Consider the following 55,749-nt stretch of genomic DNA (forward strand, 5'->3'; position numbering starts at 1 on the left):
GCTTGCAAAAAGTTTATGGCATTCTATAATCTTCTTTTCAAAAATGCTATCGAAAAGTCGGCACCGGTGCTCAAATGTGAACATCCCCGCCCGTCACCCGTGCTCACAAACGTGAGCATTCCTGCCCGGCATCTATGTTCACGCTCGTATTTGCGTGCATACTGCATAGTGCATACAGCTACAGAAAATAACAGCGGCTCTGCATTCTGATTCATTTGTTGCCACAGCGGCTAGTTACAGCAGTATCCGATTACCGAAAACCATGGACCAAAGAGAAACCGATTTTATAAATTTTCGATTTTCTGGACTGAATGTATCCTTGTCAAACAAACATTCCTTTTTTTGAAACAAGTTACTGTAGATATCGGAGAACGGATGAGTCGTTCAATTCTTATGCATTTTTTGCGAAGGCTGTCATAAAAACTAACCATATCTCATAAACTGGGTATTACTCGCATAAACGATTATCATGCCAGTGCGTTCAAATTATTTTGGCTACACACTGACTCAAGGCAATATAAACCAGAGTTTTCGGAGTGCGCGAAACCGAACGTTTCAAGTCATGTCCAAAGAGCCGGGCAAGTTAAGATCAACCATAATCTGTACAAGTAAAATTATTTATAACAACACCAAAAGATAAAACGTCTTGGAGATAAGTGTCTTATCTGAGTATCTTAGTCATTCTGAAGAAAAATATGTACATGTATTAGTGATTTATATACAGAAAATCGGCACTCTACACACATGATTTCATTCGTGAGCACTTTCACCCGTCAAAAATGCTCACAAGCATTTTCGCCCGGGAAATATGCTCACTCCGTGAACCGTGAACATGTTAACATTCTTGCCGGCTACACTCGTGCACGCTGCCCAGGCTGTTCTTCGACGGGGACTTCCGGTCGCACACCTTCCGCCCTTTAGACTCCAGGGAGCGGCGCGACTGCGGCTGCCGGATCTCCGTGGCAAAGGGATTATTGTCGTCCAGCTCCTCGTTGTCGTACACCGGCGAACGCGCTACCGGCGACGGACTCTCTAAAAATTGCGTTGAAACGTTTTCAGACAAATGGGATATTTAACTGAATTTCGTGATGCTTACTTGAGGATACGCGGGAGCATTGGGATAGTGGGGAAACTCGAGATTTTGCGGACAATCTCGATTTCACGAAAGCACTGTCGTTAGGCGGTGATTAGCCGCGGTCAGTATACGGTGCCGGGATCGCTAAACTGAGAAACAAAAATTGTTATTGTTTATCAGTAAATTTATTTCAAAATATTTATTTTGGGTCGCATCCAAATAATAACAAGAATTACGCTGCGTATCGACGACATGCTGAAATGTCCCGAAATTCCACCGTGACAGCTGATTGTTAAGGCTGTTGGCGCTATCGGGTGGCTCGACCAGCACGGTCAGGCGCGATGACTCTGCGTCGGGAGTCGCGTATGCGCTGGGCGGAAGGCATTTCTCATAATCTTCATGTGTGAGACTGCGCGGCCTTTAGATTCAATGGCGTCCGCTTCGTATCGCGGGTGCTCTGTGATGTACAAGATAAACACAAATGTGTTTATTGCATCGTTTTCGAGATCAGAAAGGAATATCTTGTGCAAATTGTATAATGTAGGACGAAATGGTCGCATAACCCCATACCCAAAATTCTGTACGCATGTGGTGCAGTGCACTTGTACAACCGGATATTTTGAACTCAGTCCTACAGTGCACTGCGCTGCATGCGTACTGAATGTGGATATGTTGGGTATGTGACCATTTTGTCCTAAGCTGTATGGTTGGTTTCAAGTTTATATATTTGCCGATATTTTGAGGAACAACTTTTTAACCATGTCGCATTTGTATGCGGCAAAAATTAAAAAAGAAGCTATTTTTTATAAATTATTAAGTTATTTTAATTGCCAGCAAAATTCTGTGAAAGGTCACGTACGGGCATAGAAATCCTTGAGATCGTGGTTGCTCTTGGCGAAGGAAACTGCAATGCGCTGTTGGAGCCATAAACATTCTTCCCCTTCGCCGAACTATGGTTGGGGCTCGATTGAACCAAGAGCTCTACCCGAGTCTTGGTTGGGGCCTGTTGTCGCCGCGGCGCCTGACTGTTCTCACCCGACTTCGCTGATCTCCCGGAGGAAGAATGGGGCGGCGGGCGGAGGCGGTGCTGGTAGTTTTACGGTATTGGTTGGCTGAGGCGAACCAGTATTAAACTGCCCTTTGACGGATCTCGTTGATTTGTACCTGGGTCGAGTTGTTTTGGTGCTCTTTCACGGAGACTAGACAGTCGATCAAAACTGTAATAAATAGAGTGCTCGAATAATATACCGAAAAAATAAAAATTAAGGACTAATTAATACGAAAATAAAAAAAATCTTTCCGCATTGTCGAATTTATTTACAAAATAACGCTGTAAATTGAATCAAAATAAATAAAAAGGAATTTAAAAAGAATATATTAAATTATTATTCTGTTTACCTTAAAGACAATTAATTTTAATTTTCAGTATAACTAGTACGCACTTTGATCGGTTCGCGGAGGGATTTCATTCGGCTGCGTGTTGATAGCATAATGGGAAGTGATCGGTGGTGGCCCTTTCGGAGATGGCTGCAAATAAATAAAGCCAATCGCAGCTACTCTACTGCATCCCTTTAGAGCGCGCTCATTGTCTACCGCAGCTGGAGGTTTTTGAATAGATGGTTGACTGGGTGATTTATCAGCTGGGCTCTTCTGTTTAATATTTTTATCGTTTCTGGAGCGTTCAGTAGCGCGGTTGCGATGGTCGACGTGAGATACACGATCAGGAGCTTCTCCCAATAGACATTGGCAGAGAACCGTTTGTGCGATCAACACGCATAATCAGCAGATGAAATCAAGGGACATTATCGGGGTCAAATGATAAATCAATAATTTCCAGTAATTTCGCGCGGTTATCATTCTCGCCACTTCCTGGCGTGCACGGAGAGCCCGTACCATATGGCAAAGGTCCAAAGGTCAAATAAAGGTCAGATCAGTTTTGCTAATGACATGTATAGTGTTCTAAAGTGTAGTGTTCTACTCTTCCAAAGGTAAGTACGTATTTTGGTAAATGACATTTAGGAACCATTAATTTTGGAAATTTAGGAACCATTAATCTCAACAACTTTAATTTTTGTTTAGTTGCGTTGTGACCAATACACCGCATATTGGGCTCCGGATCGGAACAGTCAAAGAAAGTCCTGTTCGGTGTGCTGGATGCCAGTACGAGCTGCCAGTTGTACTGCAGCTCGGTGTCGGGAAGACATTAAATTAAGGAATTATTAACAAACGATATTTAAATGAGCGAATCTTGCTATCATTTATTAATAAATATGTAATACTTAATTAACAGATAGGTAAATAGTTAATAAAATTGAATATTATTTTAAATAGTTATCATTTAAAAATGCATAAGAATTTATTTTAATTTTCGATATTTTGTCATTGAAAAATTAGGGAAAATTCACCTCCAGTCGTTCCAGGTAGTGGCGCCGGTTGACCTTAACCTGTACTTGCGGGCAGTTTTTTGTGGTGAAGCTCTGCAGTGCCGGCGCATCCGCCAGCACATTCAGAGCCGAACTGGACAGGGACGCAATAATCTCCTCCGCTCGCAACGGAATTCTCAGCATCTTCCAGCCATTCATTATATAGACGCTGAATAACTGGCAAACAGTACATCCCGGTAAGTGATAGCACGTGGGTCGTTGCATTCGGTTCTACCTGGAACGGATTGCCGAACCAGTCGAAACAGATGAACAGGAGCTTCCTGTATTCTGCAGCCTGCCATGTCTGCCATAATGCGGTATCACCGGACAGCATGAGTGCGGTGTCCCAGGCGGACGATGGATAGATGCGGTAGAAGGCCGGTTGATCCCAGTTGGTAATCCAGATCTACGGATAAACTTCGTTGTACATGATCCGTTCTCAGACAAGTGTTGCCAACGGCGTAAATCTCCTTCGCGATTACCTCCGATCGATCGCAGCACCCTGCTGATGCTGATTATCCGCGTTGTAAAGCGGGTGCTGTTGTCAATGGCAATAAACGGCAGCCGCTCGTCCGTTTCCGGGATGAATGACGGGAGACAGGAACGGATGGTCATGGCTGACGTCGCTGCATCTACACAACAAGGGCGTTGCACTTATAATGTGCGGTTTTATATTAATTTTGCTGCATTTCGCTTGATAGGCAAAAGTTTTCTTCGAAATCAAAACGTTTATAATTTAAAATTGCTCCCAAAATTGTTGTTTGCGTTCTCAACCAAAATTTCTGCCGAATAACATCCGTTTTGAAACGCAGAATTAAAAATGAAAATCAACGGGAGTTTTCCGAAACTATTGGAATTGAAACCGAATTACGCTGCCGCACTGGGCAGTGGATACGCTTGACTGCTTTACGCGTTGTCAATAACTGAATTCCTTCGGCCTAAATTGGTAGCTTTCCACTTATGAAAAACGCCGAATGGCGAATATCAAAGAACAGAAACATACCGACGAAAATCAAGCAGGTCTTCCCAGGATCGGTAACATCCATCGACATACTGTCCCCGCTCATCAACGCCAGCACGCCCCGTGACGTGCCTTCCACGACGTCGATCACACCGTGCCTGCCGTAGTTCGGGAGTAATTTCTGGATGCCGGTATAAAAGTTTTCCTTGGACAACACCGCCGTGAAAATCAAGCTGCCATCTATTAGAAAAAACTAATCATTCCCAAATCTCGACTAGGATCATTAGTAAGGCAGCGGAGTACACGCACTAGGACTGAAGTAGGGCGCGGTGAAGATCTCATAGTCAACGGTGATCGCGGTCAGGTACGGAGTGTCCTGAGTATCCAGCGGCGGAAAGATGATCTTGTTAACGCACTTCGCCAGGATGACGGTCTCCGTTGGCATTTGCGGATATTTCTTCTTTCCGCGGGTGGATAGCAGTTGCAGCAATCCAAACTACAACACGATAGTTCTGTCAATTCGTTACAGCGTAATCAACAAAGAAAATACAATGCACAATTTCTGACAGTATTCGATCTTCGTCGCCCATCAAACAGATAGACCAACTGGCTATACGAGAACAGTAATTCGGATAGAAACGCCGCCGTGTTAACAAACCAATAAAACCTTAGGTATCATACGATAAACCTATACGTTAAAATGGTAAAATAAAAAACCGTTTTTTTCCTTTCCACACACAGTTCAGAAAAACGGTTTCTGGGTCTCGTAAAAACAGATTTTCTTAATCAAAAGATTGTCTTGACGCTACGTAAACTTTTGGTATGTACAGAAAGCCGCTTGGTTCCAAAAAGTACAAAAAAATCGCCATGATTGGGGGAGAACGGCGAAGCTTGCTTAGGCAATACGCGTTAAGGGAAATGACCCGGTACATGGTACCAGATTCGCGTACATGCACGAAAACTTTCAATTTCGCGCACTCACAAACATGTTTGTAACTCTTCTTTTGCGGCATTCTGTAGCCAGATCAGTTGCATACGTTTATTTGCGAGAAAACCGTTTGTGCGCGCAACATCCGGTTCAGGTGTTATAGCTGCAAAAAAATCCAAAAAGTTGGAATGCATTCAGGTGTACCAAAATTCTCATTGTAAACCGATCGTCTTTTAATTTTGCACATAAAGGAACGTAAGTCTGAGGATCGTTTTTGCACCGAACCAGAATCGCAGTATTTTTTTTCAAAATTCGAAAAAGCTTACACAATTTTTAAAACTGATATTAAAATGTGAAACAAAATGTCGGAACAATGTGGCTGGGTGAGTACGGCGGAAAAACCATCGTCATGTATATGAGCGCTTACTGTACATATGAAATTCGAAGAAAATCGGTTCATAATGAGACTGTGGTACACTGAGCGCATTCAAACTTTTAGGAATTTCCTTGTAGGTATAACTCTTGGACCGCGCGTGCGCGAATGGCTTTCACGCCAACGTATGTAAAGCATCTGCGCACAGAATGCCATAAAACAACGCAAAAACTTGTTTGGGAGTGCGCGAAAGTTAATGTTTTCATGTCTGTACACAAATTTGATACCATGAACCGGCCGCTTCCCTTAGAACGATACATTTACCGGTACAGTCTAAGTCAAAATAAATGAATGTCAAAAAGTAGTTTACTATAATTTTCTTATGCAGCTGTGGTGTATTGCAAGCAAAAGCCAGGGAAACCCACTGTACACTGTATATCTGTCGCCTGTCGATGCAACTTACGTTGGTAGCCACCAGTAAGCGATCATGAAGCACGGCATGCTGGATGAGCCAGGAGATGGTCTGGTCACTGATCTGGCAGATCGGCACACCGATGGGATGTTTGGTCAGGTTGAACTGCTCCACCGTCCGCCAGTCGTCCACGCTGTAGTAGAACATGCTGCCGGTTCCCGGCACCAGGATCCTCGGTAGCGGAATGCCGGTGACACTGTTGATGGTGTCGCCGAAGAATAGCCGCCCCACGGGGACGGCGGCGAGGGCGGTGCGGTTGATTCCGAACTGACCGTCGGGATTCATCGCGCCCAGGAATTCCCAGTTGAGGACGAACCTACAGACGACGCGCTATACATTATAACATGTGACCTTTTTCAAATAAGGGAATTGGGAGTTCCCAATTGCTTCATCCGAAGCACATTCTTGCAGTCCAGAAACGGCTGTTCCATAAACGTTAATTATGAAAGCGAATTGTGCGAGGAACATTCGGTTATGAAACCACGAGAGAAATTATTCTCCCGAAGTTATAAATTAATTTATCAAAAATCTAATTATGGATTAAATTCCTTATCAAGTTTTCAAGCATACAGTATAAACGCACAGTATTGTAAAAAAATCATTCTTTTACCAAACTACATTTCTTACGCTTCGTTATACTCGTACATTTCCACAGATTCCGATTACAACAGGTAAAAGGTTATCAAAAGAGTTTTTCCGGTAATGAATAGATTCCAAGTATTTATTGAATAGACTTGTATACCGCGACTTTATCGTTTATGTAGTATTTTTAAGCCAACTCTGCCGAAAAGACGTGACATACCGATATGGTTGCAGACCGGCGGCTCCATCGCTGCTGCACACGGTGACTTCGATTGCCTGGATATTGTCGCTGATGGGAAGCGGTACCAACCACGCGGGTTGTCCAGAGCTTCCTGCAACGCTCGTGCAATGATAACATGCTGTTTAATGCGGAAGAACTGTGGCGCGTGCCGTACGTTGATCAGGACTCACGTAAACTAAGACGCCTTCCAGTTCCAGCAGTTGGCGCTTCGTGACCCGTAACGTGGTGTCTGCAAGAAAGAAAAGCATTTGCCAAGAGAAATCGGAGACAAGAGAAAGGTCAGACAGCAGAAAAATTTAATAGTTATACCGTCAAATGAAGTCAGTCGCATTAAAATCCGCGGATTCTCATCGACAAGGCCCTTGTTGATCATTTCGCGCAAACTGTCCTAGTTAACGAAGCGTAACTGGAGGTCGAAAGCTTTGAAACGATTCAAGAAATTACGTAAATATTTCCTAAATAACAGTTCCTCAACTGAAACTGCAGTAATTCAGCAGCAACAACGTGACGCAAATTATACTGTTATTTAACGAAGACTGATCGTATTTTTAAAGCAAAACATAACGATGTTAAAAAACTGTTCCATTTAATTATTATCACAAATTCGCTTGCATGAATACTGCAATTTTTCATAGAACACCGGAGAAAATATTAATGCAGTTCAGAGCAAATGGTTCTTTAAAAAATGGGCTTACTGTGGACTGACAACGCAGTTCGATTTTAAGATACCGCGGATATCCCCAAAATGTCTGCAAAACCGACAGTAATCCGTGAAAGGCGCAGTGGCTTATAAAACACACTGAATAAAATCATAAAAATTTATCGTAATCACATCAGTTTGATTGGTGCGATCAGTAAAGAAATCCACTTCCGCGGTTCTTAACACATCAGTAAAATTTTGCAAGGATGAATTCAGCGTTAGATACGGCAGACTGGCCACGCCCGCGCTGTCTACGATCCCGTGATTCCTCTGACAAGATGACACTCTAATGCTAGATCCAGAATGGATCCAGGGACGGAGACAGAAACGGAATCTATCCCGTAGAGCGAGCAATACGATCTGGATGGCGAGCTATGCGGAAACACAAAATGTCGCACCGTAATTGCTGACTTTTAATATATTGAAAGTCTGGAGACCAGAAATCAACAAGTGATCGGCGCAGCTCGATCGCAAATCGTAGAGCCAATTCAACAGTGTGTAACACTGTGCAGCACGTGCTAAGCCGCGCCCACTAACACAACTCAAGCCAGCCAATCAGAGGCGAGACACAACACAGACACGTAATCCAGGTGGCGCAGCGTTACGGGCGTGAACGCTAGTGAACCCCCGCTCACATGCCTCTGGGGGGATGCCGAGCTCCGCTCCGTCCAAATGCACAATGTGAAATAAAGAGATCTGTATCAAAATACTATTCCATATTAATTCTAATACAAAACAGATCAACAGTTAAACAGATCAACAGATGCAGTTTATCAAAATTCCGTAGACTAGGATCCTCCACTCATAAAGGTCACAGGTATCCCCGTCAACCGTTAAAAACTTTTTGGTCCAATTCCGCTCCAATTTGAGCCACTTCGCTCCGCTTGAGCAACATGCGCACGTGTAGTGCGACTTTTCATCACATCCGCTTGAGAATCAATTTGCGTATCAAGTACGACTTAGAAATACTGCTTCATCTTCCGAGTCGGCTTTATTGAATTACATAGCGTATTACACAAGTAACAAAAACAACAATCCTTGACATTCATTGCCGTTTAGCTAATTTGAAGGCAAAATACACATCCTCCTTCTCCACCATGTCACTAAAAGTACCGAGAACAGATACTGCATTTCCTCGCTGAATCTCGATACCTATTTTCTGACGCAAAAACTCCCCTGAGCGAGGGTTGCCTGTACAGTCACAGATCTTTCTCGACAAATCCTTAAAGAACTTCTTCGTCAGCGGTCCGAATGTTCCCGTAGTTTCGAACGCCAGCGGTTGAACAACGTAGCGATCTGCCAGCCCGCTGTACTTTCCTAACTTTCGGTTTTCCCGTATTTCCGCTGCACTCCCCGGCGCTCTGGACGTCTGGCCGATGTAAGTTTGGGCAAAAGTGTCTGCCACGGTAACATCCCACACTAGCGGCTTTCCATTCTTCCACGGGAAAGCTGTCACTCCGTCGGGCCGCTTTCCGTCGCCTCTGTCTAAGCCCACCGGCTCGAGTGAGGAAGGCACTTTTGCCGAAGTCAAAGCCCGCTTAGTTGCTTCATTCAGAACGGCGTGGACACCGAGCCTTCCTTTCGCCAGCTTGCAAACCAGGCCATGGTGTCCGAGACTGTCCACGGTGCTGCCGCATCGACACACATGCATCTGACATACTGGAGCTCCCAGCCGGCGCGCCACGGCTATTCGTAAGTGGGCATCCTCCAGTAAATTTCCAAATATTGTTACCGGCAAAGCAGACAACCAGGCACGCGATTCCGGTGAGGATGCAGCCAACAGGCGAGCAGAGGTAAATACGTCGGCATTCTCCATCATGCGGGATGCTATCTGGGTATGTTGCAGTGCTGTCCAGGCCGACTGAAGGTGTCGGCTTTCCATCCGCGGGGGTTCCAGGGAATAACGTCCACTCCACACTTCGGTTAGCTGGTTGGTCCTTTCTTTCATAGAGGCGTTGCCCGTAATGCAGCACACCATGTCGGCCGCTCCGTGAACCGATGCGGCATAGGCAGCTAACGCGACGTCCGCTGCACAGACCAGTCCCAGGCCTCCAAATTTTGTAGGTAGCGAGGCTTGTGTCCAGACTGAGCTGATCATTGCCACATTGGTCAGCTGTTCTGTTTTCGCACTGATGACTTCATCAAATTTCTTCAATTCTTCCGGGAACTGCCAGCAGGGTGAGGTTCTAAGGAGATACAATAATTTCGGCAGCGACAAACAGTTTTTAAGTAGAAACAGCGCTTGATGTGAAGGCAATATACCGAGCTGGTCGGCAAGCACTTGTGCTTGACCGACCTTCCTCATCAACGCGCCCGAAACAGCTTCGTTCAGCAGAGGAGAACCCAGCAGTTCCAGTTCTTCGGGTTTCGAAAGTCGGATATCCGGTGCAGCGTTCAAAAAGGACTGAATCACGGTCTGCCGTTCATCGACGGTTCCGCCGTCCACGTACAGCTCGCATTTTGCCGTGTTTAACTGCAATCCGACTGTGGCGGCTGCTCCTTGGATGTTTACCAGAGTGTCTTTCACCGCTTGCGGATCTCCTGCGGAAACACCGTCATCTAAATACCAGAGGTTAATTGCGGCTTCACTCTGGGAAGAGACATCCTGCGTCAGTAGGCCATAGTACATAGGTGCGCAGGGGTCTCCCTGCTGCACACCGCAAGCCGAGGGAATGGTGATTCCACTATTAGGGGAAATGCAAAACAAAGTTGTGCTGTCACCGTAGGCTGAATGAACGAAATTATAATACGCTGGGATCCGCTCAAAAACTTTGGCTAACAACTTGTCTCGCCGGACTGTATTAAATGCGTTAGTAAAATCGAACTTAACAAATGCTCGTGGCTTTGTGGACGACGTTTCCAAAAATTCTCTGGCGCTGTGCACCACTATTTCCGCTCCTTTCTTAGTGCCGAAACCAAACTGGATGGGTCGGAAATAATTTCCCATTTCTTCCGTCAACCGAAAACACACGATTTTTGCGACTAGGCGGCGTAGTGTGCATCCAGAGGCAATGGGGCGAATGCCGCCGTTAGGTTTCACAAAGGGAAACAAGTTTGCCCCGAAGAAAATGGTCCTTGCCTCCGCTGGGATTTCCCGCTTCAATACATGGTCGGCAAACTTAACCAGGGCATCCAGTAACTTGCGGCGGGTTTCCCCCTGAGTGAACAACAGATCCTTCAGGTGGTCCGCGCGTAGTCCATCGGGGCCTGGGCATGTACCTGAATCAAACGACTCAACAGCAGATAGCAGTTCTCTGTGTGTTACGTCAGCTGGAGCCACGTCGACGATACGCACCGTATCATCCAGGTCAACGGGTCGACCTGGATGCTTCTCTTTTAAAGTCGCGATAACTTCATCTGATAGAGGAGCGATGGTTTCTTGGGACACAAGGATGTTCATCGCTCTCCCTATCGACCCGCATTCTAATTTGGCGTTCACTAACTTGGCCTTGACTGCCGGTGCTGCTTTAGGTTTCTGCTGCTTCTTTCCCAGAGGGGGAGCAGTGTCCGACTGTCTTCCTGTCAAATTCCGTTTGACCGATGTAGCGAGCGATGGCCCTTTGCCTGATTTCGTAGGAGGAGCTGTTAGGATATTCGGTGCGAAAAGGATCAAGTCGCTCCATGCACCGATATCGTTTTTGGCGCAGCATGCGAATAACAATTCCGCAAAAGCATCTGCACACGCATCTCTGGCACCAACTGGAACACGCGGGAGAATGGGGTTAGTCCGCCTTAAGCGAGAGAGTGTGTCCTCTAGCTTTTCTTCTGGAGAGATGGCTTGGCGGGATGCTGAGGGGATCGCGGGTTCGCTACGTAGATTTCTGGCCTGTGCTTCTCTGCATTTTCCACTATCACGGTGTTTTCCGATCCCATGAGCAGTTGCACAAACTTTTCCGCATAATTCACAGATGAAATTATTAATGTTCTGCGTCGGCATTCGCAATAATCCAGTTTATAACCATTTAGATTTAGTACTTTATTTAGTACTTTAGATTTAGTACTAGTGCTTCATCTTTGGAATAAGGTGCGTATCAATTGTACGACTTCAAAATGAGATCCACTAAAGGTCATGGAGGGACGTCATATAGACAAGCGTAGTTCGCTTCCTCCCTGATAAAGGTCATCCTTTGTTGAGATGATCCGTTGAGATGTGCGACTCGTTATGGGTTAATGGTCCCAAAAGGTCATGCGACTTAAATTCCAATACGATGACTCTGTTGGGAAATAGTGATCCCAAAGGTCATCCATCTTCTCTTCAAATCTCCGGTAAAGGTCATGGAGGAACTTAGCCGATTTTTGCCGACTTTCAAGCATTTCTTCGCTTGCCTCCCTGGTAAAACTTTTAAGTTGACCTTTCTGTCGCACATCCAACTTCAATATGCCTCGAGCGGCCAGAGTGCCGGCAGAGTTTACCGTAACATCTTTGATGGGGCCGGCTTGCTACCGCATTAAATTTACCCCATGACGCTTCCACATTAAATCTTTTACTCTTGTTCGCCGCTTGTGGCCCAACTTCGGTACGAGAGATCCGGCTTGGTTACCGCTATTTCTCTCGTTGATTTGTAATACTGGGTCACTCAGAGAGATTGCCGGCATAGTTTACCGTAGCAACTCTAATGAGGCCGGCTAACTGCCGCATCAAGTTTACCTCATTAATATTTCCACCTGTTGTCTTTCTGTTTTTCGCCGCTTGTGGCCCTTTTTCGTATTCAAGAGATCCGGCTTGATTGCCGTAGTTTCTCTTGAAAATTTATAACACTGAATCGCTTAAGGAGGAGAGCCGGCTAATTGCCGTAGCAACTCCGTTGGGGCCGGCTGGCTGCCGCATCAAGTTTACCCCAATTAGATGCTCCACATGATTTCTTTTAGGCAATTCTGTGCTATAAACGCTGAAAACAACAATACATGAATACAGTTTATGTAAACAAGTCATAACGCCCTTTTATACAACACCCTGTTTCATTTTTCTGACGTACCGACATATGCCGTAGACGCCTTTTTAATAGTGTGATCCTGACGATCAACACTATTCCATTTCATTTGAATCGTCCTCGCCATCTCTTGGCGGGCGCTTCTTAGAACTTTCCGGTTGATTGCGGTCAGACGTTCGGTCAACTGGTTCCGTGGAATCAACTGCCATGACCTTTTCCGGGTCAACTTCTCGCTGACCACGACCTTTCCCTTGGCGACTGCGTTTAACCGCCTCTACCCGGTGGCGTGCGTCATTTTCTTCTAGCCGGAGTCTCCGGCTGTTAGGGTCATCCGCCAATCTCTGTTGCACGTCAGCGAGGTTATCGCGGAGTTGCTGGTTTCTTAGGCCACGCCGTCCTATCTGGTTAGGAGCGCGTTCCGGGCGTCGGTCACTTTTCTTCACAAGGAATTCGTCAATGTACATTTCGACTCCGTCAAAAGGTTCGACGTAGTCACTTCCCATGGTGTCTTTGATCTTATTAATCCTCTCTTCTACCTGGGAGGCGTGGCGTTGTGTAAGATTACCCTTTTCCATTCGTATCTTACACTTTTTCAGTGCCTTTCTTGCCGTATGGGCTATTCCAACATGTTCCATAGGTTCGCCCAATTTCGCCACGTGAGGTCGGAAGAGTAGTGGGATATCGTCCTTCATGGTATTGGACACCAACTGGTTATGTGTCTTATAATGTGCCAATCTCGCAGCAAAAACCTTTTGCCCCATCCTTTTTGCGGCATGGTCTTTAGGATCCACTTGTAATCCGATCGATGCTCTTGCTGCAAGCAACTTGAAGGCTGGATTCACGTGTCGTAAAACAAACTGAGCCACATATTCTTGTCGTTCGGGATAATCTCTATAGTAAAATTGTGTCATCCCGACTGGGTCAGTCGTATCCAGTGGCACGTCCAACAGATTCAGATCCAACAGGCTATGTAATCCGTTTCGTCGGATAGGGAGGTAACAATCTCTTGCTGAGTCGCGGGGAATGTATAGTTGACGGAAACTTCCTTGTTCCACTCCTTCTTTGATTTCTTTCGCATAGCCCGAATCAAATAAAAATTGACGTAACTGGCGCATTATGGTGCCGATCTTATTTGCTTCAACCGAGTCATATTCGATCCCCAGGTATTGACAAATTTCCAACCTTTCTGTAGTCTCAGCTTTTCTCGCAACAGCGCATCAAATAATTCCTGTTGCATGGCGGCCGGATCGCTTGTCAGCGTGTCAATCTGGATGATCAGGGACTGGCGTGTCAACTGGGCTTCATCGTCGTTGTGACTCGCTGTGGGTACGGCTGAGCTCGATGAATTGGGCAGCGCCTCTCGTGCGGCCTGTTCGCTCGCCTTCTGATTCGCCGCATTGATCTTCGCCCGGAGTTCATCCTCCAGCTGTTGTCGTCGCATCTTCTCCTGATCCTCCTCAAACTTCTTACGGTATGCATCTGTTTGCGGGCATTTCAGCGGCTCCAAAGTCTCGTCCCAACCGCTTTCGTTATTCTGGATCGCCTCCCGGTATCGATCCTCTAGTAACATTCGCTCTTCCACTGGGATGCTGCCGTAATTCCTCGCGCTGATGAGGTTTCGAAAAACATCCATGTTTCCCCGTTTAGCTTCCATAAGTCCCACAAGTGAAACAATGTGTGGGTCTCCCAACTTGTGAACGCAAGTGTAACACGGGAACTTCTTGTCGACTTTTCTGTTATTCCGTAAACAGTCCGGACACTTTGGGTTATAGCCCGTAGATCTGTTTATCTCCGACGCGGGTCCTGCGCTTTTAGGAGTGGCGTGACCTTTCTGTGCCATTTTCTCCGTTTTGAATCTGCAATCAGAAAACAATCCATCATAATAACCTTTCCACGTTAATCTTTTCCATCTTATCCATTATCAAGGCTTCTCTAGCATTTTTACGCCTATTCCGTTACTGAGCTGGGACTTTCCTAGCTCCTGCTGCCCTTTCTATCACTGTAACGTGGTGACCTTTCTCACGTTATCAGTACTTTCTGACTACTGTGACCTTTTCTATTAGTCTTATCAATCGAATTGACTTTTTCACTTTCAATTTTCCGTAAAACTTTTCTCATTCGTTTTTAACTGTTTTATGCTTTTTATGTAATATGCAGGGTTCATTACTCGCTGCATATTACACTCGTCCCCTTCATTCAGATTCTTTCGCCGGTGGGTTATACGGCTTGAAGTCAACTCGGCCGTCCTGGTTAATGTGAAGCACTTCATCTGCGATCAATGCTTCAACGGCATTCTTGATCCATTCTTTATCGTTCTCAATATTCAATTCTCCCAATTCATAATGGACGGCCATGAAGTTCGAAAGGTCATTCCATGACACTCCATTGGTACCACCGATGGCGTCCAAGGCCACATCTGTGATGGCTATTTTCCAGACTTCCAATTCCATTTTCAGCCTGGGCGTGCGGTCCGTGCCCTGTTTCGGAAGGTAGTAAATAACTTTGTTGTCCTTGTTATATTTGCATCCCAACTTTCCTTCCTTATATGCTCTTTTCAAGACCCGTTCGGTCATGCTGAGTGATGACCTTCCATTCGAATTTTCAGCAACTTGTCTCTTCAAGTCTGCGCCAAGCATTTCGCCTTCCCTAATATTCTGGAGTGCAACCTGGACTTCGCCCCATGTCCGATTAGTCACATCCAACGGCGCGCCTAGCGTGTAATCTGTCGGCTCTTTTGTTTTTATACGCTAGTCTCCGGTTTCTGGGGGGATATTGCCGAGTCCGTTGGGTCAGTTATTTCCGTTTCATCAATCCGCAGTTTTGCCAGCGAGCCAGATGATGACTGAGCAGATTTCGGTTCATCGGCTTTCTCCTTCTGTGGTAAAGTCTCGTGACCTCCCACTTCATCTGCTGACTTCGGCCGCTCTTTCTCAAAAGCCTCCTTCAATGGTGTGAACAATGATTTCTGGTACACCTGTCGCGCAGATGCAGCTTCTGCTTCTGCCGCTGCCTTGTCCATTGGGAGCATGACCTTTTCTTTCTCCCCTTTTTCTGAAGTCTCGTGACCTTTCGGTTGAGTTTCTTCTGTCGCGGTTACAGGTGTCTCTTGACCTTTAGGCTTTTCTGTCGCCGTTTCCAAAGGCGTTGGGACAGAGGCGTCGTCGTCACTCTCCCCCGATTCCACGTCCATTGGTCCTTTCTTTTTCGTCGTTTTCTTAGAAGAAGCCTGAGCGGCTTCTTCTTCAGCTGTTAATTGCGCGATCCGATTCAATATGGGAGTTGTTGGATCTCCACTCGATGGCACTTTATCCATCTCCTGACTGTCGGACATGGTACAATGGACTTGTTTTTCCGGCGGTATCAGGCCTACCCTCGTGTATCGGATCGGATATCCTTTATGTGCGTTCGTTGTTGACAGGATATTCTGTTTTATCAGCCTTGGCAATACACGTTCAGTTGCTGTGTCGATTTCCTTAATCATCCCTTTTCCGTCATTCCAAACGGCATTGATGTATTGGCTGATGCGGTGACTTGTTGACCCCAACGGGCTTGTCATTCCCGCGATTGCCCTTTCTACTCGCATTGAGCTATCTTCATTTGGAGTCGTCAGCGACTTGTCCGAACTGGATGGTCTGAATAGCTTAGCCTTATACGCAAAATTCGGATGTTTCTGAAGGAGTTTTCCCGCGTTCCGTGCGTATTCCAACACCACATCGAACTTCTGTTTGGTGAAGCTACGGTGCATTTCTTTTCTCAAATATCTCTTTAAGCCCGTTCTAAATTTTGATGTTACTGATGTCGTTCGTATCCGTGTAAAATTCTTCTCCGCTCCATCGAACGCATCAATAATTTCGTCAATCGTGGTCAAATTATCGCTATCGGGATCTTCAAATTCCGCTTCATCCCCCGAGTAGTCAAGTTCACTGTCACCGTCCGGTTCGATATAGTTAACCATTGTCAATGCGTCAATTTTCATGGCTTCTTTCCCTTTCTTTTTCGTTTTGACGGGTTCGCTTTTTGCTTTTTTCCCTTTTTCAAGAGCCTCCGCTAGGCTTCCTGGTTCTACGGTTCTTGATCTGTTTGTTTTCGGGTCCGTGTGTGACCTCGCACTAATCTTTGAAGTACTTGGGAGGCTGGATTCCGAAGCTTCTGATTCACGAGACGTTTCTCGTTTTGCCTTCTCACGCTTGCCTTTCTCCCTACGCTCCTTCGTAGTGGATGCCGAGATAACCACTGGGACGATCTGTTTCACAGCTATGACCTTTCCTTTGGATGTTGACGGCTCAGGCTCGGTGACCTTTGACTTTGATGTAGCCGATTCGATAACAAATTTCTTCGGAATAATAGGTATGGATGGCCTTTCTTCCGCTTCACCGACTGGTTCGTCTAATATTTCAACATCATGAGACGACGGTTCGTCCTTCTTATTTCTCTCCTCCCTTTTTCTCCGGGTGCTTGTGCTCTCGCTTTCATCACCGCTCTTCTTCTTCTTATCTTCCTTTTCCTTTCGTTTCTTTAGAAAGTCACCTTTCTTGACCTTCTCACGGTTCATGGCTTCTTCTAATCTGGGCGTTTTCCTCGGTTTAACGACCACTTTCGGAGGCTGATTATCTTCCTCAGCCATGTCGTCGTCTTCGTCGGTCTGTTCCTCTGCCGAATCATCGTAAGCTTCCTCCTCTTCTGATTCGTCCTGTTTCGATGGTCTTCGGGTACTCTCCGTTCTTGCCACTTTGGCTACGGAAGCCTCTGCCATCTCTCCGGCTCCACTTTCTTGTGCCGGGTTTTGGGTCTGAATTTCCAAATGCGGTGTTTCGACCGTCTGTCCCTGTGTGACGATCTCCCACAAAGGGTTTTTCTTCGCGTCATAAAACACCGTTTTGTACGCTCCATTTTCCGTCTTTCTTGTGAGTCGAAAATGGGCTTCGTCTAGCTCCGCTCGATGTCGCATCATGCTGATCAGCGTGTTCGCTTGAATCAAAGGATCTTGACGTTCGCTTACTGGTATCAAGTTCCACAGCTGTTCAAGTGCTGCCCGATTGGCGTGTTCAGCGCTCTCTTCTGACGCGTCCCATGGGGCATATGGAATCGGATCTCCTGTAATCGGGTCAACGATTACTGCGGTTAAACAATCCGTTGTTCCGTCGCCGAAGTGGAGAGTCAGCGTCACCTTTCTGCACGTCCCGTCGGTATATTTCAGGGTTGACTCGTAATCGTCTAGTGTTCGTTTATTTTGGTCAGGGTCTGCTGTCAGTTTCGGACGAATTCTCTCTGTCGCCAGCAATTTCCCGTCCACTGAGTATGTGTATGCCAAGTGGTCGTCATTTGTGCCCACCTTAATGCGGATCCATGCGTTTTCTTCGATCGCAACTTTGGACACCACGTGCTTCATCATTTGAATGAGAACTCTCGGATTATGACGTTCCTCCGGGGGAATGAACTGTAACGCCTCATTGACTTCTGTCTTTGCCCTTTCCCCAATTTCAGTTTTAACTGACTTGTCCGCTAGAGGATTGTATGAGTCGATCTCCTTGTTCGTTCTTTTATCGACTATCCGAGCGGTGACCTTTCGTTCGTTATGATCAGTTCCCGTATATTTGACTGTAAAAGTCCGGCACTTGGGAAGTCGAACCGAAGCAGCTTCAGGATCCTGCGGCGTGGGTGGTACACTCTTTCTGCCCACTGGAATCGGTGCTTTACTCGTCGTGACCTTTTTCGTCCGCTGCTCCTTCTTGTCACTTGCTTTTGGGCTTGTCGTCGGTGACCTTACTCTTTTTCCGCTTTTTACGGTTCCGCTAGACGGCTCCGTAACCGAGCCGGTACGTCCGCGTACTGATCCTGCGGTTGAGCTAGCTCGTGACCTTTCTGCTCGTTCGGTTAATTCCGTCTCGATCTTTCTCTTTGTTTCCAGGAGAGCGCTGTCTGACATCTCCCCTACCGGTGCTTCAACTAATGTCCGTGATGGCCCCGCTGTGCTGCTTGTCGAGGGTCCCCTTTCTTTAGGAATCGTCTTAAGGAATATCTGTATCTTCTCAATCATCGGTGGCCATTTTCTGTGAGTTAAAGCCGGATGATACTGCTTCATCGAGGCGATTCTGATCGCCAACTCTTTACGTTTAACTTCGATGACTTTAGTTTTTTCTTTCATCGCGATATGGACTGCTTCAGTGATCGCGTCCAGACTCATTAATCTTCCATAGAATGCATGCTCATCTTCGACTCGCATATGAATTCTATAAAGGTCCCGACACATACGGTTGAAATCCTGGATGGCCGCTGTATCAGCCGCTGTCAATCTTTCTTCATCGTCCACTATCACATTGAGTCGCGCATCGTCATCTTTCATGTCAAGCGGAAGTTTCGGTGAGTAATCGTGCACCGTCGGTTCGCCCGGGGGCGTTGCCCGTAGACCATCTGGTCCGACCTGCTCCAAATTTGGGCCCAGCGACGGCAGTACGCCTCGCGGTCGTGGTGAATCGAACCGATTTCCTCCTCGCCTCCCTCCTTTATGTGGCGAGTTCCGATGAGGTCTCTGCGCTCCCAATTGCTGTGGCGTTTTCAAGCGCGGTGCTCCAATGTCCGACAGCAACAGACCTCCTGTTTCCGGGAAGGGTGGCAAAATTGGCGACGCCCTTTGTGACTGCGCTGGAGACGCTAACATTCCGCCAAATCCTCCGTGTCCCATAAATCGACTCGGTGTAGTCTGTTGCGGTGGCGGCATCAACATTCTCGCCGGTTCCATCGCTTGCGGTGGTCCCATCAGTGGGGTATACGATCCCGGTTGCGATTGATAAGGGGCGTTTGATGGCTGTCCCGAGTACTGGGTTCCGGCAAGTGAGCCGTGGTGCACCCAGCTAACCGTATCTTGATAACTCGTCGATTGTCCCGGATCGTAATACGTATAATACCCCGGGCCACCGTAGTAACCTCCTTGGGCTGGTTCGTTCTGTACCATTCCGACTGACGATGTCGACCCTTCACCATATGAGGTGTCATACTCATATTCGCCTTCCATTCTCTTTGGGGTGGATGTCTTTAATGGGTTCCCGATACTTTCTGAGTCCGAATTCTCTGAATTCTGTCGTTCCAATCTGTCCATTAACTGAGCTTACCTTCTGTAATAATGAAACAACACTGGTTAGCCTTTTAACGGTGATGACCTTTTTACACCTTCCCAACTCCTATTTTTAGTGACGTAAAACCCCTTATTCATGTTTGTGTGGGTTAATTTTCTCTGCGTCCTTTAGTTATCCGATCGAGGAGTTCTTTGTCGGCCGCATCTTCCACTTCACCTTTCTGGGTCAACAATTCTGTAGGAGTCAGTTTCTTTTTCTTCTGTTTAACCTTTCTCTCGTCGATGGCTTTCGCTATATCACGGCCCAATTGTTCAGCTTTTGATTTGACCGCTTCTATCTCCTCTTTTCTCGTTTCTATGAGGTCATTATCATTCATCGTAGCAGTGCGTGGTTCGAAAAAGGATTGTTGCGAGTCCTTTTTGGAAGTACGCTCTGGTACTTCGCCATCCTTCTGGCGATTCGGTAATGTGGCAGGAAGGTCACCCGTCTCTGGTGACCTTTCCGCCAGATTCCCAGCTTCTGCGTTCAACTTTATCGTAACCGCTGTCTCGAAGTCTTTATCCTCTTTCCTCGGTCTTCCTCTCTTCTTTTTTGGTTTATCTCCACCTGTATCAGGTAACAGAGAGCGTGGTTCGAAAAATTGACTGGTATCGTTTTTCGGAGCATGCTCGGCTTCACTGAGTTTATCTTCTTCCGACTTTTCCTTTTCGGGTAGCAGAGGTGGTTCGAAAAAGGTCGCTTTTTGGGACTGACGCTCTGCGTCTTTGTCCGGCAATGGCGGGTGCCATAACTTCAACCGGTCAATTGAGACCACTTTCAGGTCTGCCTCTTTCTTTGGATTCTGTTCAATGACCTCCGCTTCGTTTGTTCGCGGGAAACTGAGGATCTTCCACACTTTATCGTATTTCGACTTGAAGTCCGACTGATTTTCTTTCTTTCCTTGTTTCGTATCCTTCGGAAGTCGTATCAACACAAGGTCACCCACCTTGAAGTTCGGTTCTGACTTCCTCTTGTTGTATATCTCTGCGTTCTTTTCGTAAGCATCTTTAATGTTGCATTTTGCCACTTCTTCTGCAAAGATCAAGTTCTTTTTCATGGTCTCTACCCATTCATCGGGAGCTCCATAATCATCTGGGATATTCGTTTTTGTGACTACGTCTTCCGGCATTGTCATTTCTCTGCCGTGCAACATATAATATGCTGAATATCCGGTCGTGGCGTGTACGACTCTGTTCATCGCTGAAATAACATATGGGAGGTACTTGTTGAACTTCCTTTCGTTTCCCGCTTTCAAATATTGCGCCAAGCCATCCGCAATCGTCTGCATCTGTCTTTCGACTTGGCCTTGACCTTCTGGATGATATGCTGTTCCAAATGTGTGTTTAATCTTAAACACGTTGGTGACCTTTGTCAACACTTCAGCTGTGAAGTGCCGTCCGCGATCCGTGTGCAGGATGTGCGGCGCTCCATGTACCAATATCACATGTTTGACGAACACTTTGGCAAATTCCTTGGCTGTAGCCGTCTTCATTGGTACGGCAATCACGTATTTCGTCAGCTGATCGATGAACACCGCTATGTATTTATATCCGCGTTTCTTCGTTGGTAACAACGGTCCTTTCAGATCCGCGTAAACTCGGAAGAAGGGGTGTCCGACTTTTATCTCTTGTAATTTACCGGGTGGACATTTCCTCGGTGTCTTGCGAAATTGGCAGCCTTGGCAAGCGAGTATTTAATTCTTCACGTCAGTGCTCATTCTGTCCCAATAATAACGCAATCTTATTGCTGACAGTGTTTTTTCGAATCCCAAATGGCCTGCCGCTTTCTCATCGTGCAATGCGTGGATTATCGCTCTTCGCATTGACAACGGTACCACATATGACCTTTCGAGTTTGCCATTCTTATCTTTTACTCGGTATAATATGCCATTCCACAACTGGTAATGAACTTCAAATTTCGATCTCGTTTCGGCATCTGGTAGATGTTCCAATTCATCTATTATCATTGCCAGATGGGGATCTTTCAACTGTTTATTGCGTAACTGCAAGTTTGAGTCATCTTCTTCTTCTTCGTCGCCTTGCAAGTTAACGATGCGGATTGTCGCCGTACTAAGTTCATTCCAGTCTTTGATAACCTTGCAACGTGGTAACGGTTTGTACCTCTTCTTCGTCTGTTTCGGGAATCTTAACAATTTAATCGGACATTCGTTCAACGCTTGTGCAACCTTGTCCGTTTCCCAAAGGTCATCTCTTTTTCCCATTGTTTCGTAAAGTCCGGTGACCTTTCCATTTTGTGGTTCAGATTCCGCTTCAAGTCCAGTGACCTTTAAGTCACTAACGGTGGGAAGCCAGCTTTTTGCACGGTTCACTTTTGCTTCGTTTTCAGCCGACTCCTTCGCCGTAGCTGAGGTGACCTTTAATCGTTTTTCTCGTTGTTCTGCCATCTGTAAGAACAACTGACCAATTTCAATTGCTGGTTCTTTTGTATCAAATTCCTTCTTATAATCTTCGAAGTTCGGGATCTCCTCAAATTCCTCTTCCTGACACGTCGGACCTTCGATTGGTGCTCTTGATAACGCGTCCGCATTGTCGCAATATTTGCCCGGTTTGTATTCGATTTTGAACTGATGACCTTGTAATGCCATCGCCCATCTCGTCAGGCGCGGGTTCATTCCGACTTTATTCGTTTCTGACCTCAATAAGTTGGTCAGCGCCTGGTGATCCGTTCTTACGGTGAATTCCGCATAATCAATAAACGGTTTGAATTTTCTGACAGCAAACACTACTGCCAGACATTCCCGTTCCGTTACGCCATAGTTTCTTTCTGCTCCGTCTAAGACGCGGCTCGCGTATGCGATCGGGTGTCCATCCTGTGACAATACCGCTCCGATTCCTTCTTTACTTGCGTCACATTCAATGACAGTCGGCTTTGCCGGATCAAATTTCGCTAATACCGGGCCTTCGCACAGTAGTTGTTTCAAACTGTTGAATTCGTCCTCATGTACTTTTGTCCAATCTTTCTTTACTTGCTTATCTTGTCTCAGCAGTTCATACAAATGGCAAGTCTTCTGTGCATATCCCATTATGAACTTGCGATAATAATTCGCCAGTCCGAGGAATGACCTTAATTGCCTTTCTGTTTGAGGTCGTTTGAATTCTGAGACCGCGGTGACCTTTTCAGGATCCATTCGGATTCCATCTTCACTGAGTATATGGCCCAGGAATCCCATTTCTCTCATTCCAAATTCGCATTTCGTAGGCTTTATTGTAAATCCCGCTTCAACTAGACTCATTAAGACGTTTCTCAAATTTTGCATGAAGATCGCCCATGTTTTTCCGGCGAAGATAACGTCATCAATGTAGCCGAAAACGCAACCTTTTCTTTTCGCTTTCGATAGTACTTTATCCATGCATAATTGAAATGTTGCTGGTCCGTTGCAAACTCCGAATGGCATTCTTTTAAATCGGTACATTCCGTCTTGCGTTACAAATGTCGTTTTATTAATTGACGCTGGATCCATTGGGATCTGCCAGAATCCACTTTGCAAGTCCATTTTTCCGTAATACTTGTTGCCTGCACACGCATCAAGCAACTCGTCCGGATTCGGTAACGGGTAATTGTTCTTTCTCGTTAACTTATTCAACATGATGTAGTTGACGCAAAATCTGGTTCCCATCGTTCCGTCGCCGTTCTTTTTCACAGCAAGCACGACTGGAAAACTCCACTCGGCGTCTGACGGTTCAATCACATCTTGTGCCAGCATCTCTTCAATGTGTTTTGTTATAAATTCACGGCCTGTCCAGCTCGTTCTGGCCGGATTACATTTAACTGGTTTCGCGTCTCCCGTATCGATAACGTGAGTGACCCCTTTCACATCTCCGTACGGTTTCTTTGATGTCGGTAAGACCTTCCAGAATTCCCAGAACGCGTTATACACGTCGTTCTTTTGTTCCTCAGTTAGGTCAGGTCCTAATTTCAGGTTTCCAATTATCTTTGTCAGTTCAGCTTTCGTCGTATCGTCCACCTCTGGGTCCTCGAGCACGTTCTTTACTGTCCCAGCGTTGACCTTTACATTTTCCATATGTTCATACGGTTCAACGTATCCAAGGAGTTGATTCTTCTTCACAATTTGATATTTGCTACTGTGATTCGCAATGACGATTTCAAAGTATTTCCCTCTGTGATCCGTCACTCCCGCCAACGGTTGCACATCAGTTTCGATTTGTGGGACCGGTGTAAACATCAACTTGTTTTGAGCCGGTGCATATTTTCCCATCTTGACCTTTACCCGTGTGCAGTTTGACGGTTTCAATTTAATTCTTTGGTCACTGTAGACTTTAATCACGTCTTTCGACATTCTAGCCTTTTCCACTTTCAATCTTCTGACTTTAATTCCTTTTTCTTTTTCTTCGTCCACTTCGTCATCTTCATCTAGATCCATTAAGTCCTCTTGTTCTGAAAGGTCACTTACACCTGAATCTTCCGAAGTCGTTGAATTATCACTTGAACTCGTCCATTCCGAGTCCGAATCGCTGCTCTCGTATTCTTGTGCAGCGGCTTGACCTTTGTCAGCCTTTTCAAGTGGACGCTCATCAACTCCTTCATCATCTGATGAAAGGTCACTTCCGTTTTCTCGCGAGTCGCTAAGTTTTTTCGCTTTCGAATTTTTGAGCAGAGGTTTGTCCGTTTCTTTTGCCTTTCGCCCGTTTCGTGTAGCGACTCTCGGATGGCTCCTCGCTACTCGGATTCTTGTTGATGACCTTTCCGACTGATCAGAGTTTGACCTTTCTTCCACCTGCTTTGACCTTTCCAAATCGTCAATCTTTTCAAGGCCCATTAATGGCTTTTCGGTCAACTCGACCGGCGGACCTTCCTCACCGTTATCGAGTGACCTTTCCCCGTTTTTTGCCTCAGTTACTGGGTTTTGCTGTTCCTTTGATATCCTTTCCACCTCTTCTTTGAACTTCTTCCACATCTCTCCCCTGTCTGTCAACATCTGTGCGATATTGAAGGCGGATGTGTGTGATTCTTCCGTTTCATTCGATCCTCCTTCAGCTATCTCTTTAGCTGGCTCTTCCTTCTCTGTATCTTTTACAGTCACCTTATCAACTTCATCCTGTTGGATCGTCTCGTAACCTTTAGGTCGTTTGGGACCAACGAAGACACAGTTTGCCATCAGTTCTTCGGTGACCCAATCATCGCTCGGGATCGTTTCATACATGCACCACGTGTCACCACCTCGTTCTGGGTAGTCCACTCCGTCTGGATCTGGTGCAAAGGTCACCTTTTTCTTCTCCATCAGTCCCGGTAACCTTCTTTTCCGGGTTACTTGTAACTCTCGTATTTCCCTTATGTCGAATATAGGAATCTCCGCTTCAAATTTCGTCCAATATTTATCAAATATGTCCCAGTCGTTTTCTTTTAGTGCTTTACAGAACACCACTACTGACTCATATACCGGTGTACCGAGTCCTGTTGGGAATATAACTGTTCTCCCTTGACCTTTATACATATGGTTTATGCGGAAGTCCCAGAACAGTTCTATCCTCGCTTCTTCCCATAGCTGTACTTCCTCGTTCATTGAGTCTATCTCTCTTTCAAGTTTTCGCTCAGTTGATACCGGGTCAAGAGGATCTTGGGTTCCGTTATCCATACGTTGCTGCCAATGGTTCAGCCATTTTCCTCTCCCCGTAATGAAATTTTTCACACATGACAGCCAAGTCCGATATCTGCTCCAATGATACCGCTCAATGTGTGGTTTCCACATTTCATTGGTCCTCATGATACTTTTCGTTTTCTTTTGGACTTGACCTTTAAGATCTGCTAATGCAGCGTTACATCTCGGCCATTCTGAAAGGTCATCTTGGGAGGCGTTTTGACAACATTCGGTGCATTCCCATTGTGGTTGCACTCTACACGGATCCTCATAGTAACCATGTCCGCAACTCCCCATTCGTTCTTCTGGAGTTAATATCCTTCGGTTGGTTTGCGAGTTGGCAATCTCCTTCTCTTGTGTTGTGGTTTTTTGCTCCTGTCCGATTTCTGTTACACTCGCTTCATCGGAGGATATTTCAATAATCCCTGTTTCATTTTTCAGTTGGTGACCTTTTAACCGTTCAAGCGCTTTGTCGCGGATTTCGCTCGCGAACATCTGTTCTTCTTCAGCTATGCGTTTTAATATGCGCAACCTTTCACTCTTTTTATCCTTTCCCACTTTGGCCGATTTTACTCCCAGTGCCTCTGGTACTGGGATAGGCTTTGCCCATTCCATGCCAGGCACGAGTGATTGTTTCGCTGCGGCTGTCGCTTCTTTCTGTGTGGCAGCTATCTCTTCAAGTGTTGATGACCTTTCGTCATTGATAGCCAACGGTTCGAAAAAGGGTTCCTTTTGAGGGTCGCATTCTGTTACTTCTTCTTTAGCTTTATCTGGTGACCTTTCATGTTGGGTAGCAGATCGAGGTTCGAAGAAATTCGGAGTACGCTCTGGTACTTTTATCGCCGGTGACCTTTCATCTTTCTTTCCCAGTGCCTCTGGTACTGGGCTAACTTTTTCAACACTTTCTTTTTCTGTGGCTCCTTGCTCACAGTCATCTGCGATCATACTTCTCCCGTCCGGGAGAAATATGATCGCCTCGTCCATATCTGGCGCAAGCGGTTCCTTTTTCCCTTCATTGACTTTTTTGACGTTTGCACTTTCACTTTTCATCTCCGGTGCCTCTGGTACCGGGATTGTCCGTTGGCTAATCTCGTTCTGTTGCACTCTCGTCATTCCCGGTGCCTCTGGTACTGGGATGACCTTTTCTCTTCCCTTTGTGTTAGCATTGTCCGGTTTAATGTGTTTTCAATCTCCAATTGGATCAATTTCAACTGCTCAAATGTCGACAATTCTTTCTTTGCCGTCTTTTTCTGCTCGATTCCCGGTGCCTCTGGTACTGGGATTAGCGTTTTATTATCAGTCTGAGCATTCCCCGTCTGTTTTACAAGTTCGGTGACCTTTCCGACTTGAACTTTGGCGATCGGTTTCGGGTCATCTTCTTTCTCTTCTTCGCCTTCATTATCCATTAGTACGAACTTCTTCTCTAAGAAGTCGAATCCCAGTAACACCTGTACGTCGTCACACTTCGGTCGGACGTAGAAAGAATGTTCGCTAGTCTTTTTCCTTAAGGTCACCGGTGCTACGCAGTAGTGCGTCACCATGAATCCTGACGTTCCGCTAATTCCATTTATCTTCACCAGTCTGTCTGGTGGCAATGGAAGCATATGTAGTCCATTTGTCTCGCAAAACGGTTTGCTGATCAACGACGTCTCAGCGCCGGTGTCCAACATTGCGTTGACCTTTATGTCTCCCACTTTCACTTCGTGTGTGTATGCTTCAATTCTTTTGGGCAGTTTTCCGTTTTGAATCTTTAGTGTGTGAATCTTACATTTCACAGGAATTAACGATACTGGTCCCGGATCCATATCGGGAAGCACTTGCCCTTTCGCCGGAGTGCTATGACCTTTCAGTATTTCCCTCAACTTGTCAATCCTGTGTGGCACGTCGGTTCGGACATCGTAGAATTTCTGCGGTTTTTTCTTATCCGCTTGCTTCTCTGCAGCCATCTTGCCGCTGGTGACCTTTTCATTATTCTGCACTTGCGAATTTGCTTTTGTGCTATCCCCGTGACCTTTAGTCACTTCATTTATCGTCTCATGGATTAGTTCCTCTTTACGGTTTTCGTTTCGTTTATCTCGCAACTTCTCAATGACTTCATTTGTTATTTGGTCAGCTCGTTTCAATTCATCTACTTCACTGTCCTTCTTCTCTTCTGGTGACCTTTCGTATGTAACCATATCATATCCCTTTTGGGCCATCCATTCAATCACCTTCGCGGACACTTCGTTATTCGTTTTCGTCGGATCGGTTTGCGAAGACATTCCGTCCGTTCGAGCCGGTGACTTGTCATTGGCATCCTGTTGCAGTGCTTGTGATAAGTCCCGTGACCTTTCGACAGCGCTAGTCTGTTGCATTTGCGCCATTTCATTTAACCTTCCTCTCTGTTCGTTTTGCGCTAAGTCCTGTGACCTTTCGTTGCGCTTTATGACAAATCCGCCGCTTGACAGCTTTTGTATGGGGACTTTTTCTCCATAATTTTGCGGTTTATGTTCCGGCGGTGCATTTCGCGGGTTATTCAGGTCAGCTTGTGCATTCTTGTATTCAATTGCGTTGAATACTGGAGCAAGGTTCGGTGACCTTTTACTTTCTTTCCCGGTAACCAGTTCTTCCAGTCGTTTTCTCTCATATTGCGTTCGCAATTCCTGCATGTCCCTGTAATCTTCTTGAGACATTCCCGCTTTCTGTTTCGCTTTTGGCGTCACGGGTGTCCACATCCCGTGATTCCCATTCGGTCTGTAGTCTACTTTTTGCCATATTTCCTTCCGTTGCAGCGTTACTGCATCCACAAGTGAGTCGTCGGAGTTCTGCTGTGCCGGTTCGCTATTCTTCTGCTGCGCTGTTCGCAGTGTCAGGTCTGTTTCTTGACCTTTTAACACGACGCTGTCGCCGTGACCTTTAGCGTTCGCACTTGCTCCACGACCTTTCACTTGGACTTTTCCTACGGGGAGTGACCTCTGGCGATTCGGTATGCCGTGTTCTTCCATATACTCTCGGAATTTCGAATGGTGCACTTCTTCATCCTCTTCTGTAGTGCTATTCTGCGGCTTCCTCTGATTCAGCATTGCTTGTTGAATCTTCGCATTGCGTAATGCACGGCGTTCAGCTAACACCTTTTCGCTGCAATACGGTGACCTTTCATTTTGCTGCGCTGTTCGCAGTGTCGCGCTACCATCACGACAATTTCCACTCGCAGTACCATTCTGCGGTGACCTTTGGTCCCGTTGCACGTTTCCACTCGCAGTACCATTCTGCGGTGACCTTTGATTCATTTGTACTGGTTTCCCGATAACCAGTTCCTTTTGCTGCTGTGGCGGCATCCATATAGCCGTTTTCTGTGGTCGCGGCATCCATATAGCCGGTCCACTTCCGTTTTGCGCTGACGGCATCCATCTAGCCGTTGCAATGGTCACGTTCACTGCAGTACTGTTCTGCAGTGACCTTTCCGTTCCCTTTTTATCCGGTGGTTTCGGGTCGGGGCGATCAGTAGGCTCACCGGCGCCTACTGATCTTGCCCGTTTCCCTGAACTGGCGCACCTCCTTGTTGAGCGCCTTGCACATTTCCTTGTTGTTGTCCGATTTCGTTTGCCTGGTTGGCGTTCCGTCCGCCTCCGTTATTTTGGCCGCCGCCATTATTTTGGGCGCCACCACCACCATTGTAGTAGTTTCCTTGGCCACCTCCGTTGCCGCCGCCTCGATTACCGCCGTAATTCCCGCGGCCATAGCCTCTGCCCCTTGCTCTGAAGCCGCCGCGGCCGTAGCCACCACGGCCGTAGCCGCCGTTATTCTGGGCGCCGCCGCCGTTTCCATTTCCGTAATTGCCATTTCCTTGCTGTTGAAAGTTCGCTTTCGCCTGATACCATTGTGTTACCAGGTCATATCCGTTCGCCACTGCTTGGCGCCAACCGCCCAGGTTGCGCAATCTTTGCCATTCTCTGAAGGTAAACAAGTTCGGGTTCTGATCCGGCGGCGTGTTCGCGAACTTGCATCCCTGTGTCTGATGGTTGCCATACATACAGTACTGGCACATTTGCACATTGTTCGCTACCCATCCGTCGATCATTTGGAACTTAAATTCCGTTCGTGACCCTTGATTCTGCTGGAAGTTGTTCTGATTTCCTCTATTCTGCTGAGGATAGCCTTGACCTTGACCTTGACCTTGATTCTGGAAGTTTCCTTGGCCTCCATTCCAATTTCCATTTCCATATCCGTTCCCGCCAAAGTTGCCATTTGGCATTCCCTGTTGCGGTATCACCACATTCGGTGGAGCCACATTCTGAGGTGGAGGTCTCACTTGAGCCGCTGCTTGTATCGCCGCCACCATCGCATATGTTATTGGCTGTCCCGTCTGGCTGTCGATAAAGGTCACTTCTTTGGTGACCTCTCTTACAGGGGTTTCCGCGCGAAATTCCATTTGCTGCTGGGCTGATGCAGCTACCATTCTCTGTTGCGGTACATTCTCCACCTGGCCTTGGCGGATAGTCACGTATTCCTGGTTACGTTGACCTTTTGGCGCCTTGTACTTTTCATCTCCTGTTGCCCAGTGTCGGAAAAAGTCCTTTACATCGGTCGGCGTCTTACACTTTTGTATGCGCAATGCCTTATAGAGTTCATTGTCTCCTTTGCATCCCTCAATTAAGAAGCCAACTGCTTGCTTCTCAGTGATGATTCTCTTTGCTTTGAATCGCATCATCGCTTGGTAGTACTGGTCGAGCGATTCTTTTCCAAGTTCGAATTTCCTTGCATAGGCCTCACGTAAGCCTAGGACTTCTTCGTCTCGATCACCATATTCGTCTTTGAATTTATCCATCCATTCTTTTACCGTGTACTCGATTCCGTCTTCTGATGCTATGTCCTTTTCTCCTTCGAACCAGCCCTTGGCCGGACCTTTTACGGCGCTGGCTATTTCAATCATTATTTGCCTATCAGTAAGCTGGTAGGTATCTTGGGTTTCTTTCACCAATCTTGTCCAGCCATTGACGGTGTCACGGCTGCCATCAAAGGTCATCAAGGGTGTTTTCCGAGCCATGGAATCGAGTGCTTTCGCTAATGCGAACCCCCCCCTCAAATTGTCTTCTTCTTCGCTGCTCTCATCATCGTTTTGGTTTCGCCTCTGCTTTGCGTAGCGGGATTTCCTCGGGCGCTCCTGCCGACTAGGGGGTCTGTCCCGTCGCCCTTCGTCGATGAACGCGTTGACTTCGATATGTGGGGGGAATTGTGAAGGTTCGCATCGGCTCGAGTGTGAATAACCTGATGGTGGTTCTTTATCCTTATCATCTTTGACCTTTTCACCGTCTTGTTCTGTTTTGACATTTCCTCTGCCGGTGCCGGTTCGTAAGGGCATTTCAAAATGGAAGCTTTTGCCCGTGCCCGTTTCATGCGCCTTGCTGTAACTGGGCGGCGGTGATTCCACTGTTGCGGTCTTCACTCCATATTGCAGGAGTTGTTCGTCCTTATGCTTGACTGACGTTTGGAGTGCTTTGTTCTCGTCCTCCAGGCGTCTGTTCCTTAGGGTGAGCTCCTCCCTCTCTCTCCTCAGTTCGGTGTTTTCCTGTTTAACCTTCTGCGTATGGTCATGTAATTGGAAGGTTTTTTCCTTCATGACCTTTTCGTTTTCCTGTTCCATCTTGTTGATGTGTTCAGCCAGTTGAGTCACCTCCCGCTCGAGTTTCTGGTATTCCTCAGCGGCCGATTTCAGCTGGGTCCTGACTTCGGTCACTTCATCGTCTTTATTCATCACTGTTCTTGTCATTTCATAAAGTTCATTGGTGACCTTTACGTTTTCCTGTTTCTGTTGGGTCATCTGTTGTTGCCATTCTTTTTCTTTCAGTTCCAATACTGTAACCATTGTATCCAATCTGCGTGCTTCATTTTGCCACTTAAGATTTTCCTTTGCGGCTTTTTGGCAGTCCTCGGTGACCTTTTTATTTTCCTCAGTGACCTTTTTGATCTCATCCTTAAGTCGTTCCCCTTCGGTGGCTACGAGATCTCTCAAGTCTCGTGCCACTTTGGCTGCTTCCCCTCTTTTCTCTTCCGCCTCGTCGGCGCGTCTCTGGTGACCTTTCGACTCATTCTGCAGGATGCTGATGGCTTCGTCACGTGACTTCAGTTCGTTTCTTAGCTTAAACGTTTCAGCTGCCAGCTTCGACAATCGTTGGGTAACCTCTGCGAAGTTACCCGCGTATTCGTCTCTTTTAGCTTCGGCTTCGGTGACCTTTTGTCGTAACTGGTCACATTCATCCTTCAGTTCGACTAAGTGTCGTGACCTTTCCGCTGATTCTTCCGACATACTTTCGTTAAGGTCATTGACTGCGAGGTGACCTTCCATTTCTCTGTCATCTACCATTTTCAAATATTCTTCTGCCATCTCCCTTTGTTTTTCGTATTTCACTTTCCAACCGTCTGCAGCACTTTGGAGGTCATCCAGTTGCTGTTCCAAATCGAAGAGACGGGTCTCAAGTGTCGTCAGTCTTTCTCGATATTCCTGTTTCCGCTTATCCGCCTGGCGCTCATTGCTTTCAAGTTCGTTTTCCAATTCGCTCACACGTTTCCTCAGAGTCGTTGTCGGGCTATTCGGTGATGGTGATCGAACATTGATGACCTTTCCAGTCTGTGTCCGTTCAATTAAGTGTTCAGGTATGTCCGTAAACGAGGTCATCCCTTCTGCTCGGTCCGCTTCCTTCATGGCAGTCCGGAACGACGTATTAATCGTCGTTTCGTCATCCGTATAATACGACTCGTTTGATTCATCTGACACCATTGGGGTTGCCCAAAGGTCATCACCATTAGTCCTGTCATTGAGTGTAAGGTCATCCAGTCTCAGTTCAGCAAGTTCCTCTTCGGTGACCTTTGTCTTTTCCCATTCCGCTTGAGCCAGGTTTACATTTTTATCCTGCTCATTCGTTCCACTGATGGTAGCATCCAATTGGGATGCTCCCTCTGCTTCCGCTGTCTTTTCTGTGGTTCTGTCCTCCCCAGCGACCTTTGTCTGGTTCATCGGTTCACTTCCCGTCGTAGATGCGGGAGTGTACTTCTGGTCGTCGCTGGAACTTTCCTGATTGGCGACCGCCTCGAGCGCCTTCTGATAGGTACTATCAGAGCCTCGCGAATCCTTCTTCTCGAATGCCTTGGGCGCTCGAGTGTTCCGCTCGTGTCCAACTGGACGCGAGTACGTGTGCAAGTCTTTTTTGTACGGATTTGGTGCACCTTGCTGTGAACTTCGGGAGCTTATGCTTCCCTGACTGCTGGTAGACGTTGGTTGTTCCTTGTCTTTATCCATGTTGATCGGATAACTTTGACGCCCCTGTCAATTGTTCTCACACAAACGTTATTGTATGGTTTATTCAATTGTCCTAAAGGTCACTTTCGTTCTGTGAAATTTTTCTAAGTCCCTGTTAAAGGTCACTTTTCGGTTGAAAAATTTCGATTAAGCCCCGTTTAAAGGTCACTTTTTCGTTAAAAAGTTCGAGAGATTTGCCCTGAAGTTCACTCTTTAGACAAAACTTCCGAAACCGTTTTACAGTTGGAACACGTTTACGAATGAAATCTTACAGCTGCTGATGTCGCTGTACTATTCACTTCAATTTCAACTTCGTTAAAGGTCACTATTGATCACTTTCAGATCATGAAGGTCACTTAACTAAGTCAATTTGGTCAATTCCAACTTTTTGGTAAAGGTCACTTTTCGATTCAATTTCTGTTCAAAAGTCGCTTTCCGGCTCAATTCGAGTTAAAGGTCACTTTCCAGCTCAATTCTATTAGAGGTCACTTTCTAACTCGATTTTAATCAAAGGTCACTTTTCCTTTGTCTCAACTCGAAAGGTCACTTTCTGTCTCAATTATCTCATCTCAGATCAGATTTCCCATTAACGCTCAAGTTCAGCGGAAAATCCCCATTGACGTTGTTTACTTCATTCCTATTGGTCCGCTGATTCAATTTACTCAGTTCAGATTCAGACCAATCACAGCTCAGATAACTAACCAATAGCGTTGCTTCTCTAAAAATCTATATCTGCCTGACGTCACGGTCAACGGCCAGACATGCGCACCGTGTGCAAAACTCCGCCTACGTCTATGCTCAGCTCAGAACGGACCAATAGAAATTGCAAATTTTACCGTCTAACCAATCCCGTAATTATTAACGGTTTTCTACCTGTTAACCGTCCGTCCGTTCCACGTTCCACGGGAAAATGATCCGAATGATCCAGATTCTTCTTCCAACTCCGCTCCCGCGTCGCCGCTGTTCCGTAGCGTGCCTCGCGATATTAGTCTAGTACTGTGCCGGCTGTGCCGTAGCAACAGTAGTGCTCTACAACCAGTTTGGAGGAGTCTGATCTGTCTTTTCCCGTGCGCCCCTTTCGGCGCTTCGCCTCTTGTGGCCCACGGCTTAGGCTTCGCTGAAGCCTTGCCGAGTATCAGTGACACCAGTGTAGGTCTTCGCTGAAGACTCTACACCGAGGAACACTGACGACTGAAACTCTTGAACTCTTGCACAGCTAAGGAAACAGCACGGTTCTTCGCTGAAGATACCGTACCGAAAACCGAAGCTGGAAATCCGCGTCCAATGGGGGAAATTGCACCGCTTGTGGTGTGCGCTTTGCTGTAGGACAGACCTGTGCCTTACTGGTCACGGGTTTCACGTCGGATAACAGGCCAAATATGCCTGACACAAATCAAATCAATCAGAGAACCGCTGTCGGCTCTGCTACCATCTAATGCTAGATCCAGAATGGATCCAGGGACGGAGACAGAAACGGAATCTATCCCGTAGAGCGAGCAATACGATCTGGATGGCGAGCTATGCGGAAACACAAAATGTCGCACCGTAATTGCTGACTTTTAATATATTGAAAGTCTGGAGACCAGAAATCAACAAGTGATCGGCGCAGCTCGATCGCAAATCGTAGAGCCAATTCAACAGTGTGTAACACTGTGCAGCACGTGCTAAGCCGCGCCCACTAACACAACTCAAGCCAGCCAATCAGAGGCGAGACACAACACAGACACGTAATCCAGGTGGCGCAGCGTTACGGGCGTGAACGCTAGTGAACCCCCGCTCACAACACTATGGCCTCCGTTGCGCGGAGCCTCATCGCTGCCATAAATAATAAGAAAACGCAATGCATTCCCGAACCAGTAACAAATGTGCCAAATGCGCACCCGGACATTTGGGAGTGTGACATTTCGCCGCAATTAAATTCGACGCACGACTTTTCGCCGAGAAGAAATTTGGCCGCGGGACGTTTTGACGCTTGGACACTTCGGTTAGGGACAATTAGCATTGAGACATTTTGACTTTGCGACATTTTGACGCAAGACGTCTGGTCGCGGACACTTCGCCGCAAAAGCATTCGACACGCTCAATTTTTGCAGTTTTTCCGGGTTTCTTGGGAGGTTTTCTTAGGTCTTTGGGCTTCTGAAGTTGTTCTAAGGCTATTCTTAGGTTGGCCTTAGGTTAATCTTAGGCTATTCTTAGGTTTCTTAAGTTTCTTAGGTTGTTCTTAGGTTTCTTAGGTTATTCTTAGATTTCTTAGGTCATTCTTAGGTTATTCCTAGGTTTCTTAGGTTATTCTTAGGTTTCTTGGGTTATTCTTAGGTTTCTTAGGGTTTTCTTATGGTTCTTAGCCTTCATATTTTAAAAGTTTTCTTGCTAAAATTGACTTTTCGTCAAAACATCCCTGCGGCGATATGTCTCGGCGTCGAAACGGCCGGACGATAAAACGTCTCGCGGCGTAATGTCCTGCCGGCTAAATGACCGGCGACGAAGCGTCGCAAGGCGAGGTGACCTTGCGGCGAAATGTCTGCGACGAAAAGTCCTGCGACGAGTTGTCGGCGGCGAAATGTCGCGGTGCCAATAAATGGCGAACAAACCACTAAATAAAAACGTTTGGTATTTTTTTATTTACAGAACATCAAAAACTGCATCGTTCAAAAACCGATCTGGTTGACGTAGCGCGAATCCCTGCCCGCGGCGCTAAGCAACACCAGGCACCAGCCACATCGGGAATCGAACTCCATCATGACAGTCTCACAGAACACACTATTCTAAACGTAAAGCGAAGCAATGCTTCGTAGCATTTCCGGTCCATTGCTTCACTTTTTTTGATTCTTTAAATCGCAGAATTTAAGAGAAATTTTTAAAGGGTTTAGCAAACATGAATGCGACGGGATTACTTCCTGTTTATGACACCAGTCGGAGCAATTTAGCCCCAGTTTTCTGTTCTGCAGGACGCTGCTCATTAATGCAAGATGTGCATTGCAGCAGTGCGCCGTGTGGCGATCATGGTGCAGATTTTCATACGATCGACCAAACGTTCTGGGATCAGGAAGTGTCTTGCAGGTTAGAAAAACTTTTTTTACGAATGATAACGAATAATAATCTTTTTAATAATGATAACGAATAATAATTTTTTTACGAATGATAACGAATCTAACGATTTAATACGATAACAATAATTACAATTCACATTAATTAAGTGATTAAGAAAATTATAACTGCAAGTTCTGCAACTATTGCAATTACGGTATTTACAAGAATTACGATTTACCTATAACTGCAACAGCAAAACCTCCTTTAATTTCAAGCTAACCGCAACAAAATAAAACTCCAATTCAGTGCAACTTCAAGTACTTGATTACTTGCTAAGCTATGCCGTGTTGATTTTAATAAAATTCGCGGACAATCTTACAACATTAGAATTGGATTTCAAGCAGTTTTCTGAATTTTTTTGTCTTAAATAAGTTTCCTTACTAACCATAAGTTGTCCGTTTAGTACTTTTGCCCACCGTAATTTTATTATGTATAAAACACATCTTGAAGTTATCTAAATTTAAAATAGCTGATTGTAAATCGTTTTATTTTTAAATAATTGTGAAAAAATAATTCAGCAAAAACTGCATAATTAACCAGCACCATAGTAGCTTTATTAAATTTCGCAGACCGTGCCAACACATACCCTATCAACAACATTTATATGGAAAGACAGTTTCATATGTTTCGGATGAGTGGCTCACAGATAACCGCATCCGATTCACAAGTGTGCATGTCGGTTCATGCAGATCGCTTACAGCGCTGACTGATAACACCTAGGCAGTTATAACGTTATCTCGTTCGTAACGAGAAGTGTCGTGGTTTGACAAATTTTGTTCGAAAATACAAAAACTAACTTCAGCTGCCAACTGCCAAGCACCTGTAGGCAGCTGGTTTATACACATAAACCTGCATTTTTATTGGCCAAAGCTCAGCTTGGTCCAAGCTTTTTGAATACACTTTATATAATATTACGTTTTACATTAAACATTTTTGCCTTCTTTCTAATTTTTAAAAAAACGAAAATGCTGAAGTTACACGCTTATGCGTCGTCGTTGTGAAAAACTGTGAATATAAAGTGATCAGCCGCTGCACTTTCCAGTCTTCCCATTGCGCGCGTTTGCTTGCGCACGTACGTACGGTATAATTCACAATGCGTTGCGGGAGTTCCGAGTTCCGACCGTATTACTATACTAGAACTCTTTTCTATTAAATAATATATGGATAAACCTCTATAAAACAGTATACGCAGAAAAACCTCTATAAATCTTGATGTACTTTTAAAGTTAAAATATTAGGTTTTTCTTCGTTTTTTTGGTTCTTAATAATTAGTCATGAAATCTGCCTCTAATCAGTAATTATGCATAAGGCGCAGTATGCATCATTATGCACCTGTATAAACGTATACTACATAATTCTACGTATATATGCTGGTAGCACTTTATAAATATTATAACATTAATACATTAATCACCTTCACAGATCTAGAGAGAGATCGATGTACACTACAGAGAACAAGCACAATAACTGAGATACGACTTACGGAATTCTTTATTTTGGAAGCAGCTAAAAAAATGAGTAGACACTGTAAATGAAAGTCGGCATGTGTAATTTTTCACACGCGCCATGAAATACTAACCGATTACGTTAATTACTTGAAAAACTTAATGGCCTTGTATCTGTAAATTAAACCGATTTCTAATGATTCTTAATCATGGTAAGCACAAAACTGAAACGGTCCGCTTTTATATATAGTAAAAACTGCTAAATTCTATAACAACTGCATGTTTATAGACTGTGCATGTTTATAGGCTGTGTGATAAGTGCAAAATTAAATTATTTCAAAAGCCCAAATACCTGGTATACCGGCGGTCAAGTTAAACTCATCTAACTAAATTAATACAGCTCGATACATTGATACTTAACATATCTACCTATATGGCTATATGTATACTTATATGTACACGGTAACAGTATACTTACAGTCTATAAAGAAAACCGCCGAAGTACTGTAATACTTTGTTCATTTTTATTTTTCCTACTTCTATTCATTAACTAACAGAAGACATTAGTCAGCTAATGGCTGACCTCCAGCAGCAGACGCGCACGGACGCGTACATGATAACATTCGCATTACTGTTATCAAAAACGTCTCATATCAGGAATTCACACGGAGTCGCGTCGCAACGGCTGAATGCGCCATACAGTTCAATTGCGCGCGGCAAAAGTTGTCAAGTGTGATGAAAACTCAAAACTTGATATTTCAGTCGATCGTAAGCGCCATACAGCACTGCACCACTAAATCTTGATGTCACTGGTCTTACGCTTCCAAATAAATAATTACCGGTGGCAGCTCATATGGAACTATTTAATTTATTGGGATAACAACCGGGAGCATCAGGCTGTGCCAATGCGTCTTTAGGAAAAGATTTTGAAATCGTCTGAACAGTGCAGCCACATTTTATTCCGAATTGATGCTTGCCTACGATGCTCGTATTTCTTTGCTTTGGCGAACTGTTGCACGGCTATTGTTCGCATTGCACCGTTATGAACCTCTAATTGCTTCACAATCGAACCTCAAGTTTAAATTTTAATGCTCATCAAGCCAAAATGGAGTGGATGGTTTGTACAAACCATCCACACAGAAACCGGCGGCTGTCTGCAGAATACAGTGAGCAAAATTTCTTTTTCCAGGAAAGGATGAATATAATTTTGCCCGAACTGGGATTAATTAACTGTTCGATGCCGGTTACATATCTGTATCAGTCGAAAACTATTGCAACATTTATACATACACCACAACTACCGAATCCAAATCGCCCTGCTGATTAATAAAGAAAAGCGCCTAAACAAATGAATCCGCACAAGCGCAATAAAATTACTAGTGTCGTACTACAGAATACATATACCGGATAATATACTTAATATTTAGAAAACAACCGCAATTAATTTCATAAACGATTGGGGGCGGGGAGGGCACAATTTGTACCGACAAAATTATTATGTTATGTCGGATTACGACAAAAAACTTCCAGGACAAATTTTGTCTTTTTCTAGACAAAAAAACACTGATTTAAGGGTGATTGTGATTCATACGTTTCCCGTATGAGTTAACGTCTAAATTGATGTACCGATATTACTATGATTCATATTTTTATTATTGATGGGGCATGAGTCTGGATTTAGAGCAGAATTTCAGAGGTTCTTGAACCTGGAATATGTGTCTGTAATAGTTGTAAATAATTGTGCACAGCGCGATTTTCGTAATGCGTCGAAGCTGAGTAAATTGATGAAGTGTCTTTCTATGGATCTTCCGACTGAAAGAATCCACAACTGCATCAAAATTATCCTTTCCTCCACAGCCGTCAACACAACCATGCTCATCCCCCGACGGCAGTTCGTCGCTGGCAGACGACCTACGGAAAAGTATCAGTATCATCCAAGCCGAAAAGCGTCAGCTTGAACAAGCGTACACGCAGCTCGTCAGCAACGTTGCTAAAATCAGGTCGGTACAATTTCTGACCTTCATACGCGCATCACTATATAACGCTACGTGTAAAGACAGAATGACCATGCAAAGTATTTGGCCTCGCTGCACAATATTTTGGAGAAGATGTGCACGGCCAACCAGACGATACTGCACAAGGAGCTGGACAAACGCGAGAAAGCGTATCAACAGCGTTTATGGTACAGCGAAATACAGACGTTCACTAGCATCGTATCAAAGTTGTACGGTTTGCAGCGATGCTGAATCACAATCGCAAACGTTAATAGAAGAACGAGCGTTTGTCGAGAAGAAGATAAAACGCTTAGAGCAGGAGAAAGCATAACTGGAACACGAGTGAGCAGGGCAACATAATTACGTAAAGGTCAGTTTCTCATAGAGACTTTCTTAGGTTGAATCGGCTCCATTCAAACTCGCACAGTGCCCATGAGAAACTGCAAGCGTCGTTACGGGAGAATTCCGTTGAGGCCGAGCGTAATCTGAGTTTGTTCCGCGACGCTGAGAAGAAAATACACGGGATAGTGCCGCTTTTCGAAGAGATCGACAAGCTTAAGCAAGAATCAGTTCAAATCAGACGGCACGCTGACGAAGAGAAGAAACTGCTCATGTATCAACTCCACGAGGTACCTTTGACCTTTCTTTCTGAAACAGTGCATTCCGATTTCAAATGCAAACCGCGAGAAAAAACTCCTATGATAATTTAAAATATTTTTATGTTATGCGAAAGAGCCAGTTCTTTCGGTATTTTTCCTTAGATGGAGCTGGCTGTGCAGAAAGCCAAAAGCGAAATGACGCAGAGCAAAGCCACCAGTCAGGAACAGCTGCTGCAGTTGGAGAACAATGCTCACGGTTTACGGAACACGATCAAGCACTTATCAGTTTTGTATAAGTGAGCCCATCAGTTCTTACAATTTTGATATTTATTTTAAATATCCTGGTGACATTGTCAAAATTATTTTAGGATGGAGAAACACGCTAATGATGGATTAAGACGGTTGAGAGACGATCTGCTGCACAATAAAGAAATCCAGATTTCATCCAAAGTACATAAGTGCTTGTAAAACATTTTTGGCTACCAAAATCCCGATAACTCTTTGGAAAAACGAATCATGGATAATTACAAATAGCATTAACTACATATTTTTGTACAAATACTACGGCAATGCTGACGATAAATTCAGTAAGCAATATTGAAAAGTAAAATAAAAACAAGAGCAAAATCAAAATTTTTATTAAAAATAATTACTGTATGATTGCAAAATATGAAATAATTACGTGTATGAAAATGGAATACCTTCGTGACAATATATAAGGTTGATATTTGGTTGCAGAATGCTTTACGAAAACGTAACGGCTTTTATTTCATGAATGAACGTAAATGCTAATAATTATATTTTGCTCTTTGCTTTCTGACCTTATTTGTGTGCTGAAAAGTTAAAATCCAGTTTATGAAGCTGCTTTGGTACAGTACTGTTTTCAGACCAGTCAAATCACAGGGCGAATTCAGTGGACCGGGTACATCACCGCAAAAGAGACCGCAGACAACACCGGTTGCATGCATCAAGTAAGGAGAAAATAATTCTCCTCAACTGCAGTTTTGAAATTGCACATCAATTCAGTCAGCTCGTTTCTGTCTCTGATTTTAGACAGCGAATCAACGAGTGCGTCTGTTCACCGGAATTAAGTACAACCTCCACGTGCGACGGTTCTGTGCCGATCTTTTTTCGGTGACACGAAATTGTTGTTAACGGTTTGCCTGCTGAAATTTCGTTTGTCGGTTGGAGACCGAGAAGGTTTGGCCTTTTATGGAAATTCTTCTCAGTTTGATAGAGTCAGTACTTTATGCTATCATTCCTTACAGTTTCTGCCTGAAGGACATGTGAAACAATAATACTGGGTAATGTAGACCGAATGAGTTTAAACGGGAAATGAAATTGTACTTTGTACAAGGTTTTTGTACCACGTATTATTTTTATTACTTATGCACAAATGGTTTGGTAAATATTAGGCTTAACTGGCACAAAGAAATTGTATATACATAATTTATTACCACGTTTTTGTGATTTCGCACCGCATTGCGGAGCCTTTAATATCAAAGGTCAAATGTACCGCCAACTCCAAGGCATCGCGACTTCCTACAGTAGAGGCCAGGTGCTTATGGCGGTTGCCCGCCATAAGCACCATAAGCACCATAACCGCCATAAGCACCTGGCCTACAGTAGATGCAATGTACTTTGTTCCAAAAGTTCATTTGCTGATCAGCCAGTTGATCAATTATTGTCCTATGATGCAGACAGAATTGAAGGCTTTAAACATTCAGGAAATTCATTAAGGAAATGAGCACAGTTAAACGCAGAAAAACGTTGCTTCCTGTCATTGATTCGGCGTCGGCTAGTAATCGTTGCCAAGTAACGAATAAAGTATGATACGCTTAGAAAAGTTCCTCGATTCGGTGGCTACTGCATCTACTGTTCTTCCGCCTTGTTTATTCTCTCAACGGATTACAGAATACACTCTGTAAAAGGACATACAGAGGTACACAAGGCAGATAACTATGTATGCAAATAACTAAGTATGTATGCAAATAAACTAATAACTAATAACAAATAAACAAATAATAAATAAACAAATAAACTAATAACAAATAACTAATAACAAATAAACTAATAATAAACAAATAAACTAATAATAAACAAATAAACTAATAATAAACAAATAAACTAATAATAAACTAATAACCAATAACAAATAAAATAAATAACTAATAACAAATAAACAAATAACTAATAACTATGTATGCAAATTATGTTACGCCGGTATACGCATAGCGGTCATTTGAAAGGCGACTACGTTTATGAGCTTTATTGCTAGACTTGTGTTTGTGCATGATGCATTTTATTACAGCTTGTTTAACTGCGTGTGTGTTTGCATGGATGAGCACGTTATGGCTTTGGCCATAACGCTTGACAATCTAAGAGATTGTTCTCATGTTTATTGTCCTCATGAAAGTTACCGAACTTTCTAGAATTGTTGCAACACGGTTGCATTGAGATATAAGGTGTTGCTTTGCTGTGAATGATATCGATCATTCCAGCGATCGGTCTACCATTTCCTGTTGCTTTCCATCTCATTGTTATTCTTGCTTGTTGTGTGATTAAAGTTATAGTTAAGAACTATTACTTTCACTTTCCGTCAGCACAGTATACGAGTACATTACGCAGTCATATACGGCACTGGCCCCTATTAATTATAGATAACTATAACTTTGTACACAAGGCAGATAACTATGTATGCATGGCCCTGCTCGTAAAACAGCAATGTCTCTTCTATTCACGAATCAGTATGACGTCAATACCACGATATCGCGCAACACGAATAGATTATTCCGAACAAAACTATCATTTAAAAACAAAGATAAAAAGTAGGCTGATATTATTTAAGATCATATTATACTGAAAAACAGATGAAGCCATAAATTTTTAAGGGAAGTGGCCCGGTACATGGTACCAAATTCGTGTAAATGCACGAAATCTTTCACCTTCGCGCACTTCCAAACCCTTTTTTCTCTTGTTGTATGACATTCTGTAGCCAAACGATTTGTATACACTGGCCTGAAGACCGTTTGCGCGCGCAACATCCGGTTCGTAAGTTTTGGCTGTTAGAAAATTCCAAAAAGTTTAAATGCATTCAGGTGTACCAAAAGTCTCATTATAGACTGATCTCTTTCAGATTATGTACGTAAATGCACATAACCACGAAGAACGTTTTTACACCGATCCACTGCTCTAGCATGATTTTCAAATTTTAAAATAAATTTCAAAAATTTTAAAATTCATTTTAAAATTTCAAAAAAATCGTAGAAGTCTGGATCGGGATCGATTATTCTTGTAAGGTAATTAGCACTTCAAATACGAAATTTCGCCTTCCTGAACAAAATTTCCACTGAATTATTTTTGCCATAAAGACCACTTGCAACTTGAATACAAAATTTATGTTTATTGCACAAAAACCTTTACTGAAACACTTGCAGTGTGCGATTGCATTTCTCTAATGGTCACCATCATTCGGAATTTGAGCTTAATGCAAATACATGAAGATTTCTACCGAAATATTCTGCATTGCTATTATTGTTTTCTTAAAGGTTACCAACTTTTGGGCTTCAATTCTTTTTTGAATACGTAAACAAAAATTTCGCCTGAATCGGCTTCTATCAATTTTTAATTCAGAATTTTGTAAATCTCAGCATTTATCTACTTATTTTGCTGCTGCACAGTATGAACCGCACGCGCTCTACTTACCATCGTGTTGTTAACAAGTTTTTTTTAACCAGGTCACACATACGTAAGTCACACATACGTACGTTTATTTTTGCGAAAAAATCAGCCGCACTTCAGTTCATTCGCAGAGTATTTATAAACGGGAAAAGTTCAACAGGAAAAACAGTCTTAAGCAGGAATGTGGACTTTCTGGCACCCGCTCGAGCAAGACAATTTAATTTACTATCTACATAATAAATCTAACAGAAATCTAATAATCAGAAATCTAATATTTACTGTCTACATAATAAATTAGCAATCTAGTAATTTAACTAGTAAAAATTAAGCAAGCACGGTAATTTGGTACAGTAATTTAGGAACTGGAAATTTAGGTATTTAGAAATTAGAAATTCAGTAATTTAGAATCTGATAATTAGGTAATCTGAAATAAGGCGGAGGTCATTGAATTAATAATGATTATTCTGAAATTAATCATATCCAGCAATAAAACCAATTACTGACGGATTTGACCTCAAAATTTGAAGTCATTTCAATGCCCAAATTGGAATAGCTGAACGAATTTGACATCGTGCGAAAGTTTCATTGAAATTAGTAGTCTGTATATTAGAAAAAGAGCCTGGTACTCGTAGTGCGAACGTTTGCTTCCTGTGCACCGGCCGTTAGAAGCTACTACCAGCGAGGGTGGTAACGTTGCTAAGCAGCACAACAAGTGCGCCAAGATTAAAAAATTCCTAGATTTAAACAACTTCAAATTACAAAGGTTGATTTAAATTAATACATTGATTAATTCGTGTGAGCCGAACAAATTGCAAGTAACAGCGGTTTTCAAAAAATTCGTACTCCACGTATCATACGAGATGAATGCAGACCGGCGCCGCGGCCGAATTTGACATATGTTACAAATTTAATCAAGAAGGCATCTCCCGTATCAAATTTATTCGAATCAAAAAAGATGAATCCACGCTACATTAGGTCTGCATATATTTGTATGCCAGAAACCTTAGACGTAATTCGGGTTGCTGGCATTTGCCAGGGTTTATCGTTTGCCACATGACGCTGTGATTGGGTATATCGCCGCAAAAAAGACTGCAAACAGCACCGACTACATTACACGCATCATGAAGGAAACAAAATTTGTTTTAAGTTTTATCATTGCTTACATAAAATTGTTGAACTTAACCAGCTCGTCTTTAAATTCATACAGCGAATCAACCACTGCATTCTTCACCAAAATTAATTTGGCGTCGTCAAGTTGAGTCGACGCATTTGGCTTTTCGTTGGTTGATCACCGTTCTTTTTCATTGACACGTACTCCTTGTATACCGTTCTCCTGTTCGAACTATATCTGCCGGTCTGAAACCGGGAAACCCTGACCTTTTCTGAACAAACCGATGTGTACGAACGGTGGGTTGATTGTCCCTTCACCGTGCTACGTTTCAGTGATCGTACGACTCGATGACTTCAATTAAAGGCCGACCCGAGCGCGGCAGCTGTTGGTATGTCCCGCGTCCCAGTGGATACAACGACTTATCGCTGATCGCGTTGTCGCCACCCGATAGCGGCGGGGCATAGTCGCCGTCATCGGTTTGCATGGCGCCAAACATCCGTGCTAACGTCTTTGTCAGCTGGACCGCATCACTCGGGCTGTCACCGGCGAATATCCCTTCGGACTGGTGCATATCAGCGCCGTAATCGAGGGTATCACCGGATTCTTCAGTATGGCGTTGAGGGATTACTTCCTCGTCATGCTGTGCCGGTAAAAGAGGAAACTGATCGGTGTGCTGCACCGTATACGCTTCCTCCAAAGCTGGAGCTGCAGTTAAATTCTCTTCTTCGAGTGGAATCCTGCGAAAATGTAAAGGCGTTATTAAGCTAGCGGGATAGATCAGAAAAAGAAAACATACTCCTCTTCTAGATATCCGTACGGGCACCGTTCTTGGCTAGGTTTAATGTCGGTGACATGTGGCGCATCTCCGGCAGATTGTCTACAAAAAAACGTAGAAAAAAGCTGTTGAATTCTTATCTGAAGTGATTCTTACGGTTCGGATTGAACAGAATTGTACGCTTCCAGGAGATTCACCCTCGCATCACCCGATCCTGCACTGTAGCACAAAAAAGGTCAACAATATTATTGCAACTATTGATAGAGGAAAAATCGATGCGTACTTTTCGGTTCGCTCTATGGTGCTAACGATGTCCTCCACGGCGCTTTTGCAAATCTGGGCGTTGATGCGTAATGCCAGAAGATCTGGAAAACATGTCAGTGCTTGGTACAGTGGTGTCTGCTTGGTACGATTGAAATTGATGCTCACTTTGAACGCTCTCTTGTGTTTCCTTGTGCTTCTTGTTAATCCAGGCTGAGCGCTCTTCCAGCTCCGCTTCCTTTCCACCACGATACCTGTTAAAACGTTTTTTAATAGCGGGTGCAATTCAAAAGGCAGTGGTTGTTGTTTGTTGCAGATTTCATGCGTTTATTTACTCGTAGTATCAACATAATTTATTTTTATTAATTTCGATAATTATCTTCGTTTTCTTGTTCTTAACTTTATTTTCTGATGCTTAGTAATTTTATTAGTTTTCCATTTTAACCAATCATTTTTTTTATTATCAATGTTTATTTCAGCATTTGTGAAGTACGTTTAGAAAAAAAGCAGAAAAACACAGGCAACCCGTGACAAAGTATTTACGCTTTCCGATGAAATCGTGACTTACCATGCTTCTGCACAGGCGCGATCTCTGGGGAACACCGTGTTCATATCCAAATGGTTCAACGTGGCAATACGACAGATCAGCGTCTTGCGATAATTGGGAATTTTGGCGATCACCGGATTCCCGGTCAAGTACAGTACACTCAGATTTGGCATGCCCGCCAGAATATCCACAATCCGCGGATCCTCCAGGCGGTTGTTGGAGATATCCAGAATCTCCAGCGAACGGCACTCCGCCAGATGCGCTAGATCCTCCACTGTCGCCAGCGCGTTGTGTGCGATCTCCAGCGAACACAGCTCTTGCAAATGACCTTTGGATAATGGGAAAAATCGGAAAATCAAATACTATCACGTGCACAAAATGAAAGCCCAGTGAAAGCATCTCGCCGTCACGTGACCTTTTAGATAAGTAATAAAAATCGATACGGGAAACTGTTCGATGGACGAAAGTGTACGGTCTTTAGAAATGCTTAAAACAGGCGGATGCGGTGGATTACTTATTAAGATTTTCAATCCGCGAGATACGATTATGACTCAAGCTCAGATTGGCCAATCGTGGCATCCCGTGCAGATGGGCAATGCGGGTCAGGAAGTTATGCTGTAAAAACAGACTGCGCAGCTCGTGAAGATGACTGAGATTCTCAATACGCTCCAGTCCGTTGGAACCCAGGAAGAGGCAGCGCAGCGCGGTGTACTCCTCCAGATTTTCGATCTTTGAAAAACCTTCATATGGTTAACGCTGCTATGAAGCATTTCGTACCAAAACATGCAGCATAAAGCTATTAGTCTACTTTAATTATTGTTTCTACAGATTTATCAAATACCTTGGTGGTTCAGATAAAGGACATCGTTTAGTTCCGGTGTGTTGTACAGTTTCAAGGTACGACAGATCCGCCGCAGGGTGTCGCGGTTCATCGTGGGCGGTGTCCATAATTTTTTACGGTTTATCGCGGCGGAATGTGCCGCCGCTGCCCACTGAGAGACGACCGTGGGGTCGGTTGTACATGCTGCAAGATTTAAACACTGTCAAATTATTATAACAGATAGCTGGCAAATTGGCAGTCCTGCAGAAATAAGATAATGACAGCCGGCTGCCAATTTGCTTACATTGCTCTTCTTCGTTGTTCATTACAGCTCACAACAACTGATCGCAGATTCACAAAAGAAGCAAAACACAAATGCCATCAAACTAGTTAAATCCGATTAACAATCCACTGATACTGAATGCCGAAGGAAACTTTAATTACTAATTACTATTATTAAACTGGCAGAAACTGACAGCAACTTTAATCCACTTGTCAGAAAACGGTTAAACTAAAGCTTGGGACAAGGCATTCGAGCAGTTACACTAAAAATTCATGCTTTCTCCTTTTCATACAAATAAGAACTCTAATTATAGAATTTTTTATCAGTACTTTAGCCGTGGTAGGCTCTTCATGTCCTTTAAAACTGACTTGCAACGTCATGTCCCTGTTACATTTCGAAATGCAATGTCTAGGTGTTTCTGTGGCAACTTAAAAGGCGTAAAGAGCAGACAACCCAGTAAAGTTTCTATCCCAGCTGCTGAACTGCAAGGCATGCTGAACGTTACCGTACTTATCAGAATGTGGTTGATGATGCTTGGCCATGTAATAAACGATGGTCTCCATTTGGCATCGACTACCGATTAATCATCTGGACTCCTGAAATTATATTTTCTTTACATAATGTTCTTGAAGCGTGAATATGGTGCTAATGTATCTATTTATAAACCAATGCGGTCATACACGGACTAGCTTATGGCATACCAGTAATCGGAGGGAATTTTCGGCAGCGCATCGGCCTCGTCGACCTCCGTCTTCTCCTCCACCGAGCGCACATCATCCTTTTCGCCCAGTAGCTGCGCCAGTGCCTTATCTTTAAACTGCACCATATCCGTTAAATCGGCTACGCGCGCTTTCAGCCCGGTCTCCGAGACCTTGATGGGCGTGCGGACAATCTCCGCCCAGATGTTCTCATCCACACCGTGGTGTCCCGGCTTCTGCGCTTTCTCCAGCACCACTTCCAGCGCATGCTGCCGAATCTCGTCGGTCGCTTTCCACCTGCATGACTAACGCCTGCACCTCCACTAGCGTCTCCTCTAAATCGTGCTCGAATTGCTGGTGACCTTTATGGGAAAACGCAGTGATGATAGACGATTCGGTAGAGATTTCATTTAAAATAATTATACTAAAGTGCTGTTGGTGACTTTTAGGAAAATTTTTAAAGAAAACAGTTTGGCAAAAACTGCTTTCCCAGGTAAAATCATTAATTTATCGAGTTGCTGGTCACTTTACGCACGAGCAAGCAAGCAACAACTTTCTGAAAAAGCTTTGGCAGAAAAATTAGCTTTCTAGAAAAATTTGGCAAGAGAAAACTTTTTTATAAATAGTTTCCAAGTAAATAAATTAAATAATTTACTTTAATTCCTTTTATAGCAAGTGTTGAAAGTACGAGTAGATGAGTTCAGTAATCAATTTAAACTGAAACGCACCTGTAATTACTTTATCCACTCTGTCTAGCGAATACTCCGGCCCCAGCTGCTCGATGACCTTCTGCCTGAGCAGCGCAATTCCGGCCGCACGATTCGACATCTCATCCCCATGCTCCTTCCGCAACAACTTCAGCTCTCGCAACTGACTTTCCTGCTTCTTGGACAACTCTTCATAATTTCTAATCTGGTTCTGTAGATCCTCGCGGCGGTTGTGCGCCGCGACAATCTGCTGCTCATACCCGGCATACTCCAGCATCAACTTCTGCCAGTCCCTCTCCGCCGCCTCAAACTCCTTGGTGACCTTGGCGTCTTCCTCGATCCCCTTGGCAATCATCCGCTCCATTTTCTGCAGCATATCCGCTCGCTCCGTCCACTGATCCGTCACCGTCTCCTCCATCACGGCGCCGCCGCGTAATTCAAATATCTGGCAACTGAAGTTAGTCACTTTGCACAGATTGTCGCGCATCATGGTCAGCTGCTCGGATAACCGGCATTTGTCGTCTTCCAGTGTGCTTTTCTCTTCTTGGAGCTTCGTGCCCAGTTCGCAGAGGGTTGTCTCGTTCTCTTCGAGGAGAGCGAGGTCGCGCTGTACCGCGTCGGCTTTACCACGGAGGAGACGTTTTAGTTGGAGAAGCGCCGGTGCGCTCATTTGGTGCAGGAGGCGTTCGGCTTCTTGGAGTTTGCGCTGCGAGACGACAGCGCCGAGGTCAACCGGAATGGAGGAGACAGCGGATAACCGAGGGTTCTGGGCAATGGCCAGTTCGGTGCCGCTGTTTGATACCTGTAAATACAAATATTTTCTCAAAGAGAACACGAGTTAGTCCGTCTAAACTTACAAAAAATCTGTATCACTAAATAAAAAAAATTAAAATAACGATACCGTATTAGTTATTCGTTAAATGATTGATATATTGTCACGGAAATTATTTTTGCTGCACGAAAATACGGCTAGTAATGGCGAAAGAGATTTTCCCCTGAAAACAGAAGCATACAGGCTGGTAACAGAATTTTATAAATGCAAAAGTGAATAATTAAGAGAATATCACGGCAAAGTTGAAAGTACTCTGTACCTAGCTGAGCCAAGGAGCGGAAATAGAAAAATTTAAAAAAGAAACAACAAAAATAGCTAGGTAATACAACGGACAAATCAATAAACCGCAATTATGCAAAAATTATTTTTTACTGTGGAAATTATCCAGCTAAGTTATTTTTAAAGGACACGTGTAGGTCCACAGTGAAGTAATATAGTCTTCCGATCTTAGGAACAAACGGTGACGGCTGAATAAAAGCAAGAGATACACCAGAACAAGTCAGGAAATTGTTGAAACGAAGTAACATGACGTACTCGTAGAAAAGCCTACGCACGATTTTTCTAACCTGTAGCGAATCGTCAGTTTCTCGCCTGGTGGCACCCGAAAGTGTCTTTCGCGACGGCCGTTTTGGATCGTACGGAGGCTAGCTGGTCTCGCGATGACGGCCACTCTTGCTGCTTATCGAACCTTTCGAACCCGACCTGGATTTACGCGAAGCCTTCCGCTCCGAGGTTGATGTCTTGCGGCGGGGTCTCTTCTTTTCTCCATCCATAGTCGAGGATTTCTTCCTCTTTTCGTCATCCTTAACTGAGGATTTTTTTCTCTTTCCATCATCCTTAATTGAGGATTTTCTCCTGGTCCCGCCATCTGTAATCGAGGACTTCTTCCTCTTCTCACCATCCTTTAACCGATGATTTCTTCCGCTTGTCATCATCTTTTAACGACGACTTCTTCGCCATATTTCCGGATTATGGCCGAGAAGATGCAGTGAATACTGTATCTTACTGAATAGAAAGGTCAGCTGAATGCGCTTAACGGAAGCTATCTGTAAACTCACGCTTTTTTCAATGGGTAACGTTAATTTTCAAAGTCGACAGTAAAATACTGAAATAGCGCTAGTGCACGGTAATACATTGATGTGAAATGTGTCGAATTAACCTTTTGTCAAAGTGTCTGCAAGATTATTGGTAACGGCGAGCGCTATGCAGTGTTACGTCAGATTGTACGTACGAGTACTTTTCGAACTAGAGTGTTACTTATTACCTTTAAAACGATTTCGCAAAGGATACAACTTTGTTTATTGGCACTTCAAAATCTCCCATATAATCAAAGCAAAGATTTTATAAAACAAATCGCAAAATTCTAACACTTCAGCACCGTTGTTAAATAAAGCGGAAGATCTCAGTATCTCCCGCACTAATACACCAAACACACCAACTAAGCACGAAAGATCGCACAATACAGCAAATTCCAGCACAATATCGCTCTCCGACGAAAAGCGAAGTAGTGCTTCAGAGAACCAATTAGCAGGGGGAATTAATAATAAGGCACCGGTCGATGTACCGCATGGCCATAACTAAGGAAAAACATTAAAGCTAAAACCCAGTAATAAGGCGATCACAGCAGTCGCAGCTTACTGCTCGTGCACGCTGCCTAGACTGTTCTTGGACGGGGACTTCCGGTCGGATACCTTCCGCCCGTTGGACTCCAGGGAGCTGCGCGACTGCGGCCGCCGGATCTCCGTGGCAAAGGGATTATTGTCGTCCAGCTCCTCGTTGTCGTATACCGGCGAACGCGCTACCGGCGACGGACTTTCTAAAAATTCCGATGAAATGTTTTCAGATAAATGGGTGATTTATTTGAATTTCTTGTCTCTTACTGGAGGATACGCGGGAGCGTTGTGACACTGGCGAAACCCGCGATTTCGCGGACAACTTCGACTTCATGGATAATATCGATTTCACGGACGCACTGTCGTACGGCTGCGGTTCGTCACGGTCAAGATGCGGCGCCGGGATCGCTGGAAATTAATTTTTGTGAAGTTGAATTTCAAAGAGGTCGAACATTTTGATCACAACCGACTGAACCATAACACCAAAAAATCTATCACCCCAAAACTGATTATGGAAAAATATTACAAATTGAAAAATAATATTGTTCATCAGTATACTCGTATTTATTTTGAAAATGATTTACTAATATTGTTACAACTACAAATGCGTCATACATATTGAAAATTAGCTGCAACATATACACGGATACACCTAATTTTATTAGCATGCTAAATAGCTGTACCAAAAAGCTGAGTATATCTCTTACCTGTCTGTACTTTAGAGTTTAGACAGCCAAATTTACCATACTTCAATAAACGGTAATGAATAATTACGTTGTGTGTCCACGACATGTTGAAACGTCCCAGAATTCCACTGCGCCGGCTGATTGTTATGACTGCTGGCGCTGTCGGGCCGTTCGACAAGCACCGTTACCCGGGATGATTCCGCGTTGGCAGTCGGATATGCGCTGGGCGGAAGGCAGCTCTCATAGTCTTCCTGTGTGAGACTGCGCGATGGGACGATGAAGCCTTTGGATTCAATGGCGTCCGCTTCGTATCCCGGATGTTCTATTGTGTTCAAGATGAACAAAAATTTGATTATTACAGTGCTTTGACTATGTAGTCTGTATTTTTACTTTCTAGTTTATGTAATTATCTATCTTTCGCTAAAAACTTGTTGATAATATCTAATGTGTATTAGGGAAAATGATTTAAGTAAGATTATTTCTTAATCTAGATTACCGTCATAATATGACTACTTTCAGAATTTTAGAAAAGGGTACATACGGGCATAGAAATCCTCGAGATCGTGGTTGCTCTTGGCGAAAGAAATCTGAAGGGCACTGTTGGAGCGATAAACATTCTTCCCTTTGGCTGAACTGTGGTTGGAGCTCGAAGGAACCAAGAGCTCACCCAGGGTTTTAGTTGGGGCCTCCTGTCGCCGCGGCGCCGGACTGCTTCTACCCGACTTCGATGATCTCCCGGAGGAAAGCGAGCGGGCGTCGGGCGGAGGCGGTGCTGGGTGCTTTAAGGTATTGGTAGGTTGGGGCGAACCAGTGTTCCATTGCGCTTTGACGGAGGATCTCGTTGATTTAAAGCTGGGAGTGGTCTTGGCACTCTTCACCGAACCTAAGGAAAACAAAAAATGACTTATAAGCATAAATCCTGAACTGAATCAAGAAAAGTAAAAATAATAGAAACCGTAATTAAAATTCAAGTACAAGATATATGCGCAAAATAAAAGTATTTAAAATTAAAAGGTTGATCTTTTTTACTTTTCGAATAATTGGATGCTCAAAACGGTTAGCGCGTACTGTGATCGGTTCGCGGAGGGATTTTATTGGGCTGCGTGTAGATAGCATAATGGGAAGTGATCGGTGGTGGCCCTTTCGGAGCTGGCTGCAAATAAATAATGTCAATCGCAACTACTGTACTGTTTTCCTTTAGAGAGCGCTCATTGTCTACCGCAGCTGGAGGTTTTTGAATAGAAGGTTGACTGAGCAATTTATCAGCTGGGCTCTTCTGTTTAATATTTTTTTCGTTTCTGGAGCGTTCAGTAGCGCGATCGCAATGGTCGACGTGAGATACACGATCAGGAGCTTCTCCCAATAGACACTGGCAGAGAACCATTCGTACGATCAACACGCATAATCAGAAGATGAAATCAGGGGACATTATCGGGGTCAAGTGATAGATCAATAATTTCCAGTAATTTCGCGCGGATATAATCATTCGCGCCACGTCCTGGCGTGCACGGAGAGCCCGTACGACATGGCGAACTTCCAAAGGTCGAATAAAGGTCAGATCAGTTCTGGTAAATTACATGTACTTGCTTTCAAAGGTAAGTACGCATTTTGGTATATCGGGCATATACTTACATTCCAGTAGCATATTATGTTTGTGCTTTTTAAGTACTTACATATTCACTTATTATAATATTTTCATTTTTTTCTACATGTACGACGGGCTGTAATGCAACTATTGATATCCAGCGCAAGATGCAGATAAAGTTTCCTTGTACTTCGAGTATGTACCCGTATGCACTTGTAATCGTACGCATAGTTTTTTTCAGTGAGACTTCTTTATTGAATTACATCGCGTATTACACAAGTAAAAAGAACAACAATCCTTGACATCATTACCGTATAGCTAATAGCCTAATTTGAAGGCAAAATACACTTCTTCCTTCTCCACCATGTCACTAAAAGTACCGAGAACAGATACTGCATTTCCTCGCTGAATCTCGATACCTATTTTCTGACGCAAAAATTCCCCTGGGCGAGGGTTGCCTGTACAGTCACAGATCTTTCTCGACAAATCCTTAAAGAACTTCTTCGTCAGCGGTCCGAATGTTCCCGTAGTTTCGAACGCCAGCGGTTGAACAACGTAGCGATCTGCCAGCGGTTGAACAACGTAGCGATTCAATTGCATCCGGCGGGGTAGAGGGCGAGGACTTAAACCAGAAACTCAATTTCCACCGCATCAGAACAGCGACATACACAAATTCACAGGCTACGCCAAACTTCATACTACAGCGCGCCACGCCACACTGTTTAAGCACGTAACATGCTTTTGGCTGGCTTGGTGCACCAGATAATTTAAAATTTTAACGAGAATAATAGTAACTGCCTGGCGGAAGGTGGGTAGAAAATGGTCGGTGCAGTAAGCGACAATCTAACTGCGGAGCGCATTTAGGAAATTTGACGAATGTAGTTAAGTGGCCATCGCTATAAGCGCAAATGTCACGTTAGCTGTACCTTTTCGATGGAAATTACCGGACAAGCTTGTTCGCGTACCTAGTATGGCTTGGAGAACAGACCGGAGCGGAGACGATGCCAAGCTTTGACGATAACATAACATTCTGCCTGACAGAATGAAGAAGCGAGCCAAGCGATTCGGACCTTTATAAGTACGACTTAAATGCCAGCCAATTAGATTTATGTACCTATCTCTCAGGAGAACGCCGCCCAGAGTAAACGATGAAAACTGCACCTATTGGGAATTGAACTTGCCTAAGTGCTATGTATGCTTACGTAAGCGCACTACACGACGGCGACTGCCTTCGACTGGACTGCCCCATTTCGTGGAGTTCTCCTGACATATACGTGAGCCTTCTGAGCACACTTAAATCCGGGTGATTCGTATGCGCCTCGTCATAGAGGTTGGGTTCGTAGCATTCGTTATCGTTCGGATAGCTCAGTTCGCAAGGATTTTTTTCTGTTACAGATTTTTGTCTGTTACTTTAGCATTTGCATCCTATTGCTGTAGCATACGCCACCTAGAAAATTACTTTAGCACTAATTGTTTTAATTTCGACGTGATCATTAATTATCTGTCTGCTGAGTAAATGTTTGATTCTAGCTGCGTGTGACCATAAAATGATGAAACGTTGGTTCCCTGATGTGCCCGATTTTATTGCTTTTGCGCTTTTCCAAGATTCTTCCCGAGGGACTTGGCGCTACGTATGCATACGTCTTAAATGCAGTTTAGAAGAACGATACGAACTTATCGACACCTTGTTGCTTTTCGAACGTCACAAAGTTGCTCACACTACTGGAGGTTACTCCAAAAACAAATAACTAAGGAAATCTAAGAAAACAGGAAATAATTAAAATACAGTTTGCCTTGTCACATTCACAAAGTCTGTTACAAAATTCTCAATCCAACCCAAATCAGAATCAGCCATAGCAAATATTACCGTGCAGTTTCACTAACTCAAACGCCCCGCGCGTCCGAGGCTGCAACGCCATTCCGTCAGTCGGCGTACCATCCGCTCCTTTCTCCGCCGAACTTCCTCCACTTTCTCCTGCAGCACAATCTTTCGCGCTTTCTCTTTCCGCGAATTATCCTGCACCATGCACGCAACCATACATTTCGCCGACCAGACTAACCGCACGGCTGGTTGCAGCAGCGGCTCCGTGTGACACGCGTGATGTAACACATAAGAATAAATGACTTTAAACAAGCAGCTGCGGTTTTGGGTACACTGACTGCACGCCCCAAGATCACTAATGGGACTAACGATTTTGGATGTTTTTTCAGTGTTTAAATTTTTATCATTTTAAGTAGTGTAAACCTGTGCTATCCCATCTGATCTGTGAGCTGACTGGTGTCGAATAAATCGATCCTTTAAACAAGCCAACACATTGCTGCTAGAACGAC

General features: G+C 44.4%; 7 protein-coding genes across 10 annotated transcripts; 1 reads left to right on the forward strand and 6 right to left on the reverse strand.

The window, feature by feature from the left end:
- Nucleotides 1–269: 269 nt before the first annotated feature.
- Nucleotides 270–7,883, reverse strand: LOC129600516 (uncharacterized). The gene is made up of 15 exons (XM_055499072.1): nt 7,751–7,883; nt 7,365–7,443; nt 7,210–7,284; nt 7,035–7,146; nt 6,224–6,548; nt 4,769–4,955; nt 4,502–4,699; nt 3,981–4,130; nt 3,734–3,904; nt 3,481–3,675; nt 2,518–2,602; nt 1,935–2,292; nt 1,312–1,532; nt 1,097–1,224; nt 270–1,032 (listed from the first exon to the last, which is right to left on the reverse strand). Exons 2-9 carry the CDS (start codon nt 7,426–7,428, stop codon nt 3,819–3,821), a joined length of 1,197 nt encoding a protein of 398 aa, XP_055355047.1. The 5' UTR covers nt 7,429–7,443; nt 7,751–7,883; the 3' UTR covers nt 270–1,032; nt 1,097–1,224; nt 1,312–1,532; nt 1,935–2,292; nt 2,518–2,602; nt 3,481–3,675; nt 3,734–3,818.
- Nucleotides 7,884–8,115: 232 nt separating this feature from the next.
- Nucleotides 8,116–34,451, reverse strand: LOC129600513 (uncharacterized). 3 transcript variants are annotated; one of them, XM_055499068.1, is made up of 3 exons: nt 33,565–34,451; nt 12,732–14,542; nt 8,116–12,644 (listed from the first exon to the last, which is right to left on the reverse strand). In XM_055499068.1, exon 3 carries the CDS (start codon nt 11,690–11,692, stop codon nt 8,801–8,803), a length of 2,892 nt encoding a protein of 963 aa, XP_055355043.1. In that variant the 5' UTR covers nt 11,693–12,644; nt 12,732–14,542; nt 33,565–34,451; the 3' UTR covers nt 8,116–8,800. The 3 variants fall into 3 exon arrangements, with proteins under 3 accessions (XP_055355043.1, XP_055355042.1, XP_055355044.1); XM_055499067.1 differs by having other exon boundaries at nt 8,116–14,542; XM_055499069.1 differs by lacking the exon at nt 33,565–34,451 and adding an exon at nt 20,745–20,860 and having other exon boundaries at nt 8,116–14,542.
- On the reverse strand, nt 19,908–32,691 carry LOC129600525 (uncharacterized). The gene is made up of 5 exons (XM_055499082.1): nt 30,801–32,691; nt 29,660–30,314; nt 28,919–29,265; nt 20,405–20,830; nt 19,908–20,050 (listed from the first exon to the last, which is right to left on the reverse strand). Exons 1-5 carry the CDS (start codon nt 32,689–32,691, stop codon nt 19,908–19,910), a joined length of 3,462 nt encoding a protein of 1,153 aa, XP_055355057.1.
- A 711-nt stretch (nt 34,452–35,162) lies between the features above and the next one.
- On the forward strand, nt 35,163–41,147 carry LOC129600526 (uncharacterized). Its single transcript, XM_055499083.1, has 8 exons — nt 35,163–35,192; nt 35,605–35,751; nt 39,084–39,226; nt 39,618–39,849; nt 39,982–40,115; nt 40,188–40,269; nt 40,707–40,790; nt 40,873–41,147. The coding sequence occupies exons 1-8, from the start codon at nt 35,163–35,165 to the stop codon at nt 40,972–40,974; spliced, it is 954 nt and encodes a 317-aa protein (XP_055355058.1). The 3' UTR covers nt 40,975–41,147.
- Nucleotides 41,148–44,468: 3,321 nt separating this feature from the next.
- On the reverse strand, nt 44,469–47,795 carry LOC129600518 (dynein axonemal assembly factor 1-like). The gene is given in 9 exon segments (XM_055499076.1): nt 44,469–45,348; nt 45,408–45,488; nt 45,543–45,605; nt 45,670–45,751; nt 45,816–45,901; nt 46,216–46,508; nt 46,699–46,934; nt 47,036–47,218; nt 47,319–47,795. Coding segments are annotated over 9 exon segments (1,455 nt in total). The 5' UTR covers nt 47,341–47,795; the 3' UTR covers nt 44,469–44,939.
- A 275-nt stretch (nt 47,796–48,070) lies between these two features.
- Nucleotides 48,071–50,307, reverse strand: LOC129600527 (uncharacterized). The gene is made up of 4 exons (XM_055499085.1): nt 50,237–50,307; nt 49,560–49,566; nt 48,724–49,504; nt 48,071–48,357 (listed from the first exon to the last, which is right to left on the reverse strand). The coding sequence occupies exons 1-4, from the start codon at nt 50,305–50,307 to the stop codon at nt 48,206–48,208; spliced, it is 1,011 nt and encodes a 336-aa protein (XP_055355060.1). The 3' UTR covers nt 48,071–48,205.
- Nucleotides 50,308–50,837: 530 nt separating this feature from the next.
- Nucleotides 50,838–53,561, reverse strand: LOC129600517 (uncharacterized). 2 transcript variants are annotated; one of them, XM_055499075.1, is made up of 7 exons: nt 53,053–53,561; nt 52,902–52,986; nt 52,375–52,716; nt 51,922–52,155; nt 51,415–51,555; nt 51,173–51,350; nt 50,838–51,111 (listed from the first exon to the last, which is right to left on the reverse strand). In XM_055499075.1, exons 1-7 carry the CDS (start codon nt 53,215–53,217, stop codon nt 51,072–51,074), a joined length of 1,185 nt encoding a protein of 394 aa, XP_055355050.1. In that variant the 5' UTR covers nt 53,218–53,561; the 3' UTR covers nt 50,838–51,071. The 2 variants fall into 2 exon arrangements, with proteins under 2 accessions (XP_055355050.1, XP_055355049.1); XM_055499074.1 differs by having other exon boundaries at nt 52,902–53,561.
- Nucleotides 53,562–55,749: the final 2,188 nt, after the last annotated feature.

This window comes from Paramacrobiotus metropolitanus, unplaced genomic scaffold (genome assembly GCF_019649055.1).
Source record: "Paramacrobiotus metropolitanus isolate TYO unplaced genomic scaffold, Prichtersi_v1.0 Parri_scaffold0000181, whole genome shotgun sequence".
In the NCBI taxonomy this organism is placed as follows: Eukaryota; Metazoa; Tardigrada; class Eutardigrada; order Parachela; family Macrobiotidae; genus Paramacrobiotus; species Paramacrobiotus metropolitanus.

What these genes read in the sequence shown, in the direction of transcription:
- LOC129600516 (XM_055499072.1), bottom strand. Translation starts at nt 7,428, where the DNA reads ATGATCAACAAGGGCCTTGTCGATGAGAATCCGCGGATTTTAATGCGA. An exon ending in GCGACTGACTTCATTTGACG is followed by an intron (nt 7,285 to 7,364) that starts GTATAACTATTA and finishes TCTTTCTTGCAG; the next exon opens with ACACCACGTTACGGGTCACG. An exon ending in GCTTACTGGTGGCTACCAAC is followed by an intron (nt 4,956 to 6,223) that starts GTAAGTTGCATC and finishes ATCGTGTTGTAG; the next exon opens with TTTGGATTGCTGCAACTGCT.
- LOC129600513 (XM_055499068.1), bottom strand. Translation starts at nt 11,692, where the DNA reads ATGCCGACGCAGAACATTAATAATTTCATCTGTGAATTATGCGGAAAA.
- LOC129600525 (XM_055499082.1), bottom strand. Translation starts at nt 32,691, where the DNA reads ATGGATAAAGACAAGGAACAACCAACGTCTACCAGCAGTCAGGGAAGC. An exon ending in ATCACCGCCGCCCAGTTACA is followed by an intron (nt 30,315 to 30,800) that starts GCAAGGCGCATG and finishes TGATTGAAATAG; the next exon opens with CCAGCGCCGTAAAAGGTCCG. An exon ending in CAGGGAAACGGGCAAGATCA is followed by an intron (nt 20,831 to 28,918) that starts GTAGGCGCCGGT and finishes TGATCTTTGCAG; the next exon opens with AAGAAGTGGCAAAATGCAAC.
- LOC129600526 (XM_055499083.1), top strand. Translation starts at nt 35,163, where the DNA reads ATGACCGGCGACGAAGCGTCGCAAGGCGAG. An exon ending in GATCAGGAAGTGTCTTGCAG is followed by an intron (nt 35,752 to 39,083) that starts GTTAGAAAAACT and finishes TTTCCTCCACAG; the next exon opens with CCGTCAACACAACCATGCTC. An exon ending in CACTTATCAGTTTTGTATAA is followed by an intron (nt 40,116 to 40,187) that starts GTGAGCCCATCA and finishes AAATTATTTTAG; the next exon opens with GATGGAGAAACACGCTAATG.
- LOC129600527 (XM_055499085.1), bottom strand. Translation starts at nt 50,307, where the DNA reads ATGGATGGAGAAAAGAAGAGACCCCGCCGCAAGACATCAACCTCGGAG. An exon ending in AGTGGATAAAGTAATTACAG is followed by an intron (nt 48,358 to 48,723) that starts GTGCGTTTCAGT and finishes TTTCCCATAAAG; the next exon opens with GTCACCAGCAATTCGAGCAC.
- LOC129600517 (XM_055499074.1), bottom strand. Translation starts at nt 53,217, where the DNA reads ATGGTTCTCTGCCAGTGTCTATTGGGAGAAGCTCCTGATCGTGTATCT. An exon ending in CCCTCCGCGAACCGATCACA is followed by an intron (nt 52,717 to 52,901) that starts GTACGCGCTAAC and finishes TGTTTTCCTTAG; the next exon opens with GTTCGGTGAAGAGTGCCAAG. An exon ending in TCTCGAGGATTTCTATGCCC is followed by an intron (nt 52,156 to 52,374) that starts GTATGTACCCTT and finishes TGAACACAATAG; the next exon opens with AACATCCGGGATACGAAGCG.